Here is a 72,089-nt window from a genome sequence, read left to right as displayed (position 1 = left end):
TTCTATGATTGTCATCCTCGGCATTAACTTGACTGGGGAACATGGGGGCAGGAGAAGACTGAGAGGGAAAAGGGCAGGTGGAATACAGGCAGCAGACTGAAGAGATGCAGAGGAACAGGGGCAAAGGAGAATGTGAGGGGGTAAGAGACGATGAAGAAAGGGAGGGAAAATATGGGAGGCAGATGTGGCATAGGAGACTATGAAGAAACATGGAGGAAGAAAATGAGTGGGAGAGGAGACTGGGTGGTGTGATGCTGACAGACCAGGTGCCAGCTCTTGCCAAAGTCCCCATGTCTCAAATGAACACTGACCAATACAAAGCTGGAGTCAGTCTGGCTCACCTGTGTGTTAGTATTGTTAAAATGGAAATTAGAATGATAAGAATGTGTTAAGACTTTATTAAATATTTGTGAGTTGCTGCATGCATTAATTTCATTTAATCTCTGTATCTCATATTGTAGGGTAATATTTGAGTGGTTGTATTGTGAGCCTCTGTGACTCTGTAAATCTCCGGCTGCGGGGAGAGATTTTATTATGAAGGGCGGATCTCCAACAGAGGGTGTTATGTTGTCCCCAATAGGAAAGGTCCATCAACTCCAGAGGGACTATTTGGGGATTAAAGAGGACAAAAGATGTTAGTTCTGTCCTCCCCCGAGCCTCACCCATGAAGATGAGTCATGCAAGTGGATTCCTCCCATCAGCTGAGTTTGCAGCTCAGAGCACAGGGAGGAGGGGGATAAAAACTCCTAACAAGAAGGACCAGGATCACAATGCTACTTTGACTCTGGGGGGGCAAAGTTTCTAGGCATAAGCAAGAGATCTCCAGCTGCTTAGCCTGGGTTAGCCCTAAGGGACATACAGATCTTGCTTATTATAGAAGCCTCTATTATCTTTTGAAACTTAAGATTGTATCTCATTTGTGTCTATCATTTACTTGCTTTAACCTTGTAAATCATTCTTTTTCCTTTTCCTATTAATAAATCTCCTGTATAGTTTATTATAGGATTGGCTGCAAATGTTGTCTTTGGTGTGAGAGCTAAGGTGCAATTGACCTGGGGTAAGTGACTGGTCCTTTGGGACTGGAAGTAAATTGAATATTTCTGTACTTCTTAGTGTAAGGGACCATCTGTCATACAAGTATGCTCACCCAGGTAGTAAAATAGAGTGGTGTACCCAAGGGGACTGTCTGTGACTTCATGTTTAGGCTGCTATAGTGCCTGAGGAGTTTACATTTGATGATTGGTTGGTGAAATCTAAGTATAGAATTCACAACCAATTTGAGGTGTGTGCCCTGGTTCTTAACAGTCTTCCTTGAGATTGGTATTTCATCTCTTGAGCAGAGGTGAAAGTAAGCTGGTATGGTCCAGTACGGCATACCGGCAAGAGCCGGTATGCCATGCCGGACCAGACCAGCTTCCCCAGCGGTGACTTAAAGGGCCCAGGGCCCCAGCCGCTGTGGGGTGCCCTGGGCCATTTAAATCAGCACCAGAGGTCTGGCAGCCAGGCTCAGGTGGGGATTTAAAAGACCTGGTACTCCTGCCACTGTGGGGAGCCCCAGGCCCTTTAAAGCGCCTCCGAAGCCCACTGCCAGAGCACCAGGCTAGTGGTAGCAGGGCTTCTGCAGTGATTTAAAGAACCCGGAGCTCCGCAGCGGCCAGAGCCCCGGGCCCTTTAATTTGCCCCTGGGCTCTCAGCCGCCTCTGCAGCTGGGAGCTCTGGGGTGATTTAAAGGCCCTGGGGCTCCCAGCCACAGCTGGAGTCGTATGGCCTTTAAATCTTGAAAGGCCCTGCCTCTTCCAATTGAGGCATACCAGTAAGTCCTTTAAGTTACTTTCACCCCTGCTCTTGAATCACTGCCATGCCGGCAGCGTTACTCGTGGGACAGGTACAAAGACATGTAGAAAGTAGGGGGAGGGAGATGGAAAGGGCCAGGGAGGGGGAGATAGTAGTGATGAGGGAAGGAGATGAAGGGAGAGAGAACAGCAGTACCCGCACTGCAGCAGTTAGGACAGGGTCAGTGGACTCTCTCCCTGAGCAGCCTGTGAAGGTGTACATTTTATGTGTGCCTTTTTCTGTAAATGCAAAATTCAATTTTGCACCTAAAATGATCTCTCACACACAGAGGGCTGGGCAGCTTCCCCACAGCAGTCATTGAAAAACAATGTGATTTATTTTATCTTTTTAAATCTAATCCTGTTGTTTTGGGTCTGACTCGTGATTTTTGATTACTTGGGGTTGGCAGGACTCACATTATTCTCAAGATATAGTTTTCCTAAGTGTAACAGCACCACCACCAGCAAACTGAGATATTTTTCTAAAACAGCTGTTTCTATCCATCCTGGCTATTCACTGCACATAATTTCTTCTCTGACCCCCTTCTTTTTGAGACTTACACTTAAAAATCAAAAGGCTTCTTTTGTCAATGTAATGGGTGTGTGTCATGCAAAATACAGGATCTCAGAATGGAAACTCTGCTGGCTTTATTACAGTTACTCCTGTGCTGCCCTGTACTCCCTTGCACGCACGTAGTTCCCCCTTTGAAGGTTTAGCTTCCTGTATCTTAGCTCTGCAATATTCACTGACTTGTGGATTAGTTTGTTTCCTGACATAATGTATGTCATAACAGCACTTTCCTGTAACATACGGTAAGTACTTTTGAAACCTAAGGTATTTGTAATGGCTTTTCCATGTCGCTGCTGCAATATCTCTGTTGTTGAAAAGTAAATAGTTTATTCTACTGGTTAGTGGGGATTTTTTGTTTTTTGTTCATAGTGATAGTCAAGAAAGTAAAAGGAAGAATGATGGTCTTGTGGTTAAGCCATTGGCCTAGAACTCAAGAAATTTTGGTTCAGTTCCTGGCTCTGATCCGGTTTCCTGTGTCATGCTGGGCACATCATTTAGGACTTGTCTACGTGGCCCTGCAGTGCGGACTAGGGGAGTGTAAATTGCTGCATGCACTAAAGTGTTGCACTGTAACTGTGCCATGTAGACCCTCCTACTGCAAACTAAAAGGTAGCTAGTTAGTATTAATGTAGTTCTGTCTAAAATATGACTATGTTAATGCAAACTAGCTACTTTTTAGTTTGCAGTAGAAGGTTCTACATGGGGCAACACTTCAGTGCACGCTGCAATTCACATCCACATATGCCATGCACTGCATAGACAAGCCCTTAATCTCTCTGTACTTCAATTCCCCAACAGTAAATCTGGGATAATACTTCCTTTCTCTTGCCTTTGCCTGTCTTGTCCTTTTAGACTGTAAAATATTTGGGTGGAGACTGTCACTTCCTGTTTGTATGTGCAGCACCTAGCACAATGGGGACTCGATCTCATTTAGGCCCCCTAAGCATTTCAAGTAATTAATACAAGTGGAAGGATTGTAATACAGGTTAGCACTTAGAAAACTTGGGGAGGGGTGTGCTATAAGAACCATGAAAGCCACATTAAAAGAGAGGAAATACTTATTAATTAGTTTGTTTGTTTTTAATTCTTGGATAAGAAATGACACCTGCAATTGAGAAAAGGGTTTGGGGCTAAGAATATTTTTAAAAAAGAAAAGACAATTTCTAACGATTTACACAAATGGCATAGAAGTTGCTGTCCACAGCAGCAGATCCCATCCCAAGATTTTTGCAAGAAAAAATAATTTCCAACACATGTCATGCTGTGGCGCAGGAAAAAGCGGAGAAGCATGTGTTGGTTCCAACCCTAGTAAGTGATTTATTACTGGTAATCTGGAAGTGACATAGATCATCAACACTACTTCCTGGTGTAGTGACAGTGTAAACCTTTTGAGAGCCTTCTCTATCATCTCCCCTCTTTTTAGTTTTAGAAGTGCTTACTAATATTTGGGGGAGGCCATTTGAGGGACTCTTGTACTTTAGCCGTAGATGAGGCACACTCCCAGAACCTCTGAGCCGATGAAAGGATTAGCCTGCTGCAGATCCATCTGGCTTTCTGTCAGTGTACTGTGCTTCTTCTCTGCATCTCCATTTTCTCCTCCTTTTCTGTTTGAGTTTGGGCTTAACTTTTCACTCTTTAATCATCTTACCTGTAGGCCTGGACTCTCCTTTTTTCTTTTTGACTTTGACTTTAGAATGGGTCTTTCTTTTGCTCCCTTTGGACTTTGGGTCTGATCTTTTCTTTTCCTTTTTCCTTCTCTCTGATTCTGTACTGGCCTTTTTCCTTTATCTCCTCCTTGACTGCAGGCCTTGTCTCTCCCCTCCTCCCCCCCATTTCTGGCTCTTTACACCCTTCAAATAATTATAGACTATTATGCATCTGTTCCCTTCACCCCTCACTGGTGTTTTGCCAAGAAATACCTAAATGGCTTTTTAAATCTTTCTTTCCCATTCTATTTAGCGGTTAATTTGATTGTGCTATGTACTCCCGCTTGCGATCATTATTAAATAATACAGGACCTAACTCTCTGGAATCGCACCCAATATCTCCCTGAACTCAGTGCAATGCCTTTTACAATTGCCTTCAGCCACTGTTGATCTACATGATTGTTAATATCCAGACCAATTCAGCTTAATTTTTAGTAAGATTTTGCGAGTCATTAAATACTTTCCTAAGATCCTGATCTAGTTACATCTCCTTTGTTTCCCTCAGTAAATCCTGCCAGATCATCACTTTTTTTCTTAGGAATAATTGTTTCCTAACCATTTTTATCATATTATTCTTTATTCCTGTTTCTAAATTCATATGAGATTAAAATATACTGAGTATTTTGTCTGCTTATTACCCCCCCCATAACACTCCCCAAACTTTGTATGAAGGCTTGTGTTATTACAAACTAAGTACAGTGTAGTCTCATCTCTTGAATTTGCTAAGTAACCTTTGCTAAATCCAAAGCATCCTTTCAAAGATATCTTGTCTTCTATACTAATACCACCTTGCTGTAAAATCTTGCTGTATTTTCTGTAGGATATTTTGCAAGTTAGTTACTTGCACTTACACAGTAATGTTTTATTCTTTATTGCAATGCAATATAGTTGTCTTTGCCTCAGTCATTTGAAACAGCACAGGCAGAATGTCTTGCATTCTAGCAGCCTGGATTTTGTCCTTGGGAAGTTAGGCCAGTTCATTACTGCTGCATGCTTGGGAAACACGAAAACAGTGTTTGAACATGGGTGAGGATGGGCTGAGATGCACAAACCCATGATTTTCACTGCCCCTGAAGGCTCATAGGGAAGGGAAAGGTGAATCGAAAATAACAGGCATATATTTTACACAGAAATTAGCTTTAACAATGATGTTACTGCATAATCATATCTCTGGGATCATAAATGAGGTGGGAAGTTCATCAACATTCAATGCTTGGACATTTGTGAGCATGGTATTATGTTTGAAAGTTGCCTACAGAGCATAATAAAGTAAAAGGAGTATACAATTGAGAAAAAGTTTAAGTACTTTTTAAATTTTGAGTTTCACCCACTCCTAATCCTACTAGGAGAAGTAGTACTTGACAACTGAGAAGAATACTGTGAGAATTCAGCTACATTACACAAAGGAAGTTGTGTGTGTGTGTGTGTGTGTGTGTGTGTGTGTGTATTGAATTATTGTATCAGTTCATATGCAGCATACACCATACAATTTATTTTTCAAGTTCTGTTCAGGTTTTAGTTTTAGCTCTGTTTCAGCTGCTCTTCTGCTTGACAGGCTGTTTCAGTGAGTATAATATGCCTTTGATGCCTGATTTGGATCTAGATCAAATTCTTACGTAGCCAGACTAAATTCACAAGAAAGTAAATAGAAGCCATAAGGGTTTCTGTAAAATACCCTGTACTTTTCATTAAACTTAAATGGATGTTGAGCAGTAATGAGGTATTGCAGTTAAATGAAAATAAGCCTTGGCAATAGCAAAACCATATCTCTCTTTATAATGCTTCTTTAGCAACAACATCCTTGTAGGAAATCACAAGTAGGGCTGGACCATGGCACAGTCTTACTTAGTGTTTTCCCCAGGAATTGAAATTAGGGGGGATGTTGGACTATTCAGGGGGGTCAGGGCTGACGAGGGTTGAGACCATGACAGCAAAGGTGGGCTGTATCTCACCATAGTAAAAACTGAAAAATGTTTCACGACCATTTTATTAGATTTAACTCATGTTTTAAAATCATCACAAAAATTAAAGCTGGCTACTCAAGCCTTCTATGAAGCACTACATCTGCGTCCGTCTTGGTTTCTTGTTGTAATTATGCAGTCTTTGGTGCCTTCTTGTGTGTCCGTTACTTCCAGGCCTTCATGATATGTTCATGATCAGGCAGAAGGCGACTTCTTTCAGAACACAAAATTCTATTCAATGAGAGAAAATTATGCTCAACTGTAGCTGTTGTGACTGACTGGGAGTAGCAAGAGATGAATTCCTACTCCTTTCATCCCAGGAAACATAGTACAAAGATTGGGTCGAACCACTAGTGATGATAAAGAAGTTAAATCTTCATTTGTTCGTCATCTCATATTCCACTCTGTGTTCAAAATTCTCCATTCTATCCTGATCACATGGCAGCCCTATTGCTTGTAGTGCCTTACTCCACTCAACTATAGGTGTTTTATAAGACAGGCACCTGTAAAAGCTACGTGGAGGTTGAGTAGAATCCAGAAATCGCTACTGTAGATTTGTAAGAATCAAGTCTGTGTACTTTCTCAGCTGGCTTAACAAACACTTCTTGTCCTCTTCACTTAAGGAGTCAATATAAATGCCTTCATTAGTCAGCTTCTGCACTGAAGTATCTGCTTCTTCCAGTACATTTTCAATGGATTTCTCTGATGGATCCAAGGGTAGCTTCTGTTGCTGGACAGAGATCTACTACTGTTGTAGCAGATGCCTGGATGACGTTGTTTAATGATCCAAGTGGTTTCAACAGTAGACTTACAAGAGACAGAATGGCGATAGTCTTCTCTGAACTTAGTAACAGAAGTTACTCACTCCTTAGATCTGTCCTATCTTGGTGGATACTTTCCAAAGCCAGTAATAACATTTGTATTAATTGTAAGACAACAGCCAAGAATCACTCATGAGAAAGCCAGCAGATTTTTCCAGGTTGGACTAATCTGAACTTCAATCCCAGTGTATCTTCTATTTGTTTCCAAGATGCTAAGTCCTTTTGGACTCTTGCTAAAAAAAAAAAAAATTAAAAAAGCATTACATGTATGGCTTTTTAATTTCTTTTGAAGATTCTGCAGCTTATACTAGTGCTAGTTGGAGTAGACGGCCTCTGCAGTGTGTATAGAAGAGATTAGGGTTACACTTTTCTCTGAGCAAAGCTTGTATGCCACTATGTCTTCCAGAAAAGTTTGTAGCTCCGTCATATGTACAAGCAGCCATCTGTTTGGGATCCAGTTGTCAAGCATCTAACTCTCCTAAGATGTCACAGATGCATCTGATGTCTTCTATAACCTGAACACCTAGAATGCATCTACTGACCTACCACGAATATCAAGATAACATATGCAGTGACTTAATACATGATGCCTATTTGCATTGGTGCATTCATCAGCCATGTGTGCACATATTTTGAATATGGTGAGAGAGTTCTTCACATTTTGAACTGCTGAGTCTTTCACTGTTGCCCTGCATGCTTCTAGAGAGTCATCTGAGTTTTTTGTTTTTTTTTCCCCAGAAAGATAGCAAGCATTTGCCAGTCTTGGACACTGGTTTCAAACAACCGCAGGATTAACAAGTGACAATGCACTTAACATTGGCCTCCAGTTTGCAGTGTGTGGTAGTTCTTGCTGAAATAGAAAGTATGATGCCACAGCCATGTTGCTTCACATAAACTGAGTTGTATCTCCAGCATTTTTAACAGTCTCATTAGGTTCTTCTAAAACTGGCTTTGACAGTGACTGGCTTACAAGGCTTTCTGCGTGTTGACTTAGTCCAGAGGCATCGTGTTTTGCAGCCTTTTCATATAGGTTGCCAGTACTGGCTTAGCTGATCAGTCTGGCAAACCAAGCTCCTGCACTTTTAATATATAAATCCATGATATGCCCACATCTTGAATACTGCGTACAAGTCTGGTCACCCCATCTCAAAAAAGATATTAGCATTGGAAAAGGTACAGAGAAGGGCAACAAAAATAATTAGGGGTGTGGAACAGATTCCATAGGAGGAGAGATTAAAAAAAACGGGGACTTTTCAGCTTGGAAAAGAGATGACTAAGGGGAGATATGATAGAGGCTTATAAAATCTTGATTGGTGTGGAGAAAATGAATAAGGAAGTGTTATTTACCCCTTCACTTAACACAAGAATCAGGGATCACCCAATGAAATTAATAAGCAGCAAGTTTAAAACAAACAAAAGAAAGTATTTTTCCACACAATGCACAGTCACCTGTGGAACTTTTTGCCAGGGATGTTGTGAAGGCCAAAATTATAACAGGGTTCAAAAAAGAACTAGATAAGTTCATGGCGGATAGGTCCATCAATGGCTACTAGCCAGGATGGGCAAGGATGAAAAACCATGCTTTGAGTGTCCTTAGTCGCTGTTCGCCAGAAGCTGGGAGTGTACGACAGGGGATGGATCATTCGATGATTCACTGTTCTGTTGATTCCCTCTGACACACCTGGAATAGTCACTGGAAGACAGGATACTGGGATAGGTGGACCATTGGTCTGACCCAATATGACCGTTCTTACATAAAAATAATTATAATACCAAAAAAGTTTAGTACAGAAACTCTGCAAGATAATGACCTCTTGAGATAGTGATGATGTGAGATAATGACCTTGGCAAATAATGCATTTTAAAAATCTTGGCCTACTTGGAAACACATATAAATATAAGTTTCCCAGTCACGAATCTAGCATTGTGTAGTGAAGTCACTTAAACGTAATCCAGTGCTCTGGCTGCTGCTGTTTGTCGTGCCACCATTCACTCCACTGCTCTGTCCCCAATGGCCCTGCACTGTCACCTTCTGCTGCCACCTGCCACTGTGACCTCTGCGAGTCAGTCTCCTGAGGTTCCACCCAGCTCTCAGGGATTTCAGCTCAACTCTCAGTGGGGGAACCTCGCTGCTAGTGCAGGCTGGGCCGTCCTTTCACAGAAACACCGTCCTGCAGCAGGTCTAAGCACTTAAACCTGATCATCAGCAATTTCAGATCTAGTGGGCACTTCACAAACCAAAAGACTCTCTCTGTGGAGCCTACTCACCTCCATCTCTAAACAGTAAAGAGAGGCAGGTCACCTAGTGCCTGTGACCCTTAGGCAGAGCCCACACCACCAAACAAAACACCTGTGCCCCACCCTCTCTCTCTGAACTAGAATATGGAGTCCAAACCTCCTGCTTAGGGAGTGCAGTTCAGGTGCGAGTGACCAGCGCTTAATTTGTAATGAAAGAGGTGCCGGGGCTCAAGCAAGTTTGTTACATTCATAATTAATGCTGCAAGCCCAGAGGTCCCAGGGCTGTGAACCACCGAGCCTAGGGATGCTGGAGCTCAGCCTTAGCAAGTCCTAGCACAAATTAAGCACTGAGGATGACCTCCCATCCTGCAGCCAGGCTAAGCATAGTTCTGCTCCACTTTACTTGTACAATAAGGATAACAACATTTCATGACCCCCATATTTAATAGTTAAGTGACTTGTAACCAACACCAACCAAAATTGATCACTTGGGCAGTACAGCTCTGTCTGCTGGATACCTAGGCAGAGTAGGTGAGTTCGTGTAAATACAGTCTGGTCCTGAAGCCTTTCCACCCACCACTGGCTCATCACTAGCTGTCAGGGGAGAGCTCATTCACACCTTGCTTATAAATAATAATTTGAAATGATTAGGTAGGCCAAAATAGCTGAAACAAATGTGCTGACATTGACATAAATAACAGCTGTATGAGGAAGCTAGTTCTTGTTCAGACTTTTCAAACCCATTATGCGTTCTCAGGTACAAGTATTTTCTCATATACTGCATATGCTTTTAAAGTGTGTATTAATGTTTCAATTTCAATTCAAATTTCCAACCAATGACTAAACTGGCAAAACTGCATGTAACTGGGGGGAGGGAGGTGTTAGGGATATTCGGGGCAGGGGTCTAGGGAAATCCTTGGTCTTAATCATGTAGGGGAATATAAGGGAGGAACCCTCCCCACCTGCCAAACACGTACAATTAACTGTGTGGCCTCCCACCCTAAACTCCAGGCACAGGGGGAAAGTACTCTCTGCATAGCCATCAACACCCTGCAAGCAAGTGTGCAGAGAGGGGAGAGCAACAGGTAAGGAGTGGAAGGGGCCTTGGCCTGGTCCCCCACTGAGCGAGCCAGCCAGCAGAGCTGAACTGGGGTGGGGTGGAAATAATTTGTGCCTGAAAAAAGCAACATCACCAATTACTTCACCTGGGGCTGGTTGGCACAACTACATCTCACCCCTTTCACAGACCATGATGCAAAGGCTCCATCTGAATCTTAAATAGGTCATATTAGCTTTTCTTGTGTTGTTTGAAATCACTCAAGTCTGAATAGCATAAAAGAGCACAACACTGATACATTGGAATAAAATCTAGGCACTTATTTTTTTGTAATTATTATGTACACACACACACACACACACACACACACCAAGTAGCTAGGCTAGAAAATGAGAGCTAATGCAATGGGATGCTTCATGGCTCTTTGAGGATGAAAATTTGCTAGACAGCTTTGTATTATATACAGTACTGTGCTCAGGCTGGTAAAGTAACCTTGTGCTTCATGGTCATGAAGTTTATTTCCATTTTCTCGAACAAGACATTAAGTAATTTCGCACAGGACATGTGGCACTTCACCAAATCAATCTACTAAGACGAGAAATCAGTTGATACTAAATCTACTGGTATTATGATGCATTGCTGTATTGGGCAATTTTATACATGCACTGTACACATAAAGGGCCTGTTTCTCATTTATATTAGGGTCCCTTTACACAATCCTAGCAGCGTAAAGGGGCCTTAAGGTACATTTTACACCCATTTCAAGGCCCCTTTAAATTGCCACAGCAGTAAAAGGGGTATTAGTGTAAAGGAAAATCAGGCCAAATAGCAACAATTTCAAAAACCATTCTTAAAAAAACTGCTAGCTGCACTATAAAGACACATCAACCGAGAATCTAATAGTCTTTGAGTTTTCCCTATTTACATGTGATAAACCTCAGTCTGTTTTGCTCTTTTCTTTTTAAAGAAAAACTCGAGAAATTGGACTGAGAATAAGCGAGGTAAATAATGAGCATCTGATCTCCAAGAATATACCAGAAATATAAAAGTCCAGAAAAGGAGAATGAAAATAATTAGGAGCATTAAAAGACTTCCATACAAAGAGATATTGAAGCTTAGTTTAGAAAGGAGACAAATAAGAGGTGACATAAAGGAGGGAATATAAAATACTGGATCATGTAGAAGTCAGTTTACTCTCTATTTAGACTTTCTCAGAATACAAGAAGGGATAATATTAGAAAGCAACAAATTGATGTTTTCAAATTGTTTTATATACACAACAGCTGTAATATGTGGAAATCACTGATAAAAGGTATTAGGTACAGAGCCTTAATAGCAGAATTCTCAGAAAGGATCAGTAAGACACAATATTTATATGATTAAGAACATTACAAACCATGAAAACCAGTTATTCAGTTATTGATTAGGTATGAGATGGCCATGCCAAAGATCCGGTTTTTGTTTGTTTGTTTTTATAAATCATAGAACAGTCTGAATTGTAGAGTTTTATCTATTTAGAATTTATGCTCCTCAGGGCAGGGACCATGTCTTATACAGGATTGAACATATTGTTGATGCTTAACAAATATAAATAATTGCTATTTCCAATATGTAAAATAGGAATTCCTATTGTCAGCTTCTGAGTGACAATTGTCAGAGTTATTTTATTGTAGCATTAGAACGACTGTTTACCTAACCCATTGATCAGAGAACATATTTCTGTTCAATCCTAAAATGTCACACTAAATGTGTTACTACCAGATCTGTAAAATTCCTGCAGTAATGTATTAGCCCTACTAAAAATCCAATGGGCCAATGAAATTAGTCAGTGAGAGCCCATGCCTATATGTTCCAACCCTAAGCCAACCCATGTATTGTCGTCATTCCTCTGAACAGTCCTCTTAGCTATTTTGTTAAGTTGCTAAGAGGACTGTTCAGAGGAATGGTTGTCTGCTCATCTCCTCCTTCAAAACCTGCACTCTCCTGTCTTAGGGCTTGGCTACACAAACACTTTGTTTGCAGCTAACTGGAGGGGGAAATGTACCCTGCATAAGTCTGTCACCTACAAAGTGTCTGTGCTGACCCTGCTGCCATGCATTAAAACTTCCCTAGTGCATTTTGATCGAAATTGGGAGTAGATCAAAGTGTACTAGAGAATTTTAGTGCATGCGAGCAGGGTCCACATGGGCACTGTTTAACTAAATCATCAGTTTTTGAACTCATTTAAAGTTAGTGGGGTGACTTTGAATAGAGACATGGCCTAGAGAAAACAGCATAGCATCAGTATGAGTTTGGAAGATTCAGGACTTTTCTTTGCCCCCAGAAGGCTAGAAACTTTATTCTTAATGAAATCTTGGATCCTGCAGAAGTTGATAGATTTTTCCTGGGAAGCTTCCTCCTTGCCTTGGATGACTAGAGTTTTCCATTCCTGATTTGTACTGTTGCACTTCATCTCAACAACCCTTAAACTATATCCAAATAATAAAATAAAATTAAACAAAAAAAACCTTGCTGGAAATTGTACAGTTCTCATGAAGGAGCATGTTATCTCCTTAAGTCATTGTGAGTATTTTTTTTTAAACCAAAAAGATACAAGTTTATTTACCCCAACATTTAAAGAATCTGACTTGTGTATATGACTTGTGTATTCTCCATCTTATTCCCCCAACAATGTATCAAACACTGTTAGAAGCAGTATACCAAGTTAAGGAACTTAGTGCTAAGAGAAGACTCAAGAGCATATTTGTTTTTCTGTGCTACAGATCGTTGCAGTCTGATTGAGTAGTTGCTGCCTGCCAGAAGTTATGAGTCTTGTCATGGGGAATTCCAGGTGAGCATGATCTATGTTTCTTAGAGGTAACAGCTGCTTCTTTTGCTCAAAGGGAATTCTCACTGACTTTGATTTGTTACAAAGGGCATGACCCTCTGGTTTTGTTTTGACACTGACTTTGATCTGTTAGAGATGGCTAGAGTTTTGCTAAAATAAGACCTGATAACAGAGGAATATTAGTCAACCACAAGCGATGAAGGTACTTCACAAGCAGAGGGCCTGATCCTCCTTTCACTTACATCAGTGCAACTTTAATGGAGTTGTTTCTGAGCCACACTGGTGTGAATGAGACCAGAATCTGACCCAGACAGAGCAGACACCACTAGCAAATGCTACTGCTTTGCCTGGCATGACCGACAAATGTTGGAATGGTACCACTTGGCCTTCTATAAGTAAACAAAACCTACTAAATTTGCCAACTTCAGCACATAGGACAAGTAAAGAGGACTTTAAGTTGACTCACTTTTCAGCATCTAATGAAGAAATACTGTATACCAAAACTAAACACTTAGGTTGTGGTAACGCTTACCAGTTAGTCAGGCTGGGACCCTGTTGTGTTAGGTGCTGTAAAAACATCTCGTAAATAAGCCTTGTCCCCAAAAGATGAGGTAACTAAAATATTAGGATTCACACAATTCTTAGTTACTTAGAATCAATAATCATTGTCTTTTGCAATCTCAGTGGATCAAGGAAATATAGACCACTAATAAAAAAAGCAATTCCAAATGTTTCCCATCAAACTTCAGATACCGAATGTTGCTCTGAGCTCCATTTTCTTGCAAAGGCACAAACATCAGTAAAGTTTCAAAAGAGATTTCCCTACATACATTCTATGTGTTAAACAGCTAGCCCTGGTGTCCTATACAGAATTACTTTGGTGTAACTACATTGCTTCGGGTGTGAATAATCTGCACCCTTGAACAACTTAGTTACACTGACCTAAGCACCACTGTAGACAGCACTATATCGGCAGGAGGTGGATTAACACTCTCTTGGGAGGGTTTGAACAGTGAGGGTGCACAAAGCTGCAAAATGAGCTACAGCTCTGTCCCACCTGGCAAAGTCGGAGGGGAGCTTTGTTGTCACAAAGTTAATGGGGTGGATACAATCCTAACTTTTGAGTGTTTGTTTTCTAAATCTTAAAATTTAGCTCAATGAAATATAATGGAGCATAATATAGTAGGAACTGTTTGGTCTTATCCCTATATATTTTGGTTGTTTCTTAGGCCACAACACAATCTGGCCCTATGTGCCTGCACAATTCATGAGGAGGATTTTTTTTTTTTTTTACTCCCTCTTATTTCCCTGCATGGGCTACTTTAGGTTCATCTGAGTAGACTGAAGTGGGCACTGCATACTCACTAATCCATCTCCCCTCCCCCCAACCAAGCAGGTGGATGGGGTGTGGGGAGGAGAGAGGAATAGATGGAGCTTTGCCCAACTTGACAATGCACAGCTGTCACAGCTCAGCCAACATGAGAGGAGCAGGGTGCTATAATTTGCTACTGGCCTAGCCAGCAGCAGCTAGTGTAAGGATTGTTGTGTGTTTTGTCTGCTGAAAAGTCAATGGAATAAAAGATTACAGCAAATATTTTTATTTACAAATACACTGTTGCTGTAATAAAATAAAACATTTCTAAGGGATTTTGGGGCATCTGTCTGTGGGGAAAAGAATATTTTTTGCTCACTATTTGTACAGCATCTAGCACAATGGAGTCTGGGTCCATGATTTAGAGCTTCTATGCACTATTGAAATACATATCAATCAATCAGTTTTATCTATAGCTCACTTCAAGATTTTGGCATCCTGAACTATAATGCAGAGATAGTAGCAAGATAATTGTATAAAACTCTTAAAATAAAAAAAAGTTACTGAATATATTTTGTCTACCTCTGACCCTCTCCCCCAAAACAAAATTTCTTCATTTAATTTTAGTTGTAAATCAACTAAGTGGCATAGGTTGTATGAAATGTTTGGGAGGACATAACTGGTAGATCTTAAGCTATATTTGTAATCATAGTTTACATACACTGTGTTAGTATGAAATTTCTTCCTTCAGAGAATTTATATAAAATCTGAAAAAGGAAATAGAAAAATGAAACATTACATTTTAATCCCATCATTTTGAGAGGATTTGCCAGGAAATAACTGTGCTTATATTTAAATTTAAAAAAACTAGAAGGTAAGTAGTTTGTATTAGGTGCTCACTGCATGAAAGTAGCCTCATAGCCAAGAGAAGACTAGAAAAATGTTTGCCACCTGTATTAAGCATGAAACAGAAAATTAATCCTAAACTGCCTCCTGCTGTGTTTTAGAAAAACTGCAGTAAACATTGCATCTAGTTCTCAAACTTGATTTCCTAAATTAAACTTCCTAAATCCATATTTTAGGCACCAAAATGATAGTTTTGGGAGGTGCTGAACGTTCACAGTTCCCATTGAAGTCACTAATGTTTGTAAGTGCTCAGTACTTCTGAAAATCAAGCCACTTTGTTAAAGGTGCCTAAGTATGGATTTAGGTCCTCATTTTGTGCTGTAGTTAAAGAAAACATTGGTATTGGATCCTAAACTCCACCCTCTGTAAAAGCAGGATATAGACAGAGATAAAGGCCAGAAGGGAGCATTAATCTGACATCCTGTATAGCATGTAGAACCTCATCCAGCCATTTCTGCATCAAGCCCATAATCACTGCTTGAACTATGGTGGATCTTTTAGAAAGACAGTGCCTTGATTTAAACCCTTCGATAGAGCATGAATCAATGTAAACTCATATATGTATATATATACACACACACACACACACACACACTCCCACTCCATAGATGTAGCTACTGTAAGGTGAGTCATAACTACTCTCTGGGAATGGTTTTCCAACCAGTTATCAGTGGTTCACAGTCAAGCTGAAAGGGCATATCGAGTCAGGGCCTGCAGGGATCAGTTCTGGGTCTGGTTCTGTTCAATATCTTAAATCACCAATGATTAAGATAATGGCATAGAGAGTACACTTATAAAGTTTGCAGATGATACCAAGCTGGGAGGGGTTGCAAGTGCATTGCAGGATAGGATTAAAGTTCAAAATGATCTGGACAAACTGGAGAAATAGTCTGAAGTAAATAGGATGAAATTCAATGACAAATGCAAAGTACTCCACTTAGGAGGGAACAATCAGTTGCACACATACAAAATGGGAAATGACTGCTCGGGAAAGAATACTGCAGAAAGGGACCTGGGGCTCATAGTGGATCACAAAATAAATGAGTCAACAGTGTAGCACTGTTGCAAAAAAAGCAAACATCATTAGCAGAAATGTTGTAAGCAAGACACGAGAAGTAATTATTCCACTCTACGCTGCGCTAATTGGGACTCAACTAAAGTACTGTGTCCAGACTGGGTACCACATTTCAGGAAAGATGTGGACAAACTGGAGAAAGTCCAGAGGAGAGCAACAAAAATGATTTAAGGTCTAGAAAACATGACTTATGAGGGAAGATTGAAAAAATTGGGTTTGTTTACACTGGAGAAGAGAAGACAGAGGAGACATAAGTTTTCAAGTACATAAAAGGAGGAGGGTCTGAAGATAGGACAAGAGGCAAAGGGTTTAAATTGCAGCAAGGGAGGTTTAAGTTGGACATTAGGAAAAACTTCCTAATGTTATATCAATTATATTAGACCAATAAAAACCAGCAGGATCTTATTAAAGGGGACAAGACATTTGTCACATTTATTGTAAATACCATAATAAAACAAAAGAGAACAGTAAACAACATTGTTTGGGTACTTATTCCTATTACTACTTACTTATCTTATACACTTTATGTATGTGTGTGTAATATTATATATATATATTATTATATATACACCACATCCACACTCATTCGCACAATCAGTTCACATACACAGTTCTGTATAGATTGTATATAGTTACCAGCTCAAACGTTGCTATGTGAACAGTCAATATATGGCCAGGTATCGTGCTCCCACAGGAGTGGAGCCGAGTCCGGGTCAGGTGCGCACCTGATGCTCCTGGAGGGTGGTAGCAGAACCAGAGACTCAAAGACTTATTCTTCAGAGTCCAGTTTTATAGGAATTTATCCCTATGTCAGTCCATGAGAGTTGCTTCATTCTGCTGTTGTTAAATCAATCAGCAGGTGGCTGGCTCCATGTTGTCAGTTGTTTGTTTTTCCTTCCTTGGAGGGGTGGGGTGGATTCCAGTTTGCCCTCCGGGGGTCATCTGGTTGATCTCACTTGACACCTTCTTCGGCGGACACTGAATTCTTCAGGCTGGTAACTCCCTAACCATTCATTCATTATTTAAACTAGGCACTCATTCATACATTTTCTATCTTAATTCCATCTATTTCCTGTCTCTTTAACTTTCGGAGTGTTACCAATTTATGTGGGACTGCATTGCTGATAAGATGCCAGAGGTGGTTGGGGCCCATCCAGAGAATATATCATATCAGTGATAAATTGTTGTTTGTTTCTCTGCAGTGGCAATCCTTAACATATCCCCGTTGGCATGTATAATATGAATAGTCCGATTTCCTACTTCGTCATTTGTCTATTCTAAAAATTTGGTTACTTCTTTGCTTTTACCAATTTATGTGGGACTCCCTATCTTTTATCACTTAAAAATAAAGTGAGATGAAAACTTACAGAGGGTGGGGTCTCTATCTATGTACTATAACAGCTACTGTTTTGGCTTACCGCGGAGATTACAAAGTAGCAATTACACAAAGTGGTAACACCCCAAAAATAGATGGGATTAAGATAGAGAATGTATGTGAATGAGTGCCTAGTTTAAATAATGAATGAAATGGTTAGGGAGTTATCATCCTGAAGAATTCAGTGTCCACCGAAGAAGGTGTCAAGTGGGATCAACCAGATGACCACCGGAGGGCAAACTGGAATCCACCCCACCACCTCCAAGGAAGGAAAAACGAAACATCTGACAACATGGAGCCAGCCTCCTGGGTGCCTCTAGGAGGCAATACTTCCCCTCTCGCAAGCACGGAGTCTGAGTGTAGCAAAATCCTTTTAATAAAGGAAGGAAACAATGCGGCATCCCATTGGAGAAACACCACAAATAGGATTATACACAAACCATAAACAAAAACCCACCTCCAAGTACGTTTGGCAATGTCCTTTCCCCCTTAGGGTCTTAAGTCCAATCACCCCAAGTCCAACAACCCAGAAGTCTCTGGTCAATGCCACCCCAGAATTCAAGAGTTTATCTGCAGAGTTATACCCCCACCCAGTCTGGGTGGAACTAGGCGGGGCGGGGGAGTCCACACAGGGTATTATGGGGCACCTTACATGGGCCAGGGCCAACTGCTCTGCCTCTCCGTGGAGTTCTGCTGCAGCTTTCACCACGACCAGCTCCACTACACCAGCTGTGCCGCTCCTCCAGCCAAGCCGTGAGTCACTCCAGCCGTCCCTGCAAACCGCTCCACTCCGGGCTGCTCCAACATGCTGTAAACGGCTCCACTCTGCCACCTGCTTAATGAAGTCTTCAGGCTCCCCCACTAGTTAACACAGCACTCAGTGATTCTCAGCTCCAGCTTTTTTTTCAGCTCTTTAGTAACAAGAAGCCCTGGTGCTGGTGCATCATTGGCCAAACATGAATTCAGCTCAGCAGTCTCTAGATGGACTTCCTAATGGAATCAAAAAATTAAAGCCTCTATTCTTTTACAGTGGAGAGAGGAGGATGTGCCAAAATTGGTGGTTCTCCAGGCCCTCAAAAGGGGCCTATACCATCAGGTACACACACCCAGTCCCCAGCCTCTTTCAATGCACTGGGTTTTGGAACCCATGTCCCTTGTCTAGCAAGTACTACTTAATTTAGGTTTGAATCATTTCTGTCATAAAGCAGTCTCATAGTTCCTCATTCACATAATTAGGGTGACAGCACTTTTCTTTTCCTCCTGCCCTAATAACAAAGAAATTGGGGATCTCAGCTGTCAAAATAACCATCCCAGGCTACCTTGCTGGGTGTGCCCATGCAAATATTTGAGAGTTCACATTCCTGACATTCTTTCCGCACTTCCCATAATTCACCACCAGATGTCAAGGTAGACCTCATCCTGACTCTGCTTACATAGGTTTTGCGACCCGTCAAATAGCAGCTGTCACATCAGGAGAATGGAACCCAACCGAATGTGAAATACAATTGGATTGGGAGACAAATATTTGGGACCCCCGGGAAATTGGAGAGAGAGAGATTTGGCATGACCCACAAGAGGTCTTGTGGCTCCGGTGGCAGCCATAGAACGGCACACTGTGACCACCCCAGTAGACGGTGGGGGGAGTCAACAGGTCACCACCGTTCCAGAATCAGCCTCAGACTTAAAAGCAATGGCTGACCATTTGAGAACACTAAATAGAAAAACCTTTTCCCGATGGTGTACCAATGCCATCCTGTCAGCAGGAAGAGAAGCACTCACCACTCAGGAAATTTATCGCCTCATGGGCCTATGTGCAGCACCAGAAATACGAGCCGCCCTGGACCGCATAAGAATTGGCACTGGTGATAGTGAGCTGGCCCTAATGGCCACCTTTGGAGAACAGATAGGCAGGCGAAATTTTATTGCCCAAGCCATGGCTTCTATTCAGGACACTAACGAAGATCCTTAAAATTATCTCACCCGGTGGGCCCTAATGCAGATTATGGCCAGTATAGTAACCATACCCGCTAATACGGATTTAGATTTAATCCCCTTCTCCATACCATCTCTCAGGGATTGTGCTCCCTCACTACTTCCCTATTATTCAGGCAAGCTTGCTGTTTGGCAGGACGGGCACCCTGCCACCTTAAGAGAATTAAAAGGGATGGTACAACAGATAACTACTCACGCCGGACCAAAACCCAATATTAAAAAGGAAAGGGTGGCGTACGTGGCGGCAATGGAGTCAACAGTCACCTATTCAAATGATAGTGGAACACAGGGATTTACAGGATCCCGCGGAGGGCACTCAAAAATCAGATTCAGGGGAAGGGGGAATAACCAGTCTAGAGGTTGGTTGTACCCAGACCTTCAAAGATCTCAGTCAGCCGAAGGCAGTAAACAGCTGGAAAAACCCATCGCTGATGTGCGCCGCATGGCATGGAGGCTATTATTACAGCTGGGAGGAGATAGAGAAAAATGGGATAAGGCCCCCTTGGCTGATATTATGATAGAGATTCTTAGATTGCAGGACCAGCAAGGAGGCGTATCAGGGATAACCACCCCAAGCGCTCCTTTCGATTGTCAGAAATACTCCTAGGGAAGCCCACTGGACGTGGAACCCCCACTCGGCATAGGAGCCCAACAGTGGAGGTTTATAGGAGAATTGACCTGGGATCCAGGAGGAAGACCCTATATCTACGTCCAGTAGGGAAATCAAGCTCCTATGATGGCTCTAATTGATACTGGAGCTTCGGTCTCTCTAATTAAAACCACTCCTCTAGCAGGGACAAAAGGGCAAAATATGATATTACACTCATTTCAAGGAAAACCCAGCACCGGACAAGAATGGGTGCAGGTACAATTCTCTGTACAAGGATTCCACACCACTGGGAATCTGATTCAGACAAAACATATGACCGATGCCGTGATCCTGGGCACAGACTGGTTGTTCAAAATTAACATTATTATTGATCTCCCCAGAAGAGCTCTATGGAGACTGGAAACCCTTCCCCCTTATCTCCCTACAGCTAGCCGTGATAAGTTTGTCACTAATAGAAGTGATAAACTCGTTGCTGCGCTCACGGCAGAACAGCAGGAGAAGTGGCGTTCTAAATTCCCCATGGTCTGGACCCAGAAGAAAACAGATTGTGGTAGAATTAACGCTTGTGTTAAAATTGTAGGTGAACTGGTGTTCCCACAGAAGCAATATCGGTATCCCAGGGAAGCAGAGACACAGCTCGTCCAAATTATTCAGGACCTGGAAGAGCAGGGAGTAATTAGAAAAACTAACTCTGCTTTTAACTCCCCTGTCTGGCCAGTCATGAAGGCAGATGGGCAATCTTGGAGATTAACCATTGATTATAGGAGAATTAACAAAGGAAGTATACCCATGGCCTCCATCGTGGCAGATATGACACAAGTCATCCAAAAGGTGCAAGCCACCTCCAGGTATTTTTCAGTTATAGACCTGGCTAACTGTTCCTTTGCCATCCAATTACATCCTGATTCACAGGACCGGTTTGCCTTCACCATCAGAGACTAGCAGTACACATTTCAGTGCCTACCCCAAGGATTCCAAGACTCTCCAGCTATTGCCCACAAACATGTGGTAGATATGCTGGACCAGTTAAGTCCCTCTGACTGACCACTTGTCTGTTCCTATGTGGATGATATTTTGGTTTTTGGCCAACTCGAGGCACAGGTGCAAAGACTTACAGAGGACGTCCTTGCATTGATCCAGGACACCGGCTTCAAGGTAAGCCTGGAAAAAGCACAATTGGTGGAAACCCAGATTGTCTACCTAGGTATTATCATTTGCCAGGAGGGAAGGCAGGTAGATCAAAGGAAGGTACGGGCTTTAATTGAAATGCCAGCCCCTACCGATGTGCACTTGTCATAGTATTCTTTCCCAAATCTGAACCTTAGCGTCCAAAAAATGAGGTACTAGCATGAATTCCTCTAAGCTTAATTAACCAGTTAGATCTGATACCTGCCAACCAATCAGGACTCTGAGTACCCTGCATAAACTCTGGTCCCCAAAACTCCTGGGACCCCCAAGATCCAGACTCCTGGATCCTAAAGTACAAGAAAGTAAATATCTTTCCCTCACTAGTGCCTCTCCTAGGCTTTCCCTCCCTGGTTACCCTGGAAGATCACTGGGATTCAACTCCTTGAATCTTAAACAGAGAGCTTTTCACCTCACCCAGAGGCAATACAAGAATTCAAGCTCCCGGAATCTAACAAAAAGGGATTCCCCCTTTTCCCCTCCCTTCCTTCCTCCCGTTCTTCCCACCACTTCCCTGTCAAGTAACAGATCAGTCCTTTGAGCCTTAACAAGAGAAAAACTCAAACAGGTCTTAAGAAGCAAAACTTTAATAAAAAGAAAAAAAAAAAGTAAAATTCTCTCTGTAATCTAGATGGTAAATATTACAGGGTCTTTCAGTTTATAGACAATGGAGAAAAAGCCTTCTCCAACAGAAAATACAATTTAAAATACTTTCAGCCAAATACACATTAAACTCTACAGCAAATACACAGTTGCAAATACAGAACAATCAAAAAGACTATAACCACCTTTCTCAATACTCACTATTCTGAATATATAAGAGACTGTAGCAGGGAGATTGGCAAGAACCGGTTGCACATCTAGTCCCTTCCAGGTCTCAGAGAGAACAGAGCAAAACCCAAAAACCACAAACAAAGGCTTCCCTCCACCGAGATTTGAAAGTATCTTGTTTCCTGATTGGTCCTCTGGTCAGGTGTTGCAGGTCACTATTTGTTAACCCTTTACAGGTGAAAGAAACATTAACCCTTAGCTATCTGTTCATGACAGCACTCCTTAAGGGTTTTGCTGGGCGGATTTAACTTTCTACGACCTCATATCTATAAATATGCAGAGATTACGCTTCCTTTATGGAAACTGCTAAAAAAGAAGAAACATTGGGAATGGGGTCCAGACCAGAAGAATGCTTTAAATATCCTGAAGCAAAAAGCCCTAACAGCCCCTGCTTTACACTTCCCGGATGAATCTAAACCATTTGTCATTCGGTTAGCAGCTAATGAGGTGGCCATGGCGGCTACTCTCTTGCAACAAAATGAAAACCAAACATTGGTACCTGTGGCTTATGATTCTAAAAAACTACAGGGAGCTGAACTAAATTTTGACGCCTGCGAACGTGAATGCCTGATGGCCATATGGGCCGTTCAGTCTTTCAAGCCGCTTACCGGCAGTGCCCCAATTACTATACAAAGTACACATACGCCTCTAAAATACATCCTATCTGGAAAACTAATAGGAGGCAGGGTGTCCAACACCCGAATGGCACAATGGACTCTACCACTGGTAAACAGAGGAGTCCAGGCTGACACAGTATCCAAACCTGACATGCTGACACATGCTCTTATCGAAAAGGGGACTAAGCATGTATGTCCAGCAGTCACACTAGAACAGAGGATAGCACAAGCCCAAGCACCACCCCCCCCCCGGAAGACTTGGATACCGTGGGTCAGGAAAGACATATTTGGTTCACCGATGGCAGTTCCATGGTAAAAAAAGAATCAGATATGCAGCCATCAATTTAGAAGAGGAGGTACTAAAGGGGTATTTGGATCATGGCTCAGCACAACATGCTGAACTCCATGCCATATACCAAGTCCTAAAACAATATGAAACAGAGAACTGCCCCAAGACTGTATACATCTATGCTGACAGCAATTACTGTGTAAACGGGGTGCAATATTGGATGTTTGATTGGCAGAGGAACAATTGGAAAGCTTCAGACGGAAAAGAGATAGCATATGTAGATGAATGGAGATGGATTTATGCCTGGGTTACCTCTCATCCCAACCAGCTTAAAATCAAACATGTCAAGGCACGTGGAAAAGGCTCCGCAGCTGAAACAGTATGGAATAACCGTGCTGATGCCATAGCCAGAGATTATGAAGGAATAGCAGCGGTGACCCGAAGGCAGGAAAAGAAGGTATTAGAAGCAATCTGCATCCCAGGAAGAATTGAAAGGCAGGAACTGGTGAACATAGCTCATCAGTTCATGCATGAAGGAGTGGAAGGGAAGCTGGAAAGGTTAAAGCAAGTGGCAGAATGGAAGGGGATGAGAGATGATGTGGATACATGGGTCAGAAATTGTATACAGTGTGCCAAAGATAAAGCTCGTCCTCCACACCAGCCTCAGATGCTACATCAAAGAAGGCTGGGACCCTGGCATAGAATCCAAATTGACTTCATTGATAAATTGCCAAGGAGTAAAGAAGGATTTTGATATCTACTTGTAATCATAGATTCCTTTTCAGGTTGGGTGGAAGCTTTCCCTACTAGGAACAATAGCGCCCGCACAGCTGCCAAGAAACTATTCTCTGAAGTAGTTTGCAGATAGCATATGTAGATGCTCCATCTCTGGAACTCCCGAGATTATTGACTCAGACAACGGAGGATCCTTTGTGGGAGACGTATATACTCTACTGCTTAAAGCATTAAGAGTTTCACACAAACTCCATGTCCCAGACAGACTGCAGTCTTCCGGACAAGTAGAGAGGATGAACCGCACTATTAAAGAAGCCCTTAGGAAAGTTGTAGACAACACCGATAAGAACTGGCCAGAAAAATTGCCACTAATATTAGCAGCCATTCGCAGCAGTAACAGGCTGAGAACTAAGATCCAGCCATACCAGATCCTCTTCGGCAGGGCCGGCTCCAGGCCACAGCATGCCAAGTGCGTGCTTGGGGCAGCATGCCACGGGGGGTGCTCTGCCGGTTGCTGGGAGGGCAGCAGGCGGCTCCGGTGGACCTGCCGCAGGCGTGGCTGCAGATGGTCCACTGGTCCCTCGGCTCCGGTGGACCTTCCGCAGACACGCCTGTGGCAGCTCCACCGGAGCCACGGGACCAGCTGACCCTCCGCAGAAACGTCTGCGGGAGGTCCATCGGAGCCGCAGGACCGGCGAGCTGCAGAGCGCCCCCTGCGGTGTGCCGCCGTGCTTGGGGCAGCGAAATTGCTAGAGCCGGCCTTGCTCTTCGGACAGGCAATGAGGTTCGTCATCAACTCAGAACAAGCAGCAGACACAGAGACAAACAATCTGCTTGCAACTCATGAACACTGGCAGTGGTTAAAACAGTTGCAGAAAGACAAAGCCACCCTGCAGCATAGGATAACCCAAGCCATTGAGCTCATGAGTACAAAAATGGATCAGAATAAGAATGGAGATTCCCTACTGTGGGAACCAGGGGATCAGGTAATGTATGTGAAGTTGGGCAAAAAGGATCACACACTGGAGTCAAAATGGACCGGTCCCTACTCCATAGTTGATCGCCTCAGCCTTCTCATTTACTGCATAGACAAAAATGGTAAATTAAAGTGGATTCACGTTCCACAAATGAAGCTGTTTGCATAAACTAATTTTATTCTGTTGCAACTATATTTCCAGATACAACACCCCCCGTGGACACGGTGTATCTTTATCCCTGCAGAACTATCAGGCACAAAATGCAGTTGCTGAAACCGCTGGTTCTAATCTTACTTCTGCTTTATTTTAATTTTTTTTAAGAGCAGTGGAAAACCAGACAAAGATGACTCCTGCAAAATGGAACACACAGCAGCAGCAGTTTTTGGTCTGGATCACAACATTCTCCCTAATCCCAATGATAAAAATGCTACCTATCTCCAAAGAACACACCCGCCCAGGCACATCCATGCCAAACCCTAACAATGCTATCCATGCTCCAGTATACCTGGGACAAGGTAAAACAATCCTCACCGCATTACTAATACACAACAACTCGCACATAGACAACATGCCATGTACCCCAACACACCCACCGGATGGGTCGATTTGAAAACTAATTTGACAATAACACCTTTAGGGGAAACTCATGTATATGTTGGGGAAGGGGATCTGGGACTACAAGCAAACATCTCAGTCCCCGTAGGAAAAACATTGGATGGTGGGGGTGCAAACAGAAGGGTATGCAGGAGATACCATGATGCTTTCAGACTACCCCTCACTCCCCTATGTATGGGACGAGATTATAACATCAGGAACCCTTATAACAGTAATCATAGTCTACTGCCCAAACCACTCACATACAATTCTCTTCCCTGATGGGTGTGATTGGACATGGGGAAAAGAGCATGTGTTTATAAGAAACACCCCATTAAAAATGGCAAAACCAGCTTTATTTAAAATCCAGACTGCTCCAGTAAAAGTTTTAGTGAGCCCCCTGCTGGTAGAAGTGAAAATTTACATGGACTGGACAAGGTTAAATGTCTCAAAAGTAGAACCAAAGTGCAAGCCTCTTTCACTCCCTATACAGCAAGCCTGGATGAGGACACACAAACTGTCCCCCCCAGATACACCAAATCCCAGAACTAAAAGAGATATTATGGACACTATGCTAGGTGGATTTGGAGCAGGAGCAGGACTTGCCAACTCTATGGACTTGGAAGCTATTAAGAACAAATTAAGCTCCCTGGCTCAACTACAGGACAGTCTTATACAAAAACAAGTATACGCCAATGTAGACCTGGTCCAAATTGGTCTGGGTAACCTAACAACCAGATAGAATCTGTGGCAATGGCTTAATACTACCACCTGGGTACTACATAAGAAAAATTTAGAAATAGGAAATTACACTGCCATAGCTATGGGTTGCATTGAAATGCAGATACTTGCCCTATCTACTCTGGAACACGAAATGTTCTGGGTAATGTCGGGTGATATTAAAGTTTTAATGCATTTGTTAAATCAAAGGAAAAGATCTCTGTTCAATACTTACCAATACGATTGGATGCAGTATGTTTCTAGCACTGTAAAACCAGACTTGTTAATTGGGGAAATAATTGTAAAAATAGCATATCAACAGTCTCTAGAGGCAAAGATGTGGAAGGTTAGCCCACTCCCCATATTACACATGGGATCATTCTGGCTGCCTCAGACCTCGAGCCAGTGGGCTGGAGAGGGAGGAAAACTATTGGACACTAGAGGTTGTACCAAATGGACTCCTCAAAAGTGGGTATGTCTCACCCTACCTGTTGCCCCAGAGCCTTGTAGTAAAAATGTTTCATTGGGATCACGTATGTGGGATGAATTGGACAGTGACACCAAAGTATTGTACAATGGACAATGTGTATGTATTCACTCGTGGGAGGAAGTATTTTGGGAAGATGGGAGTGTTAGCAGCTCCCCAGTAAATGAATGTAAATGCAATGTTAGTACTGTTTTTACTAAAAATCACACTTACTATTTACCACGGCCAAAAAAGTCTCAGCTAACACTAACAGCTGAGCTGGCCGACTTCTCAACTGACCTTGGAATTAGATGGCAAGACCTTACTAATAGCCTAATTAAAAGCAAAGAAGTAACCAAAGTTTTAGAACAGACAAATGACGAAGTAGGGAATCGGACTATTCATATTATACATGCCAACGGGGATATGTTAAGGATTGCCACTGGAGAGAAGCAAATAACAACTTATCACTGGTATGATATATTCTCTGGATGGTCCCCAACCACCTCTGGCATCTTATCAGTAATGCAGTCCCACATGAATTGGTAACACTCCAAAAGTTAAAGAGATAGGAAATAGATGGGATTAAGATAGAAAATGTATGTGAATGAGTGCCTAGTTTAAATAATGAATGAATGGTTAGGGAGTTACCAGCCTGAAGAATTCAGTGTCCGCCGAAGAAGGTGTCAAGTGGGATCAACCAGTTGACCCTCGGAGAGCAAACTGGAATCCACCCCACCACCTCCAAGGAAGGAAAAACAAACATCTGGCAACATGGAGCCAGCCACCTGCTGATTGATTTAACAACAACAGAATGAAGCAACTCTCATGGACTGACATAGGGATAAATTCCTATAAAACTGGACTCTGAAGAATAAGTATTTGAGGCTCTGGTTCTGCTACCACCCTCCAGGAGCATTTAGGTGCGCACCTGACCCAGACTCGGCTCCACGCTTGCGTACAGGATACCTGGCCAGTATTCTGTCACAAGCAACATTTGGGCTGATAACTATAACATCTATACAGAACTCGTATGAATGATAGTGCGAATGAGTGTGTATATAAGTATATAAGAAATAAGTAAGTGGTAATAGGAATAAGTAGCCAAACAACGTTGTTTACTGTTCTCTCTTGTTTTATTATGGTATTTACAATAAATGTGACAAATGTCTTGTCCCCTTTAATAAGATCCTGCTGGTTTTTATTGGTCTGATATAATTGGTATAACACTAACTCCAGCATGGTTAAATACTGGAATAAATTGCCTAGGGAGGTTGTGGAATCTCCATAATTGGAAATTTTAAAGAGCAAGTTAGACAAATACCTGTCTAAATATACCCATATTGTGTGTGTGTAAGTCAGGTATAAAATGTACTCTATAAATTTAGGTTGCAGAAAGAAAATGCTGCTGTACCATTTTTTAAATGTAAGAAGTAATTTATAAGCAGCATTTCATAGATCAAATAAGTGTTTCTGTTGAACTAAACAAACAGAAAATAAACATACTTGTTTCTTAAATAAATCCAATGATTACACCTGATAAATCAAACTTCATTGGCACAACTTCATCAACCACTACCTTTACCTTTTTTAAGTCAGATCCTGTTTGTCATCATACTTATGATAAACTTCTAGGTTTCTAAAACTTTAGAAATCTTCCCTCTTTTGATGAAGAATTACAAAGACTATACTACATATTTCAAAACTATGATCCACATTTAAAAAAAAAAAGAAAAAAAAAAAAAGGAGTGCGTTGTGGTTACGGCTCTGGGCTAAGACTTGATATCTGCATTAAATTCTTAGCTCTGCCTGATTTCCTGTGTGACCTCGCACAAGTCATTTAATCTTGGTGCACCTGTTTCCTATCTTGTCTATTTAGATTACAAACTCCTCAGCATAGGGATTATTTTACTACGTCTGTACAGTGTCTAGCACAATAGGTCCCTGATCTCATTTGTGGCTTCTCGGTGTTGATATAACACAGATAACAGAGAAGAAAAAAGAAAAGAACAATAGATGTTAGATCTAAGTTATACCTAAAATTAATAACTTTCTGACCGCACCTCCTGACGGAACCCTGTAAAGAACAATATTCAACTGTAGAACTGATAAATGAAATTGTTTTTAATTGTTCATTTTATTAATGTAACTTCTGTTCACCATTCACTACACTTGCCTGCATTGTAACTTCTGTTCACTGTTTGCCATATTGTAATTCAAACCCCATTTTAAAACACTCACTCCATTTTGTAAAAGCTTCCGTGCCAACGGCTTCATTTTTGGCAATGCCCTGCTGTAAATGCTATTAGTTGTTAGATGTGAGAATGAGGCATGTATGGATGCAAATACCTCAGCGCAGCCTGTTCCTGATGAGGTGAAGTTCAACACCAACGCTGAAGACCTAGGGACAACAGTGAAACAAAGTAAAAGCACCCACCGCATAATAAAGAAAAGGACAAAAGAACAACAGAAGGAAGATGAAAGCAGGTTCAAGCTGAAAATCAGCCTGGCAATTGACGGGTGACAATCCAAACGCCAAAAGGCAGCGTGACAGAGCAAAACTGATTATGGAACTTTTGAATACCAAAACTAAAAACCCTGTAAAAAAGAAGGTGAGATAGGACGTTGGTTACGTCTGAGCCAACATGGAGCCTAGCCCTACCTGCTGATCTAATTTAACAAAACAGGCAGAATGCCTATAAAGCTCGGACTCTGAAGAGCCTGGAGGCTTTGAGTCTATGGTCTGCTGGCAGCCTTCCGCAGGAAGCATCAGGTGCACAGCTGACCGGGGGCGGACTACGCTAACACTCTGTGTACAGAAGTAGCCATGGCCAGTATTCTGTCACAAGCAACTTTAGGCTGGTAACTATACATATCTTACACAGAACTGTATGAATGATTAGTGTGAAGGATATATATAATAATCATAGGAATAAGTAACCAAATAACATTGTTTGCTGTTATCTTTTATTTTATTATGGTATTTACAATAAATGTGACAAATGTCTTGTCCCCTTTAAGATCTTGCTAGTTTTTATTGGTATAACACAACAAGCACCAAATGTGACACACACTACTGAAATATTCTTCTTGGTCTATTTTCAAATTCCTGTAGTCTGAACATTGGAATGATTTTCAGAAAATTAGGTAAGAAATTGTGAGACTAGTTAACCTGAGTATGTGTGTAAATCTGCTATTTCTGCGTGCCAATAGCCAGTGAGATATCTGGGGCCATCTGATTTGAACCTGAGAATGCCAGAAGTCTTTGCAAAACCACGTCTAACTGGACGTGTTTGGAACAGAATCATAAATTAGAGGTGGAAAAGAGTTATTAGATCATTCAGCCCATCTTCCCATAAATGCAAAACTTCTCCCGAGCACACTGTCTGTCTAGTACTTTCACCAATCTAGTGTTAAAAGTCCCAAATGATAATGGCTTCCATAACTTCCCTTGGGAAGCTATTCCATAAGCTGGAAGTTTCTCCTTATATTCAGCCTTCATTTCCTCTTATTCCTAGATTTAGTGCTTCCTAAGGGCTACTCTAAATTGTGCTGGCTAGAATAGTCCACTAGGGCCTACACTGCTGACCACAGATCAGATGGAGCACTGTACATACCCCTTTCTGGCATGCTCATAATGGAGCAAACGGGGAATCCTCAGCTGCCTGGTTAAGGTAGCTTTAAATGTCCTTTGTGCCACTGGCGTGGCACAGATCGCTATCAAGAGTTGTGGATGTGACCCTAAGTAATTGACACACAAATGAAGAGCACTCGAATGCATGCAAATATGTTGATGCATTTTTTAAAAATCTGGCCTATTTAAAAATGTCTAAACACGGCAGAGCCTATTTGCTATACCAGTTTTACACCAGCATAAGTCCACTGTTGTCTTGGGAGCCATGCTGTTGTAAAGGAGTGGAGAATTGGACAGACTACAGCTATTTCTTGCAGCCTACTGAATTTATTACTGTATTGTGTAATTAATTGTTCAGTTTAATTCAAATAATCACACAATAAACAAAATACATTAAATTGCACTTGCTCACACTCAAACTGAAGATTGAAATTGTTACAGGGAAAATCTGTCAGCCTAAATACTACCATTGCCTAAAAAGTTTGAAAAACATAACAACAGGTTAGAAACTATATATAAAGTTTTCCAGATTCCACATATATCTATTGCCTCACATTCATGTTGTAAATACTCACAGAGGGATCACACAGAGGTAACCCTATAGACAGAAGAAATGTTCTGGGTAGAATGTAGGTAAACAAGCTGATGGAACAGTCAAGATGTTCAGAAAACCATGACAGTTGACAGATCTGTTGTTGCAAATGAATGTATTTCTAAAATAGGGGTGCTTGTTTTGTGTCAAGTTACCAAAAAGAATAGAACACAGCAGGAATGATGAATCTGTGACTGAGGTATAGGCAGATATCTACTGGGACATGGAAAGTCTTGCAAACTGATATAGTAAGGAAATCAATGTATCCAAGACATCAAGATGGTAGGTACCTTTTAAATACCTTAGACAGAAAGAAAAATAAACTATCACTGCTGTATTTTCTTATTGAATGAAAAGAGGACTTAGAATGTTCCAGACCCTTCTCTTTTAAATATCTGAAACAAAACACAATGGAAAACATCAACAGTTAGGTTTTGTTTTCCAATCAATTCATCTACTGCAGCCATCCTGATAAATCCTAGCCCTTCTCCCTCCATCCTGTGAGATTTTACATGCCAAAAAAAATATGCAATGTTAACACCACAGAGCATCTTTTCAGCTATGGAAATGATACTGTGCCAAAATGATACCTTGCCATGTTTTTTTCCAGAAAGCCTGAACAATAATATATTACTACTTTGATCAAAATGTGATATTACCCCTTTTGACATTATATTAACATATGCAATATACTATATTCCTTCAAAAACAAAAAGTACTAGAACAGATGGAAATTGTTGCAAGAATTATCCATATTCATTGATCCCACAGATGCGTTTTTGAAATCAGTTAATCTGCAACATTTTGTTTGAAATCATAGGGAAAAACATCTACAGTGTAAACCTTTATACTTGTCTGCTGCGCCTGGATACCCATTGGCTGACAGCAGTTATTTGCCACAAAAGGTCAAATGTGAATCGGCTGTATATTATAGAGAGAAATATATTTGGAGGGAAGCCTTTTAAAAAAATACTTGCAGCCCATACTTGTCAACCAGTGTAGAACTGATACATGAAATTGTTTTTAATTGTTCACTTTATTAATGTAACTTCTGTTCACCATTCACTACACTTTCCTGCATTGTAACTTCTGTTCACTGTTTGATTTTGTATTTCATATGACTTGGCATTGTGCCTCTCTCATACAACTTTGTATTAGAAAATTGTAGAAAACTTGTATCAAATTAGGCCCTAAGGACATATAGTGAAATAAGAACCGTGCCTTTTTGCTAAAATAGAAATAAAACTCCAACCGCATCTGTAATGTCAATTGCCTCCATTGACTGAATGAGTGTATGAGTGAGGCTTGAGACCCCACTCCAGACACACAAAGTTGAAGAGGAATGGAACCAGCAAAGGAAAGAACTTGTCAGGGCCATATAAGAAAAGCAGACTATGGCGACCAGGATTAGAACAAGCACCTTCTTAGAAAACGCCTCTTGAGCAGCATGACAAAACACCGAAAAAAAGAGCAAGACCAACGGACATGAGACCCAGATTTGAATCGGTCTGGATTTGCATAAGAGGAAGCTGCTTAGAATACAAGGGTTTGCAGAAGGACCTGGGTCTGTTTGTCACATTGAGCATCGATCCGGATCGGCAGAACCGGCCACCCCCCCATCTACCACCTGGCCAGTGCAGTTAAGGAGCAACTAGTTCTGGTAACAACAGCAAGACGGAGTGTGGTTGTGTGTGTGTGTGTTGCGTCATTACAATGACTGTAATATATCATATCATATGATAGAGTATTATTAATACCTGTATACTAATAAAGTGGCTTTGCTTAATCCCCTGACAAAGATCCCATATAGTACTTGAGTACAACACCAAGCTCATGATAAATTCAGAGGCTCATCCCTTTGATGTGTAAGTGGGGTTTCTCCCAATCATTCTGTTGCACCTTTCAATTGTCCCCAGGTGTAAACTGTATTTGCTAGTTAGTGGCAATGGAATACGGGTGATCATATAAAGAACGAGAAGCATTAGCAAAGTTGGAGCAAAGCGAGACTTGAAATCACCTGTGTTGAAGCCGATCCTTCAAAGACTTCAGCCCTCTTAATTTAAATGCAGTAGTCAATTGACTTCAGTGAGACAATGTACATAACCGTAATAAGGCCTAGTGTAATTTTGCAGGACCTGGCCTGTCTTTAAGATCTGGCATTTGCTAATAAATCGCGTCATTCATAAGGACTGAAATTCAATAAAATGAATACCCTCATACTGTTTATATTTTTGTTAAAAGTTCTTAGTCAGCCCTTGAGCTGATGGGCAGAGAAATGGCAAATGAAATTTAATGTAGAGAAATGTAAAGTATGCGACATGGAAAAATAAACCCAACTATACTATATATGATAGTGGCTAATTAGCTACAATGAGCAGGAAAAGATCTTTGCGTTCGTGATAGTTCTCGTGAAGATGTTCTGCAGTGAGCAGAGGCGGTCAAAAAGCAAAACAGGACTGTTAGGAATCATTAAAAAGGGATAGAGAATAAGACGTGAGAATATATTATTGCCGTATATAGATCCATGGACCGCCCACATCTCAAATTGTGTTAAATGTGGTCTTCATCACCTCAAAAAGATATTAGCATAGAAAAGGTTCAGAAAAGTGGACAACTAAATATAGATAGGGATTGAGAAGGGTCCCCATACGAGGAGATTAAAGAGGCTAGTCCTTCAGCTTGAAGAAAGGAGACTAAGGGATATGATAGAGTATATAAATCATGAGTGATCTTGAGAAATGTGTAGGAAAAGTATTTATTATTCCCATAATACAAGAACTAGGGTCACCAAATTGAAATTAATAGGTTAGCAGGTTTAAAACAATGAAAAGGAAGTTTCTTCACAGCACACTGTCACTTGTGGAACTCCTTACCTGAGGAGGTTGTGAAGGCTGGGACTATAACAATGTTTAAAAGGGAACTGGATAAATTCATGGTGGCTAAGTCCATAAATGGCTATTAGCCAGGAAGGGTAAAGAATGGTGTCCCTAGCCTCTGTTCACCAGAGGATGGAGATGGATGGCAGGAGAGAGATCACTTGATCATTGCCTGTTAGCTTCATTCCCTCTGGGGCACCTGGCATTGGCCACTGTTGGTAGACAAATATTGGGCTAGATGGACCTTTGGTCTGACCCAGTACGGCCGTTCTTATGAGTTTATGTGGACGTTAGAAGTCTCCTATGCAACTCCATTGCAATAACATGGGATAAGTGGCCAAATTATATTATACAGCAAGGACAGTATGCAATGCTGTATGTCTGGGGTCCTAACAACATAGGCACAAAGCTGCAGTTTTGCTTTAGACACAGCTGACATCAAGCCTGCATTGTTACGTCTCTTGTATGTAAAAAGTGAAATCTAGAAAGTGAATTATAATGGGGACAATCCACTACAAGGTTTGGTAGAAAAATAAAAGCTATACATAAAAGAATGGAAAAACACTATGTAGAACACAGGTATTGTATTTCTGTTAGTTTGTTACTTTTGATAGCTTGTCATCCGGGAAGCAACTGCAAACAATCATTAATCTTTTGGGTAAAAGCCTTAAACTAATTTTGCAGTTAACTTTGAATTTTGTTTTTGTTTTTCAGGTTAGACTTCAAAAACAAAGATCCTACATACAGGTATAATCAACGTCCCCTGGACAACCACAACTCTAGTCCTGGATCATTCCTTGAAAACAGCCAGCAACGTACAATGAGCCAGAGTCTACACCCGCAGGATATATGTTAGTCTCATTGACTTCAGATGGGGTTACTTGTATGCTGCCATGGAAGAATCATGCCCCATTAGTTTGATTCTACTTCCAGTGAAGTTAACAAGAGAAGAACTGGAAAGAGTCAATGTCCTGTTATCAATGACTGCAAAAATTAAGAATGCATCTTATTAGACTACCTTATAGAATCTTATGACTGTACATAGCTATTCTTTTAGACTGGAAGCTGATTGAGGCATGGGCTGGCATTACTATAGGGATGTACAGTGCCTAGCACAATAGGGTCCTGACCTGCTTGGCCTCTAGGCACTACAGCTATACAAAGGTTAAACAATAAATATTTACACCAAGCTGCATCTGTGTTTACATCAGAAACTGTTGTGCCTCCTAGCTTCTTCACGGCCACATGAAATCCCATTAGAAATGCACACTTGGCTACTTTGTTCTCAGTATATTTTTTGGTTCATAATCATTGCACACCCCTTCCCCAGAGTTCTTATGCTTCAATATAGTTGTTCACTTAGCTATTGTACCAACACATACATGCCTCATACAAATGGAGCAGTCAGTCAATCTTTGGAACTTTTTTTTTTAAATCTTGGCCTTAATGATTCCTCAAAGCACCTATAGTTAGGGATAATCCATTTTTTCTATGTTAAATCAAAATAAATAAACTAAGATATGAAGGCAAGGAGTCCAAAACATAGTTTTATAGGAGAAATATTTTGCTAGCAGTAAATTAGTGATTGTTTAAATATTCTGCTAAGAATTGTTAAAAGGAACAGAGATGATCTAAAAGGAAGGTAAACACTTTGCTACAGACCTCACATGTGAAAGAATAACCTATTTCAATATTTTTGGGCCTGGTCCAAATCCTTCTGAAATCAGTGGGAATCATTCAACTGACTTCTGTGGGCTTTGGTTTACGCTCTTTATGCTGAAAGTGGCATCTTTTGGAAGACACAAAATGAAGATCATCCTATTTAGGCCTTGATCTTACAAAGACTTACTTATACATGGTATGTAATTTTACTTACTGTGACTAGTGACATGGGGTTACTCATCATGCATAAAGTTAAGCATGTGTGTAAGGTTTGGTGCCTTGGTCATGAAAGACATCATGGATCTTTTTGTAAGCGTGGAGGTGTTAACCTTAGTGTCCTGCCATATTCTAAAAATCAGATAATTACATTTTGGCTACCTCAATTCACTGTGTGATTTTGATTGACTAGGATATTCTTTACTACCATTTCCAAACTGCTGAATAGAATTCTGATTATGCGCTCCCCTCCATCAACAGCTGCACTGAAGAGTATTTAAAGTGGCCATACCACTTTCCAAGTAAATTTTGCCTATCATTTACATGAGTAAGCTAGTAAGACAAACTAAAAAAGCAAGAGAAAAACAAGGATGAGGGATATTAATAAAAAAATAAATCTAAAGAAAAATTAATGTTGGATAAAAAGACTTTGCTCATTTCCTAGAAACAGAAATTACCATGATGGATCAGATCAGTGGCTCATCTAGTCCAATATCCTGTCACTGACAAACTCCCGTACTGAAGCTTTGGAGGAAAATGGAAGAAAAACTTTTAGTAGACAGAGATGAAATAAACTATCCATAGGGAAGGTGTCTTCCTACCTCCTAATAATTAAAGGCTGTTTTAGTCCCTCACGCATGAGATTGTTATATCCCTTCTAAATCTGTTTAATTATTTTTTTTTATTGTAACTGAATGTTCTTGTTACCTATAACATCCAATCCTTTTCTGAATTCTGCTAACTGGCAAAGTTTTCAAAAGTTTAAGTATGTTAACGATTATAAAGCTTTAACTTTCTGAATCTCAACATCTGTCATTAAACAGTCTGCCCATGATTTCCCACAACTGTGAAAATTAAAATCAATAAAAATCTGTCAAAATTATTTAAAAAAGAAAATTGAATTCTGCCAAGCCTCTCTATGCAGTTAGTATACAAAAAGTGTTTTTGCTTCCTTTCAGAGAAAGGTGCTATGTAGAGCTTAATCTTCCGATCTCTACACAAAGTTCATCTTTTGGGGGGGGGGGGGGGGGGGCTTAGCAAGTGATCTGATGTATAATGTTGTTTTGTGATTTGTATGGCTGGTCCAGTATGCATTTGTATAGTTTTTATTTGTGTAATTATACATTTCAGTTTCTCTGAAAGCATGCACAGCAAGGGATAGGTACTTCAAATTGAAATCAAAACAAAAATAAATTACTGTAAAAGCAATAGGCTACAAATCTGTTTCAAGCAACTTGTTATAACAAAATAGAGCTCACTAGACAGCATTAAAATATTTGTAATATCCTGTGTGCTAGCAAAAATGTTTATTTACCTCATATAGCTACTCGTAAATACCTGTAATCAACAAACAACATAATCCATTATCAAGACAAACATGAAATTTATGTCCACTGAAATCAGTAATGGCCCAATTATTAGAATTGTTGATCACCTACAACTTTATCTGAAGTCAATGGAAAACACATCTATTCAGCACTTGTGAAAAATCAGACCCATGGATTTAGGAGCCTAACTTTGCTATTTTTGAAAAACAGGTCCTGTTTACAAAAACAAAGAAAACAAAAAATACCTTATTGGTACCATTTCTGTCTACGAAGAGCCAAGGAAAATACGCTTTAAAAACAGGAGATTTTATTTGACAAATACATCATTTATTTTAAATTAACAATTAAAAACCCAATGCATGTCATCTGTTAGTGTTAAACAAATGTTCCAGGTCAGCATTTCACAAAAATCAAAAGAATTTCAGAGTTCAAACTATTTCAGAATATGCCTCTGATAAGCAACATTATCTCCGAAAGTCAACAGTTTTAGTAAAAGTGCAGGTGGAATATTAGTATATTTTGACAGTATATTTTAAACAAAGGAACCTTTTTATTTTATTTTTTTAATTGCCTGGTTATATTAATAAAGCTTGGAAATTCCGCTGAATACAGACTGTTACACTGTCCTGTTTTGCTGTTTTTCTCATAAAAATGATCCAGCTGTTTTTTTTCCTTTCAATTTCATTAGGCATTTTGGAAGAGATCAATCTCAAGAAAACCAGCCTGGCAGTGTAAGACCTGCAGATAACCTAGATATGATGACTGATACTCTGAAAACACCTTAGATAGGAAAAAAGAATATGTTCTACATTCTTCTTGTTTTACAGCAGCGTAGTAATAATTAATAGTAGCCAAAGTGCACACTGGTAGCTACATGTATCCTGGTACAGTACTCAACAATGAAGGAAAAATATTTGTGTGACCCCTATGTAGCAGAGTATGCAGTTACTGTGCTTTCTTCTTGTTTTATTGACAATTTAAGACACTGTCCGTGTGCACAGCAGAAATAACAACGTTCCTCTCTACAACAGAGTGACATCTTCCAAGCAATAAATAGGCCAACAGGCACAGCAGCCTGAGGCAGAACGATGGTGCATTATTGGCAAGAAAAAGTATTAGGCAGATCCTCAATTTGTATAAATAGTTGTAGTTCCATTGAAATCAATGGATCTAAAACAGATTTACAGCAGTTGAGTTTCTGACCTTATGGCTCCATGGATATCTGCAGTCCAGAGACTCATCCCATAGATTATTTTTTATTACACTAGCACTCAGAGGCCCTCTATCAGACTGGCTCCCATTCTGCTGGGTGCTGTACAAACAATAGATTTTTAGTGTGACAAATCTTGGAAGGCTGTGGTTTAAAAAAAAAAAAAAAAAAAAAGATTGTTTAACAGTCTTCATTTACAGAACCAAGCCAACAGTCTAAAGTATATGAATACTTGGTGACACCATCTAACCTTTTGTAAATGTTTGATTGCTCGACATAAACCTCATTTAATGCTTAGCCTTCCTTCGTAATTTTCCCCCATAATTATGTTAAAAACTTAGGGGTGCCTGCTTTTCTTTAACTGACTGTTCTGTATGGCTCTGTCAGTTTGCTCCTTGAGTTCCTTCTTTAGACAAGTGCTAAGTGAAGAAGTTGAACTTTTCTTTTAAAAATCAATTTAAAGTGCGAAATCCTTCAGACACTTATTTCAGTTTAGGGATAACATTTTGATTTAGCTTAACTCTGTTGCCAATCAATTTAAGTTAAACCAAAAAAGCCTCATTTAAACCAAAATAAGTCTATACAGGGCACTGCACCAGTTTAAAATAGGTTTAAATTCACACCTTAGGTTCAAACTGATGCAGCTTTCTCATGTAGACATGTCCTTCCACACCTTCTGGTAGGTTTCCTTGCTTTATGGTGTTCTATGACTCTTCAACTCTGAAATGTTTTTATCCTAACTCACAAACATATCCAAAATATAACTATCAATTGTGATGAACATTTTTTAAAATATGAAATTTGTGATCCATCACATAATGACAGATAGGCCTGGGTGTTAAAATGTGCAATAACTTCCAATAAGTGTATTAATCCCAATTCCTAAAAATATGAAAATTAAAATTTGATGTTCCGAAATGTTCATATTTTTGAAGTGTGAAAAGTTGCATTCTTGAAAAGAAGTGTTTTGTAAGGAGGGAATTTATCTATCACAAAAGGAAATGAAGTACAGCAAAATTAAATAAATTTGTGGAGGAAGAGTAGTGTTATAATATGGTATAATCTCCTAAATCCAGTGTCAACAGTGTACACTGCGAAGCTATTTATCCGGTATTACATCCTATACCTGAATTCAAGTTCTTGGAAAAGTTATGCAAACCACTTATTTTTTACTAGTATACAATTTTTTTAAATACAGATGAAGTACATGTAGAAGTTCCAACTTGGAAAGGTTCTACAGCAATGGAATTAGTAGCCAAAAAGGATCCAATCCTGTTACTGGCTCCACGTGGGTAGACCCCTGCACCTTCCTGAGCCAACTGCACGACCAAAGTTTGATCAAAACTCACTAATAAAACAGAACTGCATAAGCTTTAAGAATATTAGACAAACCTGAGCGAAGACCATTGCAAATGTCCAAAAATAAATCAGTTAACTCACAATATAGTGCAACATAAATCATAATCTGCATTACAAATACTGTTTTAGTGCAGATACATGTATGTGATTAAAACAAAACTCTATCCATGAAGTTCTGCTGATAAATGGTCCCCTATACATACACAAGCTTTCAGGTGTACATATATATCTTATCATTTAAGAACAGTCACTGCAAAATTTGTGAAAAGTCACTAGCTTCCAAAATTACAAAATCAATGAGTTTGCCCAAAAACCAAAGTAAAAAATTTTAGAATGGGCTGCTTTATGTACTAGATCCAATCACTTTTTCAAATGAGGAAATTCATTTTAATCCTTATTGAGAAATCTATGGATTAGATTGGGTAGAATCTAGAATTCTATCCTATTCTCTCTTCCACCTTCTACTGTTTTATACCACAAAATCTTTTATTACTGAAATTCCTGCTAAAATTTATAAGCCAGCAAACCAAAATGAAAATCAAAACGTGGAGTTTTTCCTTTTTCGCTGTAAAAGCAAAAGACTGATAAGCGGGGTTGTGTCTGACCTATGCTTAAAAAAAAAAGTCTCTCGGTAATTTCCAGATGTAGAGCATAAATTTAAGACAATTGCACTAATGCTTCATTTCTTTTCAAAAAATTTCCATCAATAACAAGATTCACTTCAATACTTTTCTTCTATTGACCTCCACTCATAAATATACTCTTACTCACCCATCCACTGTTTAAGTAAACATGTTTACGTGTATAAGATTTTAGAGCCAAACTTTCAACAAAAGCATTAGCAGGCTAAGGACTTAGCATTTCTTAGATTCTATATTGGCACTGTCATGTACGTCATTAATTCTAACCATCTTGTCAGTTTCTAAGTTAGCATTCGTTTTGTGGTCCATATTCTGTAAGAGTGCTGGAAGATCAAGAACAGAAGAAATTATATAATGAGGTACTGGATAAGTGTTTACTGGCATTGTCATTGTTTTATTTATCCAGACAGTTGCTTTCAAACCTGCATTCAGGCCTCCTTGAATATCTGTGTCTAGTGAGTCACCAACCATCACACAGTCCCAAGGCTGTACCCCAAGTAGATCACAACAATGATGAAATATAGATGGTGCTGGTTTCTCTTCTTTCTGTTCTCCTCCCACAACAATAGCATCAAAGTATGGTTGACAGGCACATGCTTCAATCTTCTCCCTCTGAGTTAATTTGTCTCCATTAGTTAATAAAAGCAAGCGGACTATTTTTCGAAGTTCAGTAAGCATGCTTCTTGTCTCCTCTGTTAGCGTTAGATGCTGGAGGCGTGTAGTTTTCCAAAGGAAATAACATTCTGCCGCCAGATTTCGATTAGCCTCACCACCCTTTGTTTCTTGTATTGCTTGTTCCCAATGTGAGATCCTTAAATCAGTAATGCACACCTTAGCTGGATCATGACACTCTTTGAGGAGTTTTTCTTGAACCTTATTACAAATCATGTGAGCTTCTCCTTCATCACACTGATATTTTGATTGCAAAATATTTATTACCTTTAACAAATGTAAAGGGAAAGGAAGGTTACAGTAAGGCATTAATCCCTAAGGGCCAGATTCTGCCATCCTGGCTTATATGAAGTATTACTTTCTTCCAGAGTAGTCCCACTGAATTAAATCGGGATACTCCTTGAGTAATGTACTGTTGAACATTAGTAAGGATGGCAGAATGTGGCCCATAGTTTAAAGTGACTTAACACTGAATTATTTAAAAAACTAACCCATAAGCATAGCTCCACTGCATCAGCAGGAACCCTCAGAAGGCACTGTGCTTTGGCTTCCCTCCAACACCAGAGGGTATGTGGGAGGGAACAAGAGAGGGTAAATTACTTCACCCCTGAGTGTAGCATACACTTAATATGACCATATAAGACAGGGGTGGGCAAACTTTTTGGCCCAAGGGCCACATCTGGGTATGGAAATTGTATGGTGGGCCATGAATGCTCATAACATTGGGGGCTGGTGTGCAGGAGGGCATGAGGGCTCCAGCTAGGGGTGCAGGCTCTGGGGTGGGGCCAGAAATGAGTTCAAGTATGGGAGGGGGCTCCAGGCTGGGACAGGTGGCTGGAGTGCTCATGGGTGGATGAGGGCTCCGGTCGGAGGTACGGGCTCTGGTGTGCAGGAGAGTGGGACTGAGGGGTTTGGAGGGTGGGAAGGGAATCGGAGTTGGCGCACAGGAGGGTGTCAGGGGTGCAGGCTCCGGGCAGCGCTTACCTCAAACAACTCCCAGAAGCAGCAGCATGTCCCCCCTCTGGCTCCTATGTGGAGGTGCAGCCAAAGGTCCGCAGGTGCTGCCCCTGCAGCTCGCATTGGCCCTGTTTGCTGGCCAATGGGAGCTGCAGGGTGGAGTGGGCTCAGCATGCCGAGCCTCAGGCTGCCCCTACAAGTAGGAGCAGGAATGTGCTTGTGCTTGTGCTTCTGGGAGCTGGGCGGAGCAAGCCCCTGACCACGCTCCCTGGCAGGAGAGGGCTGGATTAAAACGTCTGAAGGGCTGTATATAGCCCCTGGGCCGTAGTTTGCCCACCCCTGATGTAAGGGATACCTGGGTGGGAGGTTAATCCTTCATACTCCCACGGGGTCTAGCACAATCTAATGCTGAATTTGTGATGGTGTGATGTTCAGACTCATGGTCTAAATTGTTATAAATCTCTGAAGAAACCAGTTAATACTCTATCAATAAGTGATCACAACTTCAGAGCCTTGTAATTTCTGCTACAAAATCACAAATAGTAACAAACGGTCTAATTGTGCAGCCTTTATTTAGGATGACTAAAGTAAGGTCTCGGATATTACAGGGATGGGCATTGCTGAAACCCCTAAGCGAGGAATGGTGTGTCTGTTGCCCCTCGCCAGAAACAGCCCCAAGCAGCACAATGCTTCATACACGCACCTCCGCTCTTCCGCGTTGCTTTGCTAGATCCCATGTCAGCACTGGCCGCTGCACTAAGCCACCCCTCGGCCCGCTCCCCACCGCTTTGTTCCTGGGCCACCTAGCGGAAACCCAGCCCCCACTCGCGTGCGCTAAGCCAGGCAGCCCACGCGGGGTGCAAGCGAACTTGTTATTTCCCCTTAACCCCCTGCACAGCCACGTAGCCGCCACCCGCCCAAGGCGGGTAATGGCGGGTGTCCCTCGGCCCCGTACTGGCTGTGTCCTCCCTGTGCAGGGCACGGCAAGCGCCAGTGCCGCACAGCGACCCCGGGACGAAGGGGTTAATAATGTTACGGGGGGGAGCACATGATGCGGTCCCCAGGGCAGCATTTCTGGGGGCTGCCGCGCCCGGGGGAGGGGGGGGCAGCCCGGGCCGGTACCTCCTCTATGGCGCGCCGGCCCGCGGCGGCCGTGTCGACGAGCGTGTTGTCCAGGTCGAAGAACACGGCCTTGACCCCCTGCAGCCCCATCGCAGCCTCGCTCCCGCACCGCTGCTGCGCTCCACCCGGCCGCGCGCTTATCTACATCTCGCGAGAGCTGCCGGCCGCTCGGGGTATTCCCAGCAGGGAGAACGGGAGCAGAGCGATCAAAAGAGCGCGAGAACTCGGACTCTCGGTTGGCGTGGGTTCAGTCAGCTTATGCGATTGCGCACGCAGCGGGCCGTAGTGGGTGCCGGTGCCGTGCGGTGGCGGCGGGTTTCCCGCCAGCAACCTTCTCCCCATAGAGCCGCGCTGGCGCCGCCCCTGGTAACGGCTGGAGCGGTGATGAGGTGCTAGTCTAGCTAAGATGCTAAAGAGCATCGCCATGGCAGCCTCCACCCCCTGCCCTGGGAACAACCATAGGAGCCCCTCCCACCACCAGACATCCCCTGCCCTAGGCACAGCTGTGGCAGCGCCCCCGCTCCCCCGGCCCTGGGCACAGCCATGGGAGCCCCTGTCTCTCCTGCTCTGGGCACAGCGAGACACCCCCCCCACCCCGCCCTGGGCACAGCCTGGCATCTGACAGCCCTGCTCCAGCCACATTGATTGTGCCCATTGAGCACAGTAATGCCAACCCTCCCATATGCCACATTTCCTCTGCCCTCTCACTGAGCACAGCCATGATCGCATTGCTCCATACTCAGGCCATTGCACAGCAGTGCCACGATGTGACAACATGGCAGAGCTTGGGGTCATGAAATAGGTACCTCATTTTTGTTGGGTTCCACGGTTTCCCAGTCATGTGAGGAGATGCCCAGTGAGATGGAGAAGCTTGAAGTCAGGAATCTTTCATGTTCTCAAGGGGAAAAGCACAAAAGAGCTGAATTCAACTAGCAGAGCCTCTTCTAGGGCTTCCAGGTGGGTACATAAGGGGCTACTTTTGCGGGGGAGAAGGGTCTGTATGTATCTTTGTTTTACTTTTTGGAGGTCCAGAGATCCAGGAGTTTCTGGAACAATGGGAATCAGACAAGGAGTGGCTACTGGGTAAGTTATTGCATACCGGTGAGGCTCGGAGCATAACTGAGAGGACAGTTCTGCACCTTAATGATGCATTTCCCATAATTTGCACTACAAAAGGAGGAGCTGATAGTGGGGCTGCCAGTGGGTTCTTAGCATCCACCATTTTTTCTCTGTGGATGCTCCAGACCCAGAGCGCCCATGGAATCAGCGCCTATGGCTCAGGCTGCAGTGTGCCTGTTTCTACTCTTCTGTGTAGACTGGGGTTTGTGCTGGAGCCCAAGTTCTGGGCCCTCCCACCTTCCTGGGTCCTATAGCCCGGGTTCCAGCCCACCAAGTCCAGGGACATATAAGGGGTCAGCTCGAGAGTGCTGATTGTTTTGGTCCACTCAGACTTGCTCTGTTAGAGAGAGAAAGAGAGTGTGAGTGTGTGTGTGTGTTCATCTGATTCTGGGGCTGGAGGAACCCAGCCCTGGGGAACCTAGGTCCTATAGGATAGCTCCATTGGGAGGGGACTTGCTGAAGGGAGAAATAGTGCTCCATATGAAAACACAAGTGACACAAGCAGTACATTGACAGAATTACAAACCCCCCACAGAAGAGTAACGTGAATAAATGAGCGTACTCTAAAGTAACGGGCAAATCTGGTAACACATCCTTACTAATGGCACACCATCTGCAGAGCAAGGAGAAAAGAGGGAGGGAGAGGAGAATCTTCAGGCAGAAGAGAGTGAAAGAGGAGGGTAGGTGGTGGGTGTCTTAAACATACAGCTAAGGGTAGCATAAAATCCCTCCTTTACCTGTAAAGAGTTAAGAAGCTCAAATAACCTGGCTGGCACCTGACCAAAAGGACCAATAAGGGGAGAACATACTTTCAAATGGGGGGGAGGGGGAAGGTTTTTGTTTTTGCTCTCTTTGTGTGTTCTCTCTGGGACAGTGAGGAACCAGGGCAGGGAAAATACATCTCCTAAAGCCATACCTGAACTAAGCATCTAAGATTACAAATTGTAACTAATAGGAAGGACGTATTAGATTATCTTTTGTTTTAGCTTGTGGAGTTTCCCTAGCCTAGGAGGGAGGTTTATTCCTGGTTTTTTTGTAACTTGAAAGTTTTCCCTAGAGGGGAATCCTCTTTGTTTTGAATCTGATTACCCGGTAAAATTACCTTCCATCCTGATTTTACAAAGGTGCTTCTTTTACTTTTTCTTTATAATACAGTTCTGCTTTTAAGAACCTGATTGGTTTTTAGTGTCCTAAAAACCCAAGGGGCTGGTCTGTGCTCACCATGTTTGCTTTCAAGCCTCCCTAGGAAAGGGGGTAAAGGAGATATTTTGGGGAAGCAGGAACTCCAAGTGGTCCTTTTCCTAAATCTTTGTCTAACTCACTTGGTTTTGGCAGCAATACCATTCCAAGAATAAGGAAGAATTTGTGCCTTGGAGAAGTTTTTAACCGAAGCTGGTAGAGATAAGCTGAGGGGGTCTTTCATGCAGGTCCTCACATCTGTACCCTAGAGTTCAGAGTGGGGAGGGAACCTTGACATGGTGGCAGAGTGGTGGGATCATTTTGAACCAGAAGCACAAACTTCGAGATGTTAAAAGGACTTTCCCCCCCTTTCTTTTGGCTGCCTGGAAAGCAGGGAGGTTTTTTTTAAAGGACACTTTTTTTTTTTTTAAGCTGAGAGCAGCTGGAGTGTTTTTTTTTTCTTTCCCTGAAGGCAGAGGAGTTAAGTTACAGCAAGGGAATTCACAAGCTGTATTTTTTTTTTCTTTCTAGCTCTCTTGTTGGGCTAGGCTAAGTGCAGGAAGGCTAGGATGACAAAAAGTGATGCCCAGAAAAAACTAGAATTAGCCAGATTTGAAGCTGAAGAGAGACAGAAAGTTCGTGAAAGACAGGTGGCCTTAAAGTGTTTGGATTTGGAAGTGGAGGCAGAGACAAAATGCTTGGAGACAGAAATGGAGGCAAAACGCTTGGAGGCAGCGGCGAAACACTTCGATACAGAGTTAACGCTAAAGTGCTTAGATCTGGAAAGGGCTAAGATGGGTCTACCGAATAACCCTAACAGTCCTTGCTTGTTCTATTTTAATAGGTGTGGTCTCTGGGCATTGATAGCCAGTTTCAGATCTTTGTTCGGAGAGCCATATAGCTAATTTATCAGTCATTCTGAAAAGCTGATTGCTGTTGCAGAGAGCTGGGAAGAAGAGGAATGTGAAATGAAAACTTTGTCTATGTTAAAATTGTAAATAGACCACTAATTTACAAGACTCTAGTTACCTAAACATAAAGAGCAGGGGTTCTCAACCTTTTTCTTGCTGAGGCCCCCCTCAATATACTATAAAAACACCAGAGCCCAGTGTGGGTTGGGGGACTCGGGGCTCTGGGCTGGCAGGGGGACCGTTCAGCATAGGCATAGTTTTACTTCTATTTGAGGGGCTTCAGCGCTGGGATTCGGGGCACCGGGTTTCAGCCTCAGGGCTCCATGCCCCCTTTGAAAGGGCTCACGGACCACCTGTTGAGAACCACTGATCTAGAGTATGTTGCAGCTTAAAAAACCCTGAGCTGCAGAAAGTCTGGAAATCCTCAGTCAAGTTACCAACTCTAAATTCATCTTTGCCTTTGTTATCTTTACTTATTCTCTACTTACTGATGGGCAAACCCCCACTACTTGCTATAAAAAGAATAGACCAAAAACCCAAGGCACTTCTCTTGCATTTCCTGCGCACCTCATTCTTTGCACCTGAGACGACAAAAGGAAACAGCTTTTGGACTCAGGGAAGGGAGTCTTAACCTGACAGTTTGGTCAGTAATTTGCTGAAGCATGTGGTGAGAACATTTGCTTTCCAACTAAAATAGTGTCTTAAGTAGATAGCAGTACATGTTTTAATTTTTATTTTTCTTGTAACCATTTCTGACTTTTATGCCTCATTACTTTAACTCACTTAAAATCTCTCTCTTTGTAGTTAATAAACTTGTTTTACTGTTGAATCTTATGCAGTGCGTTTGAGTTGAAGTGTCTGGGTAGCTATTTAAGGTAATATTTTGGCATGTTATTTCATTAAAGGTATAATGGACTTAATATATTTGTACTGTCCAGGAAAGGGCTGGGCAGTACAGGACTTACATTTCTGGGGAAGATACAGACTGGTGGTGTGTTGGGGTCTCCCTGCAATATAACCAAAACCAGTGCTTAATTTGTAATGAAAGAGGTGCCGGGGCTCAAGCTAGAGGTGGCAGGATGCTGGTACTCAGGTGTCATGCAAGCAGCCGTGCAGCGCTCCATGGACATTCCTCTGGCAGCTGAGTGATGTATGAGTGTAGGTGGAGGATTGAGCTGCTCCTTGAATCTCTTGCGTGCACGAAATAAGTGATGCGGTAAGTCCAGACATGCTGGGGCTATGAACTGCCAAGCCCAGAAGTGCTGGGTCTCAGCCCCAGCACAAATTAAGCACTTACCAATACTGGTCAGAGTGTGGTGTAGCTAATAGGCTGCAGTTACATGCAGACACTCAAGGTGTGGCTTGCATGCTGGGATACTGTTTCTGAGTGGCGCAGGTAGGAGCTGCTACAACAACGCATCGTGAGCCACCCAAGGTTTCAGGGCATGGATGACACAACCCCACTAGTCTGGATTGTGCCTTGGTATGTCACAACTGGACATAGGGTTTGGCTACACTTGCAGGTGTGCAGCGCTGGGAGTTAAAGCTGTTTTTGTACAGCTGTGTAGGAAAAGCGCTGCAGTGTGGCCACACTGACAGCTACCAGCGCTGCAGTGTGGCCACATTTGCAGTGGTGTTGGGAGTGGTGCATTATGGGCAGCTATCCCACAGAGCACATCTTCCCATTCTGGCGCAATGGGTTGTGGGAAGGGGCCGGAGGGTGCGGATCATTCTGCTTCCTGTCCCATCGCCCCGTGATGCATCGCTTCACATCCCAGCAATCCCTGTATTTCCGTCCATGTTTGGCGCCATCTTGACTCTCAACGGTTTCTTTGCAGCGCATTTCTGTGGGAAATGGAGCCCGAACTGCTGAGGAACATGCTGATGAGTTTCGCCAGCACATCACATTTGGCAGCTGAGCTATTCCTTAGGATCCAAAGTGATGAGGAGTCCGACAATGATAGCGAGTCGTGTGATGCGTACGACACGAACTTGCTTGTGGCATTCACGGAAATGCTCAGCACTGTGGAACGCTGCTTTTGGGCTCGGGAAACAAGCACTGAGTGGCGGGATCAAATTGTTATGGAAGTCTGGGATGATGAGCAGTGGCTGCAGAACTTTCGGATGAGAAAAGCCACTTTCATGGGACTGTGTGCTGAGCTTGCCCCCACCCTGTGGCGCAAGGACACGAGCTTGAGAGCTGCCCTGCCAGTGGAGAAGCGGGTGGCTATTGCAATCTGGAAGCTGGCAACTCCAGACAGCTACCGATCGGTCGGAACCAGTTTGGAGTGGAAAGTCGACCGTTGGAATGTTTTGATGCAAGTTTGCAGGGCCATTAATCGCATCCTGCTAAGAAAAACCGTGACTCTGGGGAACGTGCAGGACATTGTGGATGGCTTTGCACAAATGGGTTTCCCTAACTGTGGAGGGGCGATAGATGGGACGCATATTCCTATTCTGGCACCACCCCACCTAGCATCCGAGTACGTTAATGGAAGGGGTATTTCTCTATGGTTCTCCAGGCGCTTGTGGATCACTGTGGGTTTCATTGACATTAACACAGGCTGGCCTGGAAAGGTGCATGATGCACGCATCTTTTCGGAACACTGGCCTGTTCAGGAAGCTGCAGGCAGGGACTTTTTTCCCAGACGGAAGATCACAGTAGGGGACGTTGAAATGCCCATTGTGATCCTTGGAGACCCCGCTTACCCGTTAATGCCTTGGCTCATGAAACCGTATACAGGGAAAGCTTGACAGGAGCAAGGAACGGTTCAACTACAGGCTGAGCCGGTGCCGAATGACTGTGGAGTGTGCTTTTGCCTGTTTAAAGGGCGCTGGAGATCTCTGTATGGGAAGCTAGACTTGGGGAAAGCAGCATCCCTGCGGTTATATCCGCGTGCTGTACCCTCCATATATTTGTGAAGGGAAGGGTGAAACATTCAGTCAGGCATGGACCTCTGAGGTTCAATGCCTGGAGGCTGAATTTGCACAGCCAGAGAGCAGGGCTACTAGAGAGGCCCAGCACAGGGCTTCAAGGATTAGGGATGCCTTGAGGGAGGAATTTGAGGCTGAAAACCAACAGTAATGTTTGGTGCCTTGCACGGGAGTGAAGTGCAGTGGTTACAATGTTAGTAGGAATCTGTTTTTCCTAAGCTGATTTGCAGTGCCTGTTTCTTTCCTGGGCTAAGGTATCTTTTACTTTCTGCAATAATAAAGACTGTTTTTCAAAGCCAAGAATTCATTTATTGAAAAGAAAATAACTTTATTGACAGACACACAACATTTTGGGAACCTAAAAGGGCAGGGGGGTGGGTGGGGAACTGTACAGTCACAGGTTTGAATATGTCCTGTCTGGAGTGCTGTGCAATGACTGCTGCACTTCAGGATGCTATACTGCATGGTGATGGGGGTTGAGTGCAGAGGGTAAGGGTCGTAGTTCTCAGGGCTGTTGGTGAACGTACAGGTGTTGGAGGCAGCTGTGGTGGTAAGAACCTGATGCTGGGGAAGGGGGTTTTGAGCTGACATTGGGGCACAAGGGAAAGAGCTTTGGATGGGGGGGGGCGGCACAGGTAGTGCTCTGCCTGCATGGCTACGAGCGCCTGGATAGAGTCCGCTTGGCGCGCCAGGATGCTTATCAGCTGCTTTGTGCTTTTCTTCCTGGCCGCTGCGTTTCTCTGGCGGATCTGCTTTCCTTTCCCTCCAGTCCTGCAGTTTTTTGATTCTCTCTGGCAGAGTGATCCATAACTGCTTGCAGCAGGTCGTCTTTGCTTTTTTGCGGCTTCTTCCAGAGGTTTTGAGTCTTTGAGCTGTTGATAAACGGGCATCCGAGAAGTCAAGGTTGCTTGTAGAAAGGAAAAAAGGCAACAGTTAACAGAGGCAGCATTGTTTATATCTCAGACAGTTATTCCCACACAGTGAAGGAGTTTACAGTCTTCACAATAGCATAATTTTCCCATGCCAAAGAGAGCGCACATAACCCACAGGAGCCCCGAAATGGTGAGTAAGGGGGACTGATTGCTTCAGGGCTGTACTGGGGTTTTTGTGCGTTGGGGAAAGCAAACAGCTGCTACAGTCTTCACAATAGCATAATTTTCCCATACCAAAGAGAGCACACATAACCCACAGGAGCCCTGAAATGGTGAGTAAGGGGAACTGATTGATTCAGGGCTGTACTGTCTTCGGGGTTTCTGTCCGTTAGGGAAAGCAAACAGCTGCAGGGGGCACCTACACTGAACACTATCACAACGTTTTCCACAGGAGTTGATCCTGGAAGATATCTCGCTGCTGCGGGTCACCTGGGAAGCGCGGGAGGGTCTTTTACAGCAATGCGGATTCCACCCTGGCCCCTGTGCAGCTTGCCTGTGTCTTGCAATGGTCCCCCCACCCCTCGCGGCACAGTGGCACGGATGCGTTAGCCTGACTGGGACAAGGATCACAGTGGCTCTCAATAAACTTATGCAAGCGCATTGCCCACGCTCTGGCTGAAACTTTTGAAGAGATTACCGAGGCCGATTACCGCGATGTGATAGACCACATCAATGCTCTATTCCACATCTAGGCATGCATTCATGCAGCCCTAACCCTTCCTCCTCTCCCGAAAAATTTCCATCCTGAAAATAAAAGCCGCTTACCAGGAACCCACTCCTCTGTTTGTCCTCCACCAAGTACCGGCTGCTGCGACTGGCTACCTTCCTCCTGGCTTGAGAAGAGCTCCTGGCTGCATGTCTCCAGGGACTCTGGGGTGTCTCCCCCCACCCCAGTACCCTCACTGTCGGTTTCCTCTTCCCCCTCCTCCTCCCCCCACTCTGAAGTGTCCATTGTGGTCACCCCCAAGTAGCATGTCCAGCTCTTTGTAAAAATGGCAGGTCGGGGAGGCAGCGCCAGAGTGGCGGTTTCCCTCGCGGGCTTTGCAATAGGCACTCCGCAGCTCCTTCACTTTAACCCTGCACTGCAGGACGTTCCTGTCATGGCCCCTTTCCAGCATGGCCCTTGATATTTGCCCATAGGTATCGTAATTCCTACAGCTGGGACTGCACAGCTTCCTCCCCCCAAACACTGATGAGGTCCATCAACTCGCCATTGCTCCATGCTGGGGCTTGTTTGGCGCTTGGAGGTATAGTCACCTGGAAAGATTCATTGATTGCACTCCACACCTGGCTGAGCAAACAAAAAGGGGATTTTTAAAATTCCCTGGGTATTTAAAGGGCGGGTCACCTGAGGCCAGGGCAGTAGAGTTCGAACTGATGAGCAGAGTGGCTGAACAAGCATTCTGGGATACCTCCGAATACCTCTGGAGGCCAATTACAGCGCTTTTGGTGGCCACACTGGCAGAGCAGCACTGCATTACCAGTGCTATAATCGTTATTCCCCAGCGCTGTAGCCAGGGAGATATAGCGCTGTATGTGCCTTGCAGGTGTGGACGGTGAGTGAGTTGCAGCGCTGTAAAGCCACCACCAGCGCCGCAACTCTCTAGTGTAGCCAAGGCCATAGTAAAGTTGATTTCTGACCTACACCTGAAGTGTGGAGTCTCTGAAGAATACTGGTGAATGGGCTTGATTGGATTCCCTTGTTGAGTCCCTTGTGGACAGTAACAGATTTTTATGTGGAGGGTTAATAGTAGATATTGGGGTATCCAGCCTTTACAGTGAGGGCTGTTTTGTTAGTTTTACCTAAAACCCTAACTTGGTTTTCAGTATTAGGCTTATAGGAAAAATTTAGCCACAATCTTTACTATGAAGAGATCCCAATCTCTCTGTTGTAAAATCACTGTAATCCTGTAAGCGTGACTGGAAGCAGTTAACCCGTATCTCTTCAGTCCTCTCCCTTTCCTGTTATTATGGTGATTGATCCAGTTTTGCAACTTCTAGTTCTCACACAGCAGCATGATTCTACATGGGCAACTCCCAGGTTAAGAGATCACTTTACCTTAGGTGGAAACTTAACAGCAGGGGGTTAGGTAGGTGAAAGAGTGTTGCCATTCCACATGGAGGCTGAGGGGCTGAACAAGCACAATTTGTTTCTCCTCCTTATCCCACTAGCATTAGCATCTTTTTCTATAAAGCTTTCTTTTTAAGACCTGTTGGATTTTTCCCTAGTTGGGGCTCAAGGGGATTGAGTCTGCAACTCACCAGAGAATTGGTGGGAGGAAGAAGACGGGGGGGAAGAGAAAATCTTTATAGAAAAAGAAAGAAAAAGACATAAAAATGGTCTCTGTATCAAGATGACAATATACAGGGTTAATGGCTTAAAAGAAAAAAAATGAATCAGCAGCCTTATCCGCAAAGAAATACAATTTAAAACATTCCAGCAAACTACACACATGTAAATACAAAAGCAATATAAGCCTACTGTCTTTCTACCTTTTTACTTACAACTTGGAAACAGAAGATTAGAAAGCCTGGAGATAGAGAGATCACTCTCAGAGCCGAGAGAGCAACAGACATGAGACAAAAGACCCACACCCAAAACTTCCCTCCCTTGAGATTTGAAAAATCTTGTTTCCTGATTGGTCCTCTGGTCAGGTGTTTGGTTCCCTTTGTTAACCCTTTACAGGTAAAAGAAACATTAACCCTTAGCTATCTGTTTATGACAACATGCCATTCAATATCCTCATCAAAGTTGTTCTCAGCCCAAGGCTGATGATTTTTTCAAAACACTTGGTAACAGATTGGTGTCTGTTTGGCTCAGATCCACAAAGGAATGTAGATGCGCAAACTCCAGACTTAGGCACCAAAATCCGAGTTTTAGGCATCACTCCAATTTACAAATCCCCTGTGACAACTAAATGTACTCATCACCTACATTTTTGCTGTAAAAGTCTCCTAGACACCTGTGTTTCTTCCTCTGGGCAAATACACTGATGCCTACCTCACACCTAAGCCCCACCACAATCTTCAAGCCAGAGGCAGGTAGGCAGTGTCCCAGCTATCTCATCTGTAGGGCCTGATCCAGTAGGTGTACTCAGAGGCAGACTAACTCTGCACAAAATGACTTTAGGGAGGAGGAGGGGGACAGATTATGTTTTCCTAAAATATATGTTCTAGGAATTATCTGGGGGATGTTTATGTCCTGTGTTATACAGGAGATCAGACTAGATAATCACAATGGTCCCTTCTGGACTCTTGGAATCTGTGAATATTTAGCCTAGTGGTTAGGATACTCACCTGGGATTTGAGAGATTCCCAGATGAATTTCCTTCTCTTCCTGATGAGCTGAAGGGACTTGAGCTGGGATCTCCCACCACTCATGATAATACCCTTGAGAGGATCACATGATCGTTGGACAAAGCCCTTCCTCTCCCAGTAATACTCTTTTTTGCCACAGATAGCTGCTCCTGAGCACAGCTTGTGCTCTACTCTTCCCTGTCAAACCAAAAGGAAGCATATGTGAAGTAGCTGAGCTGACTGGGTCAACAGAGAAAGAACAGGTGGCAGCTTGAGGATGTTGCAGGGAAACGTCTTAATCAGTTATCTTCACTTCTCTGTTCTTCAGTCTCGCAACAAAAATGCCCTCCTCCTTCCCCATGAAGGAGAATTCTGTGTAGCCACACAGTCTGAGCCACAATTGGTGCATCTACACTGCAGTAAAAGACCCACTGCTCCAAGTCTCAGAGCCCAAGTAAATTGATTCAGGCTTGCAGGACTTGGGACACGGAGCTAAAAACAGCACTATACTTAGGCACTGACTTCCCCTCTTTCCGAGGATGCTTGACCTCCCCACCTCCGTCTGCCTACGGTCCCGCCCCAACTCCGCCCCTTCCCCCACACCCATTCCAACCCCTTCCCCAAATCCCTGCCCTGGCCCTGCCTCTTCCCTGCCTCCTTCTCTGAACACGCCATGTTCATGGCAGAATGTGCAGAACAGCGCCACAGCTGTTTGGCGGTGGCTGGGTGGGAAACACTGGGAGGTGGGCAAAGGAGTGGGGACATGGCATGCTTAGGGGAGAAGGAGGTGGGGCGGGAGGTGAGAGGGAAGCTTAGCTGCACCCACCAATATTTCCCCCTGGGTGCTCCAGCCTCGGAGCACCCATGAAGTCGGCGCCTATGGCAGTATGGATATTTGTGCTTGGGCTAGACCCAGGCTCTGAGACCTTCCCTCGTTGTGGGGTTTCAGAGCCCAGGCTCCCCTGAACCCAAACATTTTAGCTCCACAAGCCTTAATCAGTTGATCTAGGCTGTGAGATTCAGTTGACCCAGGCTATGGGTGCCATATCCTTACATTTTGTTCACAAGCTGTACGTCACAGAAGCAGCAGCCTTAAAGTGCTTACAAGGGTTGCCATTATACGCACATAGGCAATGTAAATAAAGTACAGTTGTTCAGGGGGTATGTAACTTAACTTATAATTGCCAAAGTACAGGATTTCATTCTTACCTCCAATGTTGCATTAAAGAGACACACTCAATGTAAAAATCATACTTCTGACTGAAAATTATGTACCTACAACTGTTACACGTTATATGTGTAACCCTTCTGCCCCTCTGAGTTGGCAGCAACAAGGGCCAGGTTCAGTATCCAGAGGTTCTGTTTCAATAACCAATGCCAAACCAGCTCGAGCCCCCATCCAGTGACCTGGGAAAATCTTACACCCACCCGTAGGTGCCTCAAAGAGGCAATGTTTCCCCTCTTGCAAGCACAGAGTCTCGGTGTAATCTTACATCCACCCCTAGGTGCCTCAAAGAGGCAATGTTTCCCCTCTCGCAAGCACAGAGTCTCGATGTAGCAGAAAAGGTTTAATTACATGAAATAAACAACAAGCACTAAATTGGGAAAACACCTCAACTAGAGTTCCTAGACCAAACCGTGAGCAAAGACCCCAACCCAGGAAATTGGGCTGTGATCCTTTCCTGGCTGCTGACATCCAGCACCCCCATCACCACAGTCCAAAGTCCCCACACCCAAAAGTCTCAATGTCCAGGCTAGCCCCAAAGTTCAGAGATCTATCTGCAGAGGTCCCTCCCTCAACAGCCTGGAGAAAAGGGCACCTTAACGAGTCCCGAGGCCAACTGCCTGCCTCTACCGTGGGTTTCTGCTTCCGCCATACTCCACGAACTGCTCCGCTTTAAACCAGCCACTCCACATCTGCTCCTCACAAGACCATCCTCACCACCTTTGGACTTTTAACCGCTCAACAGCTGCCACCGCTCCAACCAGATGCCCTGATGAGCTGCTCCAGATTGTCCCTGCAAACTGCTCAGGCTAACACGCTCACAGTCTGTGGGACTGCTACGCCCATCCCACAGGCTACTTCCAGCTCTGCCAGCTGCTCTGCTAACCCACCAGAATGTCACCAGTGATCCGCAATCCAGCTGTCCCCACAAACTGCTCCATTCCGCCAGCTGCTCTGATTCCGCAAGTATACTTCAGGCTCCCACCGCTAGTTAGCACACAGAATCTCAGCTCAGTAAATTCAAGCATCTTTAGTGTTCAGCTCTAAGTGATCTCGCTCATAGTAGGGGAGCCCTGTGTAGTGCACCATTAGACCCAAAGTGAGTTCAGCTAGTAATCTGTATGTAGAGTCTTTAGAGAATTAAAAAAATCAATTCTATGACATATTCACAGTGGAAGAGAAGAGGGGGTGGAACTGGTAACTAATCTTGGCTGCACAAGGAGCCTGCACCACAAGCAACACGAGTACCTGTCCCCAGCCTCTCTCAATTCACTAGGTTTTGGAACCCATGTCCCTTGTCTAGCAAGTACCACCCAACTGAGGTTGAGTCATTTCTGTCACAAAACAGTCCCACAGCTCAACAACCTGGGATGGGGTAGGCGTGCCTATGCAAATACACTCTCTGAAATTCTTTCCACCATATGTCAGGGTAGAGCTCATCCTGAGTCTGCTTACATATGGAACACCTACACGTTATATGGAGGACTAGTATAATGACTCTTTAGAAAGTTATGCTAGATATTTAACAGGCTACAGTTCTGAAATTCCTGCTTGGCTCCTTCTAACAATTATTTTGTGTTTCAGGAACAAATTGGGTTCAATACATTTTAAATGACTTGACATCTGCAGTTTTAAAGAATAAGGAGGAGGTACCACCAATAGAGCATATTCAAATGCTTGAATTTGGAGTTCCAGAAAAATTTCAGGTCAGCATGGACTTATTCATAAAGCTTATTTTTACATATAGTATTTGTTAAATGTCTATTTTACAGTATCTCCTATAAGTACAAAACACATTACAGATAGGCCATACACTTCCACATCAAGTAATTTGAAGTTAATTCTCTCAATTACTTTTTGTACCTGGGAATATATTATAAAATATAAAAACACAGGAAACAAATGTGATTTGAAGTGAAATTGACTTTTGTGTACTAAAAGAACAGAAGTTAATTTTAATTCTAATCTGGACCTCGTACTGCTATATTAGAATTTCAAATGCTTAGTGTAGATTTTGAATGCAATATTTAAAAAATGTTTTGAAAAGAAAAGTTTAATGAAATCATTAGATGATTATCCCTGATTTCTATCTCTCCTAGTTTAAGGTGTGACTTTTCCAAGTGAAGTTAAGCATATGCCTAAATCTTTGCGGGATCAAGAGAATGTGTGACGCTAACAGTGTATATGGCTCTGTGTGTGTGTGTGTAATGTTATCACTGCAAACCAAGAGTAGTAACACCTGATGGACTGTTATTTTTCTTTAGGTGGTTTTATAAGTAATGCACAAGATTGGGAGTCAGAGTTAGCAGATCTCTAATCACAGCTCTGTGTCTGGCTTCAGGCGAGACATTTAATCTCTCCTTTTCAGTTTCCTCATTTGTAAAACAGAGATATTTGTTTTTGTTACAGAGGTGCTGTGAGACTTAATTCATTAGCATTTGAAAATATTTAAGAAACTCAGTTAAGACATCATATGGGCTGATAGCAATGGAACAAAACCTGAGTAAAATCTGAGACAGTGTTGCAGGACTAAGGGTATGTCTACGTTGGCAGAGTTACAGTGCCACTCAGAGAGTGCTGAAGGGGAAGCGCTGTTGTGTGTTCACACTGTCAGCTGCCTGCGTAATAGCATGTTCACACTTCTAACACTTGCAGCGGTATTTGGAGTGGTGCACTCTGGGCAGCTATCCCACAGAGCATCTCTTCCTCTTCTACCACTAAGAGTTGTGGGAAGGCGGAGTGGGACACGGGGAATCTTGGGTCCTGTCCCAATGCATTGCTTTGCATCCCAGCAATCTCTGTGCTTCCATCTGCATTTGGGACCATCTTTCAACTGTTTGTGTACTGCACGCTCTGCCTCTTAGGTCTGCAAGAATGGATCCCTGCACTGTTGACCAATATGCTGCTTGTTCTCACTAACATGTCATGAGTGGCAGTGGAGTTATTCCTTAAACTACAATGGCAAGAGGAGTGTGACTGAGACTGAGACCACTGCATGCGTCACCGAGCAAACAGGAAGGGGACTTTCAGAATTCCCAAGGAATTTAAGGCGTGGGGATGATGATGATTAGTCACCTGAGGGCAGGGCAGTAGAGTTCAAACTGATGACCAGAGAAGTGAGAACAGGCATTGTGGGACACCTCCTGTAGGCCAGTTGCAGCGCTGTAATCTACCAGGATGTCTACACTGGCACCACAGCACTGTACCCCCGGTGCAGAACGCTGTATGTCTCTCATTGGGCTGGGTTTTTTTACAGTGCTGCAACTGCACAGTTTCTGCGTACTAAGTGGCTTGGCAGTGTGTACACCTCAGGAGTTACAATGCAGAAAGCTGCTTTACTGCGCAGAAACTTCCCCGTGTAGACAAGGCCTAGGGGAAAGTCTCTAAACAGGAAGAGCTGGTGCACAGCAGGAAAGCAGTGGCTACTACAAGATACAAGGGAGTAGCCAATATAGCCTGTTGTTCTCCAGTTTTAAAGGTTTAATAGAAAATATTAAAGAAAGGTGATACAAAGAGTTTGATGAGTCAGTCATTGGTCATCGGGGTAAACATACAGAGTATGGGGGGACGCTGGCAATTCGTTATGGTTCAGCATATAATACATACAGCCTGTAATGTCCCCAATGCGGGGTGTATGAGAAAATTCCCTTCTCATGCTTATCTCTGCCATGATCTACTCTGGAACTCTTATCTACAGTGCAGAGAGTGTGAAGTCCCTCTGTGTTTGTACGTGTGTTTTCTGCAGTGGCAGCCACTGGTGCATGCTCTTTTTTTTTTTGCTTTGGGCCTAAATATTGCCACATAAAATGGCACAAAAGCTAGGCCTTTATTTTAACAATAATGAATTAACAGCAAGAACAATGCAAACAGCTTTCTTTCTTTAACTCTCTGGCCTCCCTATGCTACCTGCTTTGGGATGATTTTGAAATCTGAAAAAATGATAGAGTTTTGCAGAAATTAGGCTTTAATAACAATACCATCTAGATGACATCATGAAGGATGAGAAGAACCAAAAAGACAGACTGCAATTTAACAATTACCAATAAAAATTCTTTCCATGCAAAATAGATGTTTAGAGCAAATGTATACATATTGTAAATTGTCAACATATTTGAGGTAGAAATGTTGTGGTTCCTTTTTTTACATGTACTTTTTGTTTTGATTTAGAAAATAAAAAGTTTTCCTTCACCACGTGTTTTTATCACACATCTCCATTATGATAATATTCCCAAGGCTGTTTTTGGAACTAAAGCAAAGGTAAGTGAGCATTTCAATAATGTTTGATATTATCCACTTTCTAAACAACTCCCAATTTTCCCTTTGCAGAAGTTCTCTATAGGATTGCCTGGAAAACAGGAGCTCCGTTTCACAAAAAAATTCAAGGTTTCAGCATTTGGTTTTGTTCAGCATTGGGATGTAACCAAGAACTTCTGAATTTTTTTGTGAAAAAACAGAGAGAGAAAGAGCAAGGACTTGAACCTGGGTCTCTGATGTTCTAGGTTAATGCTCTAACTCAGGGGTCCCCAACGCGGTGCCCATGGGGGCATCTAAATGTGCCCACATCCTAGTCGGCAGTGGAACATCTGCCGAAATGCCGCCGAATTTCAGCAGCATTTCAGTGGTGATGCCTTTCGATGATGATGCTTGCCGCTGACGAGCAGTGTCATCGAGAGGCGTCGCCACCGAAATGCCACAGAAATTCAGCGGCATTTTGGCGGATGCTCCACCGCCACCACGGTCCTTCGTCTGGTGCCCTCCAGACAAAATGGTTGGGGACCACTGCTCTAACTGTTGAGATTTTGGCTATTCTGGGATATGTGTGTGTGTATGCCTCTTTCTCCCTCCCTCTTTCTCTGCCATTTTAACCAGAAATTAGTAAGTTTGTGGGAAAACTTTTGGCTAGTCATCATTTTCTGGTGAAAAAACATTTAACTGAAAATTTCCCAGCCAGCTCTAGTTCTCTGCTTGGCTTTTTCAGATCCCACAGTCTGACGTCTTTCACTATAACAGTGGAATTCAGTTTTTACTGATTGTTGTTTGTAATTCACACAAAGACGTCAAATCTTAGATCCCAGCCCTGCAAGGTGATCTGTATGGGATAGCCCTTATTGCTCCATGGAGGCTCCCCATCCCAAAAGCATGGGGGCTCCAAGCAGGTGTAAGGTCTTCCCATGCAAATCAGTTTGCAGGATTGGGGCCTCACTTTCCAAATTTCAATTCCTGTAAGAGCTGATATGTTTTTAATGCAGGACCCTTGAGATCAAAGGTTACCTTAAAATACAAAAGATTCATTTGCCTTTGCTGTTTTAAAAGGTACTGGTGGTATTTCGAAATCCAAAAGATGCAGCTGTATCCTATTACCACTTCTACAACAAAAATCCTGGGCTTCCAAATGTCAGCTCCTGGGATGAGTTCTTTCAGAAGTTCATGAGTGGAGAAGGTACAGTTATTAGATCTTTGTAATGTTTCTCAGTGGCATTTATAAACACTCTAGTACTATGTTCTCAACTGTTCTTTGGTCTGCAGTCCAGAAAGGAAATCTGGGGTCATCGTATTAAAATTAATCTGAAATGGATTCAAATTAAAGATCTGGGTTGGGGAGGCCGGGGCCTGGTGCTGAGGAGTTGAAGATGCTTCTTTCTTCTTCAACCCTGAGCAATGTTCAGCACTGGGAGTATTGCTATGGAGACATTCAGATGGTCAGGATGGGGCAGTATGCAGGAATTCTACTTCATCCCCAGCACACAAAGGGTAAACTGCAGCTTTTGTTTTCTTTCTGCAAGGCATTACCCTTCTTGTGATTTTGCATCTTAACAACTGGATTTATGAGTGAGCCTCTCTACCTTTGCTCTCAGCTCCTTTTTTCTCTTGCTTTCATTTGCATCTCTGAGCAGGGGTACACATTTTAGATCAACTCAAAATAAAGGTTTGGGGTAAAAATTTTAAAAGTATAGTGACTTAGGAGTCTAACCCTCATTGACTTTCAGTGAGAATCAGCTAAAGGCCATATTTTTAAAGGCATATAAGTGCCTAAAGATGTAGATAGATGCCTAGTGAGATTTCTAAAAGCACTTAGGTACCTAATTCCCATAGACTTCAAGCACTTTTGAAAATTCCACCGGTACCTTTCTGCCCATACTATCAAACACTTTTGAAAATGGGATTAAGGTTTTCTAAGTCTCTTAGGCACTTTTGAAAATTTGGCCCTTTATTTATAATTGAGTAGAAGTTTGAGCTGCAACTGACCTACATCAACCCCTTTCTGTAAACTGAAGAACCATGTATTTCAAGTGAAGTTCTCGTGTAAAGGGGAAAAAGAGACTGTAAAAATGGCATAGTGGATTTTGTGCACATCTCTTTATTACTTCCAGATCAGAAGTGCTAGGCTTATAAATAAACAATGTTTTATGTAACTGCCAGCTCCTCAAATTCCATCTGGGATTTGTGAATCAAGTTGGGCTCTTTCCTTCTTCAACACTGCCGCCAGTGATAAGGACTCTGCAGGCCAAACTGTACTCTTAGTAACATCTGTACACCCCACTGGCCTGTCATTCCAATTTGGCAAGCTATTTTGATGCTATGATGGTGATGCACAAGATGGAATAGATTCTAGCTTGTACTCTCCTAACTGTGCTGGTTTGGCAGAGTTAAAAGGAGTGAAAAGCATTAAAGATGCTTCTTATTTCCTAAAGTAAGTAGATAGGGCACTGTATACACTCAGGGAAACAAGAGCTGTTTAGTAAGAGGATGCCTTGTTTTACATACTCATTTTGCAGAGAACTGCATTTTAGCAAAATATTGAGCCAACCTCTGTGTCATACTAGCTGCTCAGACACTGAGGTGCATTTCAGGGATTTTGAGAAGCTGCTGACAGTACAATACAGTGTCCATGTACAATATAAGCAGAGTCTCTTTATTTCACCCCCTTTTGTGCAATTCTGTCATGAAAGAGGCCAAAAATCAGCTGGATCTGGCCAGCTGAGAAATTCCCTGATGTAGGAGAGCTCTCCATGGACGCAAAGCTGGCATACTTGATTCTTGTACTATTCTGCCGCTATAACCGGCACGGGGGGGTGTCAAAAGACTAACCTTAACTGATGAATAGTTCCTTGGGGATCTTGCCACTTACCATAGGTTAGAGTAGCCTCTAGGCTGCTTGAAGTTACCTTGGAGCCAGGTCTGAGCTGGCAGGGAATCAGGGAACCATAACCATAAGATGTCTGACAGCCCCTGCAGCAAAAGAAGGAAATTTAATACTGCAAAGCATCTGTGCCATATTCTGGTAAACAATTATTGTAGAATCTAATTGTTAATATTTTGTAAGGGCCTACTCCTGCAAACACTTAGGCATATGAGTAAAATTTACTCGCATTAATAATCCCACTAAAGTAAAGAAAATTATTCATATGATGAGTGTTTGCAGGACTTAAATCTGTGTTGTTGGAGTTATTTTTTCACTTCACCATTTCATAAGTGCACTGTTAGCCTGGTTATGTGATAGATTGAATATATGCACATGGCTGTGTTACTGATTACTACAAAATGTATTCAAGAATTAATTTATTGTAAGCAGATTTTTTTTAAAACTTATGTAGAAACTGTATAGCTTGATTATGAAAAAATAGTTGGAAGAAGAAAGTGAAAAGTCAAATCTGGAGTGAATGACTTCCAAAATAATATCTGTCAAAAAAAAAAAAAAAAAAGAACTAAAATACAGAGAAGGACTACAAACAGAACTGAAAGATTAGAAGATCTAAGCTCTCCAGGACTTTTTTATTGAAGTTAGCCTGGACATTTCATCTTGGGGACATTTAAATATACTTTAAATCAGGGTTCTCAAAGTCCCAGCCCACAGTCCATCTGCGGCCAAAGAACTTCCCCAGTGTGGCCTGCGGGGCTCCAGCAATTTTGGGGCCAGGTCTCTCCCTTGGCCCCGCCTGCTGTCCCTGGGCGCTCCTCCCCCCACGTGTCCCCCGGATGATTTAAAATGGCCTGGGGCCCCGCCCACCACCAGCAGTGCAGCGAAGCTGAGTGGCTTCCTGAGCTCGCTCTACATGGCTGCCAGCCCCTCCCTGTGGCCCCGGGCAGGGCTGTGCCTCCGCACACTGCCCCCACCCCGAGTGCCCCTGCAGCCAATGGGAAGTTGCGGGGGTGGTGCCTGGGGGCAGCAGCGTGCAGAGGCCCCCCGCCCCGCCTTGGAGCCCCAAATACGTGCCACACCCCGTGACCCCATCCCAGAGCCTGCACCCCCACCTCCTCCCACCCCCAAACTACCTCCCAGAGCCTGCATCCCTTCCTCATACACCCTCCCTCCCCCAAACTGCCTCCCAGAGCCTGCACCTCCTCCTCACACCCCCCAGCCCCCAAACTCCCTCTCAGAGTCCGCACCCACTCCTCATACCTCCCCTCCCCCAAACTCCCTCCCAGAGCCTGCACCCTGCCTTCTGACACACCCCCTCTCGCCCCCAAACTCGCTCCCGGTGCCTGAAACCACACCCCCTCCTCCTGCACCCCCATCCGCTGCCCCAGCCCAGAGCCTGCACCCAGCACCCAAACTCCATTCCAGAGCTTGCACCCCAGACCCCCTCCCCCACCCAAACTCCCTCCCAGAGCCTGCACCCTGCACTCCAATCCCCTACCACAGACCTCCTCCCCCACCCAAACTCCCTCCCAGAGCCTTAGGTAGGTGGGTGGTGGAGTTGGAGTGAGCGGGTTCTGGGCGGCATGAGTGACATTATTGGCCCACTGGGAGGATTTGAGCACTGGCACTGACCCTAAGGTAAATTGAGTTTGAGACCCCTGCTTTAAATTATCTTCTGTATTTTGACCTGTCTTAACTTCATTTTAGTCTGCTGGAGCTCATATTTTGACCATGCTCTTGCCTGGAACAAACACATGGATGAAGAGAATATCATGATCATCACATATGAAGAAATGAAAGAGGTAAATTTGTGCAGAAATTTAAAAATGGAAAAGATTTATTAGGTCATGTACTCAGTTCTGATACAGAATTGCTTCCTTCAGTATATTCTCAAGCATCTTGTCCCATCCAGTTTTCATTTTGTCCCAGGCAAAACCTTATTGTGCAAAGACCAGGTGTATGATGTTGCAGCCTGTTTTCCCACTGGCTACTAGTCCTTCTATCTGCAGGCCATTTCCCTTCTCAAGCACAAAAGCCTTGATCCTGCAACATTAAGTACATGCATGAGAGTGGTCCCATTGACTTCAGTGAGACTGTTCACATGCTTAAAGTTAAGCATGTCCATGTTCTGAGTTTGAAGATCTTAAACGGTAAATTAAATAATGCCAGTGCTTATGTAGAACAATACTAATTGATGCGGCTAGATAAATGTTGTCAGTAGTAATTAATACTAATAGAAAGAGATCCATGCAGAAGACTGAGAGCATTCACTTAACACATTGCCATTTGGGCAAGGGAGGCACATTCCAAAATCTTATCAAAAGTAACCACCATTCCTGCAACCGCCTGCTGCTGAACTTAATATATTTCTCTAATGTTCTGCCCTTTGTATGGATGAGATTATCAACTACATTCAGATGACAAGATAGAGGGAAAATGTCTGACATGTTTGCTTTAACTTATACATAACTCTATCACATTCTTCTTTTTCAGAACTTACTTGGAGGAGTGAAACAAATAGCTGAATTTTTGGGGTTCTCTTTGCCTGAGGAGAAGATTCAGTCTATTGCAGAGAATGCCACATTCGAATCAATGAGCAATAAATCCCAAGAAACACATGGCAAATTTGGTTCCATCATTTTCAGAAAAGGTACATTTATATAAAGTGATGATAATCACAGAGTTTAGAGCAGGTGTCCAAATTGGTCATGGGAGCTAATTAACATTTGAAAGGCTTGATAAGATACATGACTGTTGTGACCTTTTCAGGAGCTCCCAAATGCAGAATTAATGTGTTTAATTCGTAGCTGATAATAATTTTTTTTCTTGTCTTGAAAGTGGACATCCCTAGCTAGATGATCACTCAGGCACTGAATGCTGTTCTTGCAAAATATTAGCTCTGTGGAAAATCCCTTGGTTGTAAAAGGTGCATGCACCTATACCTGCAAAATGTAGTGCAAAGGGTTTTCTTTAACCTACTATTTTAAGAACACCATCCACATTCATAAAGATTTCAAGGCTCATACTGATTTGAAATGTGACAATAAGTTCAGTCATTCCAACTGACCAACTGTCAACATTTCATTGTTATCTACCTCCACCTGACATGTGATCTTATACTTGCAGGAATAGTTATTAGTTTATTTCATTGTTCTTTTGCAGGTACTGTTGGAGACTGGAAGAATCACTTCACTAAGGCTCAAAGCCAAGAAATGGATGCCAAATTTGAAGAATGTTTAGCAGGAACAAAACTGGGAGCCAGGCTAAAATATGATAAATACTGCAAATACTAAATCTTTGAATATCAGAATGACATTAGCATTTACTCAGAAACATCATCTATTTTACTACCTCTTGTTTGAGAATGCAGAGATTAAAATAATTAGACTTTCACGCAAGGATTTGCACAAAAAAAACCAAAAAACAACCAGGAGAGAGCTCTCCTGCTGCCAAAAATTCCACCCCCAACAAGCGGCAGCAGCTTTGTTGGTAGGAGAGAGCTCCTGCCAACAAAGCGCTGTTCACACTGGCACTTTTCGTTGGTAAAACTTTTGTCGTTCGGCGGTGTGTGTGTTTTTAACACCCCTGAACAACAAAAGTTTTATCAACGAAGTTCCAGTGTAGACACAGCTAAGATATACCTTGTGCTTCTGCCTTGAGGCAGCTTGATGACATTGCCAAACCACCATAGTCATCTATGTTTAACTGAGTCCACAGTCTGTTGGCTTGTGCCGTACAATACTTACATTGGAGAGATTGTGTAACCAATGAGTTTCCAAAATTCTTCTCAAACAAAGCTGGTGAAATGCATTCATCTTTCTGTTTGTGTATTCCAACATCCGCCGCATTTCTGACAAGTACAGTAGTGTTGGAAGGATAATAACATTGTACAATCTCATTTCAGTGTGTGGCTACATCGTCTTACTTTTCTAGGTCTTTGACAAATGAGAAAATTATTCACTTCCTTTGCCAATTCTTTCCTTCACTTCTTTAGTAAACTAGCCATTAGAAGATATTGCATTTCCAAGATAAACAGTCATCAACTCTTCTGTATTTTTCCTCATCAATTACACATCTACCATTGTTGACAGTATTCTCTCCTATATACATAATCTTGGACTTCTGCATACAGATACCAAGTCCCACTTAAGCAGCTTCTGCTTTTATGTTCATAACAAATCTTTTCATTCCATCCATGCTGGTACCCAGTATGACTGTCATCTGTTAAATCAAGGTTCTCCAGCTTATCTCTTGCTCAAAGAACAGCAATATCCTCAGCAACAACCATCACTCTTCTCATCACAAAAAGGAAGTTCAGAAGAGAAGTGGGGATAGTATGCAACCTTGCATTACGTCAACAATAATCTTAAACCATTTCATTTCTTTGCTAATTTGATAAAAACTTTGTAGGCCAAGCCTGCAGACAGCACCACGACAGACAGTAATCTATTCTGAAATGTCTCCAGATCTTCCAAAGGGCTTCTCTGTGGACACTATCAAATCCTTTAATAAAATCAATGCAATTTAAAACTGTTTTCTGCTGGTATTCTAAGCCTTTCTCAATAAGTCTTCTCAAGGTGAAAAATCTGATTTGAACATAACTCCTTATTGAAATCTAGCCTGTTCTTCCCTGAATACTTTTTCAACAACCATTTCATCCTATTCAAAATGATAATGCAAAACACTTTTTCAGGTACAGATAGGAGTGTTGCTCTTCTCCAGTTACCACAAATAAACTGGTTCCACTTCTCAGGGATTATACAGATAACGTCTCTTCGCCAATCTTTAGAATACATCTCCTTTTCCCAAACCATTCTGTACAACCTTCACGTGATTCAAATCACTTTCTTTTCAGCTTTTAACATTTCAGCATCTGTTTTATTATAGCCTGGTGCTTTACCACTCTTCAGTTGGTTTATGGCCTCAGTTATTTCTTCAAAGACGATTACTTCTAGTGATATAGGTAAATCCACTATTTCTTCACACCTATCAGTGCATGTTTGTGGTTCTGGCTGGCTGAACACAAATTAAAAACATTCCATCCACCAGGCTCCTTGTCATTCCTCTGTGGTTTAAAATCCTACCATCTCACGTCTTCACAGTGCCACAACTGTTTGAGAATTGTGATGTTAGTCATTTAGGTACTAGAAAAAGTTTTCTGTACGCCTCCTTAGCTTGTCTTGCTTGTCTTTGACTACATATTTTTGTTGTAGAACAACTCTTTTGCTACTGTCTTGTTCCTGCTGAATTCTCTTCTTTAATTCTTTCCTCTCTCCAACAAGTCTCCATGTATTTGGTTGGAGCCCCTTTGCTTTCTTAGGCCTTCTCATTCCCACTGTAATCCTGGCTGCATCCACATGCACTTCTTTGAAAAGCTGCCTTGTTCTTCTGTCATTGGTCAGTGTATGTAACTCTTCGAATCTGTTGTTCATCTGCAGTTTGAAATGCACCTTTACTACTGGATGTGCTAACTTTCTAGTATCATACATACCCTATGCCTTGCCAGGTATTTTTATTTGGATCATCCCAATAACAAGATGGCAGTCACTTCCAACATTAGCACTCTTATATTGTTGGAAGCTAGGGTGATCTTTTCCAGCTCCAGTTAACAGCAACATAGTCTAGCTGAGGGGAAGTTGATTATTTTTTGTCAAGGTATAATCAAGATCCGGACTCTAGAGAAGATAATAAAAATAACAACAAGAAGTAAATAAAAAGATATCGGGGTCTGTTCAAAAGCATCTGGTGGTCCAGATTTGGCCTGCGGTCCACCTGTTGACTACCCCAGTCTAGCTATTTCTGGGTGAAGCCATCATCTGATCTCCATATCAGTTTTGACTTTCCTTTGGGGCAACATTATTTCCACACATCTATGTGGGTACAAGAGGTATTTGGCTGAATATGTAGAACACATGAATGGTATGCTAGAGTGCCTATGACTATTTCAGTTTATTTTTTTTCATAATCTGTTATTAATTCAGGTTCATTCCTGCTCCAGATCCAAATTTTCTGAAAGTCCAAGGTTCTTGAGCATCCTGGGGTCTTGCTTTGGACTCCTGTGTCATCTTCAGTTGTTAATTTGGTCATCTGTATATCCTATATTCTTTGAGGCCTTGTATGAAATTCTTGTAGAGTCCATTGATTTGATGATAAATCATTCTGGCAGAAGGTTAACAGGAGAATGCATCAAGGGGTTTTGTACTAGATCCAGTGGTGTTTAATATAATTATTAATGATCAGGAAAGATGAGTGAGTAATGAGGTAGTTAATTTGCAGATTGAACTAAGTTATTGATGTTAATGAAGATCAGAGAGGACCGTGAGGAATTTCAGAGATATTTAAACATGCTAGGTGAGGGGGAAAATGAAGTTTAATATTAATAAATGCAAAGTAATGCACATTGGAGGGAAAAATTTAAACTAGTCACACACATTACAAAGTTCTTAATTAATTGCATTAATGCAGGACAGGGACCTGGGTGTCATTCTAGACAGCTCAATGAAGACCGCTGCTGAATGTGCAGGTGTTTTTATTTTTTAAAAAAAAAGGCAAATATGAGCATATGTATGCAATGAAATGGAGAATAATATGGAAAAATATTATAATGCCCTTATATAAATCAGTTGTGCAGCCTCATCTGGAATATTGTGTGCAATATTGGTCGCCCTGTCTCAAAAAAACATATTGCGGAATTAGAAGGGATTCAGAGCAGAGTGCAAAGATTGATTAAGGACATGGAAAATCTTATCTGAAGAGATTGGAAAGGTTGGGATTGTTTACCTCAGGAAGGAGTATGTCAAATAATGAACGGCCTAAAGATGGGAGACCTGGATCTTCTCTTCAAGCTGTCTTGCCATGCATGGCTCAAGAGTGTGAATACTACCCTCTGGGCAGACTACTAAGAACCAGGGCACAAACCCCAAATTGGTTGGGAGTTTAGTACTTAGCTTTCACCAACCAATTATCAAGTATACACTCCTCAGGCACTATAACAGCCTTAACCTGGAGTCACAGACAGGATGCCGATCTGTGTTGCAATCCAGGTAAGCTTATATTTGTGATAGATGGTCCCTTACACCAAAGATCACAGAAATATTCATACATGCATCCGATGAAGTGGGCTGTAGCCCACGAAAGCTCATGCTCAAATAAATTTGTTAGTCTCTAAGGAGCCGCAAGTACTCCTGTTCTTTTTGTGGATACAGACTAACACGGCTGATACTCTGAAACCTAGCAATATTCATGTTACTCCCAGTCCCAAAGGACCAGTCACTTACCCCAGATCAGTTGCACCTTAGATCTTACACCGAAGACAAAAGCTCGTAGTCAGTGCTATAGTAAACTATCTGAAGATTTATTATATAAGAAAAGGAAATGAGTTATTTACAAGGTTAAAGCAGGTAAACTGATTGTAACTCATTTGTGTGTATAATCTTAAATTCCGATAAGTAATAGAAGCGTCTAGAATAAGCAAGCTCTGTGGGTACATCTACCCTAGAATAGAAGACCCATCCCATGATCACAGCAGGCTTCGGACAGTTGACTGTGGCTTGGGCTGCAGGATTAAAATTGCTGTGTAGATGATCAGGCTTGGGGTAGAGCCAGAGTTCTGGGACCCTTCCCCATCGTAGAATTATTGTATTATAAACACAAATGCTTAATTATTACCTTACAATATGGACTACAGATGTTATACATTAGATTAATGAATGCGGCGATTTACCACTGTTCAATGAAGTCTAAACACTATGCACATTTTTATAACTCTAATATGTATTTTAACAATACTAACACACAGGCAAACCAGAGCAATTCCAGCTATGTTCTGATCAGTATCCAAGTGAGGCATGGGGACCTTGGCATAAGCTAACACCTGGTTTGCTAGCATCACACTTCTGTTTCCCTGTCTCATAAGGAAAGGACAGTGGGAAATTCAATGAAATGAAATGGTAAAAAATTCAAAACTGATCAAAGGAAATCGTTTTTCACACAATGCATGCTTAGATTGTAGAACTTGCTGCCACTGGAACTAGTTGACATCCCCACACAGGCTAGTAAAGCATTCAACCTATTTAATGAAATGCCAAGTGAACAGGCTTTGAAATATGCTGAATTTAAAAAGGGTGTATTACAAAGTGTGTAGAATGAAATTTAGATGTCTCAAAATGCATGACAAAAAAAGTTACAGAAAATACTCGTATAAATATGATTTGATGAAAAAATGGGTGAAGGGGAAAGGGGCAGAGAATTATGATCAGTTGTTTGATCTTTTTGCACAAGAGCAATTCCTGAACATATTTTCTGAAGAAATCAGACAAGCTCTTTGTGGTAAACCCCTGGATTGATTCAAAAAGCTGTGGCTCTTGCTGACATATATATTACAAACTAAAGCATCCAGTGACCTCGACCACAGAGAGAAGGAACTCAGTGTTAAGGTGGGGCCCTCTTTTGTCCCTGGGAAAAGAGAGGGTGGTTGGGAGTGCAGGCACTCCCCTCCCCAGAACAGATCATCCCATGGGAATCTCACTTGCAGACTCCCTGTACAGGAGAATAGTTCAAGAATGTGTTTCACCTGTGATTCTACTGAATGCCTGAGGAAAGAGAAGTTAAGCCCACACCCTGTCCAACCCAAGTTTAACACACCTGTTCTTAATATATTTTTATTGGGAGTGGACTACAGCCACTCTGATTGAATTGGCCCTCTCTTCATGTGTCAGTATAATAATGCGTGCATCTGTTATTTTCACTCCATGCAGCTGAAGAAGTGGGTTTTTTACCCACGAAAGCTTACGCCCAAATAAATCTGTTAGTCTTTAAGGTGCCACTGGACTCTTCATTGTTTTTGTGGATACAAACTAACATGGCTACCCCCTGATACTTGTTCTTAAAGTAGGATCCCAAGAGATATCTGCAGGGCATATGATTGATTTTGTGAGATCTGACCTGTTGGGGGTAGAGATGGAATTTGTTAAAACTGTCAAGTTAAATGTCAAAGAATGCCTTCGGTGGAGAGGCACTAGTGCACATATTTCTCTAGTCAGGGGAAGCACGGTTAAACAGTCAGACATACTCCCTGGAGAGAATACAGAACTGACAATGGGATGAGATCAGGGCCACCCAGAGAATTCCGGGGGCCTGGGGTCTTCAGCAGCAGGGCCCCCCCACTTTGGCAGTAATTCGGCGGCAGGGGGCCCTTCCGTTCCGGGACCCGCCGCCGAAGTGCCCCCCCACCGGCGAATTACTGCCAAAGCGGGACCCTCCACCGAAGTGCAGCCGGGTCTTCGGCGGTAATTCAGTGGCAGGGGGCCCCGCTGTGGGTCTTCGGGGCATTTCGGTGGCAGGTCCCGGAACGGAAGGGGCCCCCGCCGCCAAATTACTGCTGAAGACCCGGCACTTCGACGGCGGGTCCCGCTTCGGCAGTAATTCGCTGGCGGGGGATCCTTCCTCCCAGGAGCAGAAGGACCCCCCCCTCTGGTGAAAACTGGGAGCAGAAGCAGCTCCGGGGGCCCGGGCCCCCTGGAGCGAGTGAAGGACCCCACTCCAGGGGCCCCAAAAATCTTTCGTGGGGGCCCCTGCGGGACACGGGGCCTGGGGCAAATTGCCCCTCTTGCCCCACCCCGGGTGGCCCTGGATGAGATAAAGTCAATGTACTTCTGGCTAAAGTACATATGGAGTGTGAAGGGCTGGCGTGAGGTTTGAACATTGGTGCACTGAATAGTATTTTAACAGCAATTCTTATGGCAAACGATATTTTGTCTATAGCTAAAACAGTTAATATAGTAACTTGCAGCAAAAAAGAGTATTCTGTGATCTCAGAAGAGAATTGCATTGACAAAGAAGCAGTTATGGGGGAGGGGATGATCCTAGCCTCAGCTTATCAGGAAAAAGCAAGTGCTTTCAGGTGTGGAAGGGGCCAAGGCAGAGGAGGATAGCCTGCATACAGAGCTAAAAGGGGAGTTGCTATCTGCCATAACTAGAGAGGTAGCTCAGGTTGCCTGTAGCCAAGGTTTTGCAAATAAACCGAGAGCAGATCCTATGCTATAAGGCATCTGTGGGTACATCCACAAGGAGACACGTAGTAAGGGAAATGGGGGAAGGTTTTTTGAAGAGGAAGAAAAGTTGTACAGAGGGGAAGGACAGAAGCCCTGGGAAACCTTACAAGCAGCCACTCCAGCCCTGTGGGGAGTCAGTGTTGCTACCCATGATTGCCCTTTTGCTGATCACTTGGAGGCACAGAGAATCGAGGAGAGGTTAAAGAAGAATTTTTACTGGCCAGGGATGATAATGAGACACTATTGGAGATCTTGTGACTTATGTCAGAAGCAAAAAAAGACCTGCAGGACCTCAAAAAGTCTCTCTACACCCCTTGCCTGTAATACAAGAAG

General features: G+C 42.7%; 2 protein-coding genes across 2 annotated transcripts; one reads left to right on the top strand and one right to left on the bottom strand.

Annotated features, from left to right (window-relative positions):
- Positions 1–36,871: 36,871 nt before the first annotated feature.
- Positions 36,872–43,120, bottom strand: NANP (N-acetylneuraminic acid phosphatase). The gene is made up of 2 exons (XM_032776522.2): positions 42,967–43,120; positions 36,872–41,154 (listed from the first exon to the last, which is right to left on the bottom strand). Exons 1-2 carry the CDS (start codon positions 43,054–43,056, stop codon positions 40,429–40,431), a joined length of 816 nt encoding a protein of 271 aa, XP_032632413.1. The 5' UTR covers positions 43,057–43,120; the 3' UTR covers positions 36,872–40,428.
- Positions 43,121–56,119: 12,999 nt separating this feature from the next.
- LOC116822555 (sulfotransferase 6B1-like) lies at positions 56,120–69,062 on the top strand. The gene is made up of 6 exons (XM_032776523.2): positions 56,120–56,269; positions 58,731–58,820; positions 59,877–60,003; positions 63,412–63,506; positions 64,198–64,354; positions 64,867–69,062. Exons 1-6 carry the CDS (start codon positions 56,237–56,239, stop codon positions 64,995–64,997), a joined length of 633 nt encoding a protein of 210 aa, XP_032632414.1. The 5' UTR covers positions 56,120–56,236; the 3' UTR covers positions 64,998–69,062.
- Positions 69,063–72,089: the final 3,027 nt, after the last annotated feature.

The sequence above is a fragment of the Chelonoidis abingdonii genome, chromosome 3, assembly GCF_003597395.2.
Source record: "Chelonoidis abingdonii isolate Lonesome George chromosome 3, CheloAbing_2.0, whole genome shotgun sequence".
In the NCBI taxonomy this organism is placed as follows: domain Eukaryota; kingdom Metazoa; phylum Chordata; order Testudines; family Testudinidae; genus Chelonoidis; species Chelonoidis abingdonii.
The sequence above is the reverse complement of the archived record's forward strand: the minus strand, read 5'-3'. Positions and strand labels throughout refer to the sequence as shown.

Bases quoted from the DNA above. Each gene is read 5' to 3' on its own strand.
- NANP (XM_032776522.2), bottom strand. From the start codon at position 43,056: ATGGGGCTGCAGGGGGTCAAGGCCGTGTTCTTCGACCTGGACAACACG. The intron at 41,155-42,966 runs GTACCGGCCCGG...CATTTGTTAAAG, and splicing joins GCCGGCGCGCCATAGAGGAG to GTAATAAATATTTTGCAATC.
- LOC116822555 (XM_032776523.2), top strand. From the start codon at position 56,237: ATGCTTGAATTTGGAGTTCCAGAAAAATTTCAG. The intron at 58,821-59,876 runs GTAAGTGAGCAT...CTGTTTTAAAAG, and splicing joins TTTTTGGAACTAAAGCAAAG to GTACTGGTGGTATTTCGAAA. The intron at 64,355-64,866 runs GTACATTTATAT...GTTCTTTTGCAG, and splicing joins TTCCATCATTTTCAGAAAAG to GTACTGTTGGAGACTGGAAG.